Source organism: Nycticebus coucang, chromosome 21, assembly GCF_027406575.1.
Source record: "Nycticebus coucang isolate mNycCou1 chromosome 21, mNycCou1.pri, whole genome shotgun sequence".
In the NCBI taxonomy this organism is placed as follows: Eukaryota; Metazoa; Chordata; class Mammalia; order Primates; family Lorisidae; genus Nycticebus; species Nycticebus coucang.
The window spans coordinates 34,728,171-34,790,689 of NC_069800.1; the positions used below are offsets into that span (position 1 = coordinate 34,728,171).

The 62,519-nt window shown below is 49.6% G+C and overlaps 4 protein-coding genes and 2 non-coding genes across 18 annotated transcripts; 2 read left to right on the forward strand and 4 right to left on the reverse strand.

The window, feature by feature from the left end:
• Window positions 1-530: 530 nt before the first annotated feature.
• AP5S1 (adaptor related protein complex 5 subunit sigma 1) lies at window positions 531-8,655 on the reverse strand. Of its 3 annotated transcripts, none has more exons than XM_053573889.1 (3): window positions 8,543-8,655; window positions 7,455-7,646; window positions 531-4,879 (listed from the first exon to the last, which is right to left on the reverse strand). In XM_053573889.1, the coding sequence occupies exons 2-3, from the start codon at window positions 7,628-7,630 to the stop codon at window positions 4,456-4,458; spliced, it is 600 nt and encodes a 199-aa protein (XP_053429864.1). In that variant the 5' UTR covers window positions 7,631-7,646; window positions 8,543-8,655; the 3' UTR covers window positions 531-4,455. The 3 variants fall into 3 exon arrangements, with proteins under 3 accessions (XP_053429864.1, XP_053429862.1, XP_053429863.1); XM_053573887.1 differs by lacking the exon at window positions 8,543-8,655 and adding an exon at window positions 8,252-8,390; XM_053573888.1 differs by lacking the exon at window positions 8,543-8,655 and adding an exon at window positions 7,799-7,935.
• LOC128574283 (U6 spliceosomal RNA) lies at window positions 3,716-3,822 on the reverse strand. The gene has a single exon (XR_008376660.1). It is a non-coding gene; the product is annotated as a U6 spliceosomal RNA (small nuclear RNA).
• Window positions 8,656-22,510: 13,855 nt separating the features above from the next.
• On the reverse strand, window positions 22,511-36,642 carry CDC25B (cell division cycle 25B). 5 transcript variants are annotated; one of them, XM_053573902.1, is made up of 16 exons: window positions 34,726-36,642; window positions 33,131-33,382; window positions 32,152-32,291; window positions 30,171-30,222; window positions 28,103-28,144; window positions 27,925-27,961; window positions 27,385-27,729; window positions 27,117-27,251; window positions 26,631-26,711; window positions 26,333-26,509; window positions 26,044-26,139; window positions 25,471-25,533; window positions 25,226-25,324; window positions 24,878-25,011; window positions 23,924-24,035; window positions 22,511-23,775 (listed from the first exon to the last, which is right to left on the reverse strand). In XM_053573902.1, exons 2-16 carry the CDS (start codon window positions 33,328-33,330, stop codon window positions 23,635-23,637), a joined length of 1,854 nt encoding a protein of 617 aa, XP_053429877.1. In that variant the 5' UTR covers window positions 33,331-33,382; window positions 34,726-36,642; the 3' UTR covers window positions 22,511-23,634. The 5 variants fall into 5 exon arrangements, with proteins under 5 accessions (XP_053429877.1, XP_053429875.1, XP_053429876.1 ...); XM_053573900.1 differs by lacking the exon at window positions 34,726-36,642 and having other exon boundaries at window positions 27,385-27,507; window positions 27,610-27,729; window positions 33,131-34,396; XM_053573901.1 differs by lacking the exon at window positions 34,726-36,642 and having other exon boundaries at window positions 27,385-27,507; window positions 33,131-34,396.
• A 763-nt stretch (window positions 36,643-37,405) lies between these two features.
• Window positions 37,406-37,590, reverse strand: LOC128574377 (small Cajal body-specific RNA 16). The gene has a single exon (XR_008376747.1). It is a non-coding gene; the product is annotated as a small Cajal body-specific RNA 16 (non-coding RNA).
• An 8,575-nt stretch (window positions 37,591-46,165) lies between these two features.
• On the forward strand, window positions 46,166-48,898 carry CENPB (centromere protein B). The gene has a single exon (XM_053573906.1). It carries the CDS (start codon window positions 46,277-46,279, stop codon window positions 48,086-48,088), a length of 1,812 nt encoding a protein of 603 aa, XP_053429881.1. The 5' UTR covers window positions 46,166-46,276; the 3' UTR covers window positions 48,089-48,898.
• Window positions 48,899-49,398: 500 nt separating this feature from the next.
• On the forward strand, window positions 49,399-55,891 carry SPEF1 (sperm flagellar 1). 7 transcript variants are annotated; one of them, XM_053573909.1, is made up of 8 exons: window positions 49,399-51,722; window positions 52,687-52,798; window positions 53,164-53,320; window positions 53,542-53,581; window positions 53,726-53,786; window positions 54,296-54,419; window positions 54,513-54,616; window positions 54,842-55,891. In XM_053573909.1, the coding sequence occupies exons 1-8, from the start codon at window positions 51,614-51,616 to the stop codon at window positions 55,167-55,169; spliced, it is 1,035 nt and encodes a 344-aa protein (XP_053429884.1). In that variant the 5' UTR covers window positions 49,399-51,613; the 3' UTR covers window positions 55,170-55,891. The 7 variants fall into 7 exon arrangements, with proteins under 7 accessions (XP_053429884.1, XP_053429887.1, XP_053429885.1 ...); XM_053573912.1 differs by having other exon boundaries at window positions 54,513-54,976; XM_053573907.1 differs by having other exon boundaries at window positions 49,400-51,722; window positions 53,542-53,786.
• Window positions 55,892-62,519: the final 6,628 nt, after the last annotated feature.

Here is a 62,519-nt window from a genome sequence, read left to right on the forward strand (position 1 = left end):
GATCCAGGAATCAGACCTCTTGGTATTTCAAAGGAGTTGAAAACTTACGTGCACACAAAAACTTGCTCATGATTGCAGCTCAATTTACAATTGCCGAACTGTGGAAACAACCTAAATGCCCACCAATCTAGGAATGGATTAACAAGCTGTGGTGTATGTATACCATGGAATACTATATAGCCATTAAAAAGGACAGTGACTTTACATCTTTTATATTAATTTGGATGGAGTTGAAATACATTCTTCTTAGCAAAGCATCACAAGAATGGAGAAGCAAGAATCCAATGTACTCAATTCTGATATGAGGACAATTGATGCTAGTCCGTGTGGAGGGCGGGGAAAGGGGGGGGAGAGAGGGAAGGAGAAAGGGGATGTGGGGCTATGGTGTGTGACACCTCTTGGGGGCAGGACACTACTAATAGAGGGACTTCACCCAGTAAATGCAAGCAGTATAACCTGGCTCATTGTACCCTCGATGATTCCCCAACAATAAAAAATAAATAAACTTGCTCATGAATGTTTCTAGCAGCTTTATTCATAATTCCCAAAACTTGGGAGCAACCAAAATGTCCTTCAGTAGGTGAATGAATAAACTTTGGCACATCTGCACAATGAAATATCTTTCAGCATTCTTTAAAAAATTGGCAATCAAGCCACAAAAAGACATGGAGGAACCTTAAAGGCTATCACTAAGTGAAAGAAGCTGATCTGAAAAGACTACTTACCATGTGATTTCAATGATAAGACATTCTGGAAAATGCAAAACTACGGAGACAGTAAAAAAGATCAGTGGCTGCCTGTGGTTCGGGGCTGGGAGGGATGAATAGGTGGAACATGGATTTTAGGGCAATGAAACTATTCTGAATGATGCAGATCCACAGTGGTGGATATATACCATTATGCGTTTGTCCAAACCAACAGAATACACAACACAGAGTGAACGCTAGTGTAAACTACAGACTTGGGTGATAATGAGTTGCCAGTGTATGTTCATCACTTGTACCACTCTGGTGCCTAGTGTTGATAACAGGGAGGCTTGCGCATGTATGAGGGTGGGGAAGAACTATGAACCCTTTGCACATTCTGCTCAATTTTGCTGTGAACCTAAAATTGCTCTAAAAGTTAACAAAGACTCCTTAAGAAAAATACGCAGTCAAAGGTTAGGCTTCCATAACCCAGGATGCTGGATTAGGGCGCTGGCCACATACACTGAGGCTGGTGGGTTTGAGCCCGGCCTGGTCCTGCTAAACAACGACAACTACAACAACAACAAATAAAAAGCTGGGTGTTGTGGCAGGTGCCTGTAGTCCCAGCTACTTGGGAGGCTGAAGCAAGAGAATCACTTAAGACCAAGAGTTTGAGGTTGCTGTGAGCCATGACGCCATGGCACTCTACCAAGGACGACATAGTGAGACTCTGTCTCAAAAACAAACAAACAAACAAAAAAAACAGTCAAGGCCACTTCCATTGCAGGAATAAACATAAAGAACTTTGATAAAGGGGTCACTTAGTGTTGTATCTTGCCAACAAAATTTGTTAACTGCATTTACAATAAAATATGTAAGTGTTTAAAAGGAAAGATTAAGGCCAGTTGCAATGGCTCATGCCTGTAATCCTAGCATGCTGGGAGGCTGAGGCGGGAGTACTGCTTGAGCTCAGGAGTTCAAGACCAGCCTGAGCAACAGCAAGACCCTGCCTCTATTTAAAAAAAAAAAAAAAAAGGAAAAGGAAAGATTGAGCCCTGAGGGATACTAAATAGCAGTGTGCAGTGCTCCAGGGCTAGAATAAAACCACCCTGCTTTAAAGGAGATATGGTGACTCTGTCCCAGGGCCCACCCCCCTTCCAACTAGTGACCCACATGTGCCCAGGCCACTTCTAGCTTGAAACTTATGACCCCCTTCTCCCTCAGTTGAGCTCCCCATGCCCTAGCTCCCCTCCCTTCTGTCATCTTTCTATTGTCCCAGAAGCATTCATGGAGGTGCTCTGGTATCAACACCAGCTGCTCAAAGTCACCAGCATTTTCAGGGAAGGAGGGTTGTGTGGCTTGGGGCAGGGAGTGGAGAGGGAGGAGGCTTGGAAAGGGAAGCAAGTTTGGTCTGTCACAATCATAATTTTAGTCCTAAATTCTGGCTTCTTTGCTGAGTCTTCTTCACTAAGGTGCCCCCTTTTCCTCCTCTGGACAATGAAAGCATCAGTTCAGGTATAACCAAATCTTGCTGGTCTTCAGTCATCCAGCATACCTTTATCTCCTAGAATCCTGGGGACATCTCTGCACCCTGCGTAGCGCCCAGCAGAGTGGCAGGCTCAGTGAGTATGAGGTAAGAAGCTGCAGTGGAGTGGGAGAATGCAGGGAGGGTGTGGGGGAGCTCATGGGGTTAAGGAAACCCTGGTCCAGTGGGGCATTCAGAGCAAGAGAGACCAGGAGACCAAGGGCCCAGGAGCCCAGGGCATAGTCTCAGACTCTGCCGCTCTCTGTGCATGTTTCTCCCCCAAAGGGAACCAAGGCCACAAGTCACACCTAACCTTAACTTCCACAGACTGCAAGAAGCAGGGTCTTAACCTCTTTTTTACGTTCAGTTTGAAATACAGGCAGAAAAGAATTTAGACCAGCAAGTGTGAATCTTTCCACTGAGGCCAGAAGGGCCTGTCTCTGGGAGAACATGGCTGGTCTGCCAGGATTGCCAGCCTGGAGTGAGGACAGGAGCAGCCCCAGGACAGCAGCAGTACAGGGCAGGGGCGTTCCCACTGGGAACCTGTAGAACATTTCCGGTGGTGTGGCTTGGCCACACAGACTCATGTCCCTTTAGGTGTTCAATGTCATGGGATAATTTGTGGAACCTTAAGATAGATAAGGAGGTGTAGACTCAGTGACAGTGACAGTGGTGGTGGAAGGCCTGGCATGGCTGGTGGCCTTGGCTACAGACTTATCATCGATGTACCTCCTAAGTGGATATGGTGGGTCTATCCTGGGTGCCAAAAGGCAAATGACTCATGGCAAGAACCAAATAGGCTGACACCTGCACCCTGACCCCCTGGGAGGTTCATTCTGCTGATACCAAGAAATCTCCACCCTCCTTGTTAACAGGCAGCTCACGAAAATGGGCATAAAACTGAGTTTTTTCCCAACTGAATAATTTTAAAACATCACTAGTAGCCGCTGATTAAAGACCTCCTAATAATCAGTGTTCAGTACCTAACTCGTACCCCACTGGGCCTCATTAAGGTGCAGACAGGCCCAACCCCACACTGCCTAAGGGCAGAAAAAAACAGGGAATGTAAGTACCCTGGGATCAGCCCACAACCACTGACTACACAGTCACATCCACACCCACACCCCCCTCCCCCAGAACACCAGCTGCCACCCACGGCCTGATGAGCTTGATGAGGCACCTGCATGGGATGCCCTCCTGCTTCCTGGCATCACCTCCCACATAAAGCACCTGCACCAAGCCTTGTCATAGCACCACCATCCAAGAGAGGCACATACAGAGACAGAGGGAGATGGAGGACAAGGGATGGAATAGCCTCTTAGGGGGACATTTGACCACAAGGGCTCAGATGCCCAGCTTGGGGCCCATCTAGAGGTGCTCTCTAGTAAGAGCAGATTGCATTCATCAAATTCACAGAAAGAGAAGGTGAAATCATACATCCAGCGCTTTTAATTCAAAATGAGAAAGACAATGTCATCGGACCAGATCTCTCTCTTTTTTTTTTTTAAATATGGAACGCTTCACGAATTTGCGTGTCATCCTTGCGCAGGGGCCATGCTAATCTTTTCTGTATCGTTCCAATTTTAGTATATGTGCTGCCGAAGCGAGCACCGGACCAGATCTCTTGCATTCATCTGATGGTACCTTCTCTCCCTGCAGATGAGGGAAGGCTGTGATGATCTTATCTGAGACCTGCTGCGTGGGCATGGGCTTGGCACAGAAGGAGCTACAGAATCCTGCTGAATGACTCATGCATTTCTGAACTGTGGTGGGGCTGGACACCAAGCAGGCCCTTGCTGACAAAATCCTTGATGATACTGCCTAAGTAGACACAAAGGCAGGGGCCGGGGCCTGCCAAGGTGCATGCACAGTTCTCTGAGACCCCTTCCGTGTTGCAAAGGCTGAGTTTGGAAGGAGACAGTGGACTAAGTTCCTGGCAGCTCCTCCTGACAGCTCCCACAGAAGCAGCTGTTGAGGCCAGATTAAGGACAGGCATGGCCGACACAACACAGCCGTCTGAAAGTCACATGGTGGCTCTAGGCTCAGGACGTTCTGTGCTTCCACCAACCTGAGGACAGACACATCATCTCCTCTACCCTCTGTGCAGCCTACTTGTCCCAGGTGTGGCAGCACATCAGAGCTGGGAACACACTGGGCAGGAGGCAATTGTCACCCTTCACCTGGCTGTGTCCAGCCTCTGTCCTTCCACTTTGCCCTCTCAGGAAGTCCCATTCTGACAAGGAATCAGCGGGGCCAAGCAACGCTAAATTCCTTCTCCAGGGCCTGGACGAACTGCTCATTGAGGAAAATCAGCTGACCATGGGGCAGGAAACGGGTGAGGATGCCCTCGATGCGATCAGCCCGCAGCAAGAGGTTGGCACCAGGGGCCAGCAGTCGGAGGTGGTCAAGGAGGAGGCGAGCCAACAGCCGGAGCGTGCGCTCAGCCAGCAACAGGTTCTCGTGGGCATCCAGCACCAGGGCGAAGCCTAATGAGAGCGCGCCCAGCCACACCACTGTCCGAGGCTCCTGGAAGGGGTCTCCTGCAGCCAGGCGGAAGGCCCCACATGGAGCCTCATGCAGAGGCACTGGCTCATCTGAGGATTGGGGCTGGTCCATGGGGGGTCTGCCAGATGCCTGCTGCTGCAGCTGGCACATTGACTCCACCTGCCTGGAGACAATGGGCAAATCAGGCTGATGAGTGACAGGCTGGCGTGGCCATCCTGGCAGCACACACTCAGATACTTGTCATACTCATGAACACCCCAGTGCTGGGAGCTACCATTTTCTCCACGTCTCAGGTGAGAAAAATGAAGCTGAGAGAAACTAAGGTGACCTACCCAGGGGCATACAGCCAGGAATTAAGAGTCTAGATAGAAAACCAAGTAATTGCCTCCAAACCCTGAACCAGTTTACTCCACGTGGCCAAGAGAAGGCAGGTTTTGAACCCAGCTCTGTGGACTAGAAAGGGATACTGAGGAAGAGATCTCACCCCCATCTGTTCCACAGAGGCTTCCTCAACACCAAGGAGAATAAATGGCATTGCCCAACCTGGGCTATTCTACCATCTCCATCTTCTGCCCATCCCGCAACCTTCTCCAAGGAAAACAGATATTCCACTTGATTATCAAGGCTTCTGAAAGCTCCCTTTGATGCTTCCTGAATCACCTTCCAGTTTGGGCTATGCACAGGCTTTTCTTTTTTCTTTTGAGATAGAATCTCACTCTGTCACCCTGGATAGAGTACCATGGTGTCATAGCTCACAATAACTTCAAACTCTAGCCAGGCGTTGTGGTGGGCGCCTATAGTCCCAGCTACATGTAAGGCTGAGGCAAGAGAATCACTTAAGACCAAGAATTTGAGGTTGCTGTGAGCTGTGATGCCACAGCCCTCTACCAAGGGTGACACAGTTAGTCTATCTCCAGAAAAAAAAAAAAAAACCAAAAAACCCAAACAAGCAATAACCTCAAACTCTTGGGCTCAAGTGATCATCTTGCCTCAGCCTACCTGAGCAGCTGGGACTATAGGCACCCGCCATAGCACCCAGCTAGGTTTTCTACTTTTTTTTTTTTGTAGAGACAGAGTCTCACTGTACCACCCTCGGGTAGAGTGCCGTGGCGTCACATGGCTCACAGCAACCTCTAACTCTTGGGCTTACGTGATTCTCTTGCCTCAGCCTCCCGAGCAGCTGGGACTACAGGCGCCCACCACAACGCCCGGCTTTTTTTTGTTGTTGTTGTTGCAGTTTGGCTGGGGCTGGGCTTGAACCCCCCACCCTCGGCACATGGGGCCGGCGCCCTACTCACTGAGCCACAGGCGCCGCCCCTAGGTTTTCTATTTTTAATAGATTCAGGGTCTCACTCATGCTCAAGCTAGTCTTGAACTCCGGAGCTCAAGCAATCCACCCACTTTGGCCTCCTATTACATGCATGAGCCACCATGCTGGCTCACAGGCTAGTATTAAAGGCATTTGTTTGGTTTTCTGTGCTACAGGAAGAGGAAGGACAAGAAAAACAAAGGGGCAGGGGGAGCTAGGCTGGTGCCACAGCACTCTAGCCTGGGCAGAGGAAGGAGGAGGGGGTAAGAAGGGGGAAAGGAGGGTGGGGAAGAGAAGCGTGAGGGGGAAGGGGAAGAGGGGGAAGAGGAGGAAGAGGAAAGGGAAGAGGAAGGGGCAGAACAGGAAGGGGAGGAGGAAGAACAAAGGGGGGAGGAGGAGGAAGGGGAGGCAGGGACAAGGAAGAGGAGCAAGGGGAGGAAGACAAAGTATAGGAAGAGGAGGAGGAGAAGAGGAGGGGAAGACAAGACTACCCAGCACAGTAATCCTTCACACAGAATGCAAAGGGGCTGAGAGACTGTAGCACCTGCCAGTTCTGTCTGGGTCTGGGAATGGGTGGTCCTAGGCTAGCTATTCTAGTCTGAAACAGTATTGTCCAAACTGTGCTCTGGAACCTAGGCTCTCTGGAGGCCCTGAGTATAGAGTTCCCATGTACCACATTTTCTCTCTTCCTTAAAGATTAATAAAGTTGGCTTGGCACCTGTGGCTCAAGCAGCTAAGGTGCCAGCCACATACACCTAAGCTGGCGGGTTCAAATCCAGCCGGGTTGCCAAACAACAATGGCTGCAACCAAAAAATAGCCGGGCGTTGTGGCAGGTGCCTATAGTCCCAGCTACTTGGGAGGCAGAGGCAGGAGAATTGCTTGAGCCCAGGAGTTGGAGGTTGCTGTGAGCTGTGATGCCACAGCACTCTACCCAGGGCGACAGCTTGAGGCTCTGTCTCAAAAAAAAAAAAAAAAGATTAATAAAGTCTACAGGGATAATAAAGGCCCTGAGGGGTCCTGCAATGCAAAGTATGTTTAGTCTGTACTGGGTTTGCCTGCCTACACTCACTTCTCAGGCCTGCCACTTTCTAGCTGTATAACCTTGGGCAAGTTATGTTCCTTAAACATTCTATACTTCAGTTTACTCATCTGTAAGGTGAAGATGATAACTGTACCTACCTCAAAAAATTGTTATGAGAATTAAATGAGTCAATATACATAAAATGCTCAGAACATAAATACTTAACACATAGTTACAGACCCAATAAATGCTAGCCATAATAACAACAGCATTATTATTCTTTTAATCCTTTTTCATATAACACTTATTAACAACTACAGAAGCCTCTTTAAAACTTTCTTTAAAGAAGAGGACTGCTTCTAAGTCCTCTTGTACCCAAAATGCCTAGGGCTGGGCTGTGTAATTACCTGGCCACCGCCAAAATCTGCTCCTTGCGGAGAAGCCTGTCCCTCTCAGCACCATGTGGCCGTGGGTCATCAGGTGACTTCTCAGTGCCAAAGACGCAGGAATACAGCACTCGGCAAAAGGCTGAGTTCTCAGCACAAGGGGCCCTCAAGGTGTGGATGAGGAAGGCATGGACCATGGCTCCAGGGCAGGTGCTATGAGAAGTCAGAGTCCTTGGTGAGGTAAAGAATGAAAACCCAGCAGAGGAAGCACCCACAGGAAGAGCCTGGCCTAATAAGACCAGAGAGTATGTTCAGAGGCCAGTGTGGGTAGACACTGAGAACCTCCTCACCCATCCAAGACATACCGCAGCCTCTGAATAACAGCATCAGATCAGCATCACGTTAACAGTCTAGTGGTGAAGGAACCTCAGACAACCCTAAACCTCGTTCCACAAAACAACCGGGCAGGAACCTTCAAAAGCATCAAGGTCATGAGAGTCATGGAAAATCTGAGGAGCTGCTCTGGACTTAAGGAGCCTAAAGAGACCTGACAGCTGAATGGGAACCAAGAAAAGGCAGTTTCCATAAAGAGCATTATTAGGGCAACAGGGAACATTTATATATGGACTATGGGCTAGACAAGAATCTTGTTTTTTGCCTTGGCGCCGACCTCCAGCGAACCTCCAGCGGTACAACAGCGCGTCATCAGTACTCGCCATCGCGACCCCCACCACGGAGACTTGGTGGTGGCCAAGACCGCTTACGTCACTGCCCGCAACCCCCCGGCCCAATGCACTTCGGGGATTGTAGTTCCTTACTCCAGTCAGTCAGGCCTAAACGGGACACCCTGCCCTGTGTGTGCTGCCCCTGCAGCTCCGAGGCGCTGTCGTCGAGGCGTAGCACTCAACCTTTCTTCCCGGTTACCGGACTGCCAACAACCACCTCCGAACGGTGGCTGGAAAGCAATGGCGGCTGCGTGGCCCGTGAGCGCCTGCGCACGCCGGTCCCGGGCGCGCGCAGGAGCCGATGTAGCCGAGGTGGGCGGAGCGCTCACTCCGGGTGCGGTTCCTCGGTTGTTGGGCGCGGGAGGTGTGTTAGGACACCGGTACCTCGGGCACAGGCGAGCTTCATCGGGCCGAGGACCTTCCGGCTCCGAACTGCGGGCGGAGGCCACGCCGGTCACTCCCGGTCCGAGCACGCAGAGTCCCGGCTCAAAGCCCTGGACAAGCCGACTCCCGAGCTCCAGACCCCGGTAGCCGCCAGGGGGCGCAGCGGCCCGACGGTGACCCGGCACGTGGTTATTCCGGAAGAGGTCGGCTGCGGAATTGTAGCCCAAGTGCGGGATTCGGCCGCCCTGCGTCGCATGCCAGCCTTGTGAGGCTCGTGGGTGGTTGGTGGGCCCAGGTTTGGGCCGAGCAGCTGCGCTAGGGCCGGCAGTTGAAGGGCTGAATTTTCAGACTGGCCAATATGCGTGAGATTACAAGGGCACCTGTAGATTCCTGGGCTTTACCCATGGATATCCTGTCTTTGGAGGGAAATAGGCGTATTTAGGCAGTTTAGCGCTGATTCTGAGTTGTGGGCTACCGCAGCGAGTAAAGGCTGGGGCTCGGTTCGGCGTAGAATGATTCAAACTATGGTCCCAACCCCATCGCTGGCTATGTGTCCCCGACAGGTAAGTCAACTTTGTTGGGCTCCAGTGAACCCCTTTATAATATCACCAGAGGGAACGCTTGGTAGGCTAACTAGTTTTTCTTTTCACACTCCCACTTTCGACAAGCTCCTTCCTTGACTTCCCTTTGGGGGAGGTCGTTAGAGGTGCAGTGAAGAGGTTTATACTTTAAAGTGTTGAATGGGACATTGCCAGGCACCAACTCCAGAGCCTTGCAGTGGGGTAAGATCACCAACTTGGAATTGTTTGGGATCTCTCCAGGCCTGCCAGAGCCCTGCCTGCTCCTTCCCCTCCTCTCCAAACAAAGGTACACATCCTTTATCTTGGCAAGTAAATGGCTGTTCCCTCAGCCTAGAACCCCTTTTCCTCTCCCCTTTTTGCCCTTCCACTGTGCTAGATCAAAACAGGAGGAAGCCTTCCTGCTCAGGCTGCCCCTTGGCATTTAGCTGTTCCCTTTGCACCCTTGTGAGGGTCTGACAGCAGTGGTCATGGTGCCCATCTTCCCACCCAGGAGATAATGGAGGCAAGGCCCTCTGAGCAAGTATACTCCAGGCTCCTTAGGACATAGGAGCTGGGTAGGATAAGGGGTGGTTGAAAGGAGGCTGAAGGAGGTGGCAGGGGCCAGCCAAAGCATGTAGACATTTTGACCACGGATCCCACACTATATATATTTGTAGGTGGTGGGGTGGGCTCAGAGACACTGTGGGGCCTCACCTCCAAGGCTTGGGAGTGATACTGGCTCTATTCCTGGTCCCCAGTCACTATCAATCAGATAGGACTTGTGTCTGCCAGTTGATTACAACAGAGAGCTGGCAGAGAGTTCTGGTTGCTGGGGGCCACCCAGCATCTGGAACATGGTATTCTGGTTCTTGTCCACTTAGTCAGTGAGTCCACATCAGGTTCCTGACCACTAGAGGGCTGGCCTCCTGTGGGGTGCATGGAGGAGAAAGCAGTGAGAGGCCACTAATATAGAGGATGGTAGTGGACGCAGATAGAGTTAGTACCATGGAGGGCTTCCTCAGCCTTGTGTGGAATGGGGATTTGGGGCAGGCAGCAGAGTGGAGGCCTCTTCTGAGGCTACTTGTAGGTGTGTCTTGTGAGATCCCTTCTGGGCCCAACCTTCACTTCTTGGGAGTCCTTATGTGTTGTGTGCTGTGGGAACATCCATCCATGCCAGGTCTAACATCATCTAAAACAGGCAACCCAGCAGTGTCCGATGATCATGCTGCTCTGTGACCCAGCAGTGCCACTCCTGAGTGAAATGGGGGGTTACTTACCAAGAGGCATGTATAGAACATTCTTCACAGTGTTTTTTTTTTTTTTTTTTGGTGACAGAGTCTCTCTTTGTTGCCCTTGGTAGAGTGGATCTTGCCTCAGCCACAACGCCTGACTATTTTTAGAAACAGGGCCTTGCTCTTGCTCAGCTTGGTCTCAAAGCCATGAGCTCAGGCAATTCACCCATCTCAGCCTCCCAGAGTGCTAGGTTGCAGGCATGAGCCACAATCTGTGTCCATCCTTCACAGTATATTCTTAATTGTCCAAAACTGGAAACTACCCAAACACCTATTGTCTATGGAGTGGATAAATAGTGTATTCATAGGTGGGGATACTATATGACAATGAAGAGAACAACCACCGATACCACACTACATGAATCAGTCTTATGGACATGATGTTAAGGGAAAGAAGCCCGTCACAAAAGTGTTCATGCCAGGTGACTGCATTAACAGAAAAGGTCCAAATCTAGGCAAGCCCTGCTGCACAGTTATAAGTCAGAATGGTGGTCATGACTGGAGGGGCATGAGGGTACTTTGGGGACATTGACATTCTAGTGGTGATTACATGGATGTGTTCTCATGGCAAAAATATTGACCAAGTTGGACACTTAAGATACGTATATACTCGGGCGGCACCTGTGGCTCAAAGGAGTGGGGTGCTGGTCCCGTATGCCAGAGGTGGCGGGTTCAAACCCAGCCCCAGGGAGGTGCCTATGGCTCAGTGAGTAGGGAACCGGCCCCATATGCCGAGGGTGGCGGGCGCCTGTAGTCCCAGCTGCTTGGGAGGCTGACGCAAGAGAATCGCGTAAGCCCAAGAGTTGGAGGTTGCTGTGAGCTGTGTGAAGTCATGGCACTCTACCCGAGGGCGGTACAGTGAGACTCTGTCTCTACAAAAAAAATATATATATATATACTTTTCTGTGTGTTTAATTAAACAAAAGCTTTAATAAAAATGGAAACCCCAGCTAGTTCAGAGCGACAGGTCCACTTTCCCTCTCCTACATTGGTCATTTTAATATAACATTCGAGTCCATCCATGGCTGCTACAATTCCATTAAATTACTTCTTTGAAGTCTGCTTTTTTTTTTTTCTTAAGAGTCTCACTCTGTCACCCTGCCAGAGTGCCTTGGCATCATACTTCACAGCAACCTCAAACTCCTGGGCTTAAACAATCCTCTTGCCTCAGCCTCCTCAGTTGGTAGGACTACACGACACCCAGCTAATTTTTCTACTTTTAGTAGAAACTGGGTCTCGCTCTTGTTCAGGCTGAACTCCCTACTCCTGAGCTCAAGCAATCAAGTCACCTTGGCCTCTCAGAATGCTAGAATTGCAGGTGTGAGCCAACATGCCCAGCCTGAAGTCTGTTTTTAAACTGTGAGGTATAAAAGTGATAGAATCCTTCCCCTGCGCTAGAAAGATACAAGCCTTGAATTAGGACATGCTTAAGATTTTTAGCGCAGCCTCTCATTTGACAGATGATTAGGTGGGCTCAGGTGCTCCCTGATGTGGCCAATGTTAGCACAGTGCCAAGTGGAAGGTAGCTGGGGCTTGAGCTCTGCTCCTGACACCAGCCAGCTAGAGGTAAGAGAAATTGGGGGAGTACCTGAACTCAAGATTGCAAAGAATGCACATGGCCTGAAAGGAAGGGAGAATGCACAATTTATTCATGTGCTCAGTATTTTCTGTTTCTGCTGGGCAAGTTTTCTGGGTGCTTAGTCTCCAGCACCCTCTTTGCAGACAGGTGCAATGCCAAGGCAGGAGGGAGTCAAGAGAGAATACTAACAGATTCAGGAGTGGAAGGACCCTAGAGAAGCAATCTGGGAAGACCTTATGGAGTAGGTAGCATCTGAACTGGGCTTTCTGAAGAGGTAGGGAGTTCAGCTGGCAGGAAGGGCATTATGGATGTGAGGACTAGATTATAGCAAATGCAGATGGTGGGAAGAAACCAGCCTTCCTGGACTCAGGGTCCTATGATCTTCCTCCTTTATTTACAGCAGTGACCCCCAACCTTTTTGGCAATAAATATTGGCAATGGCTGGGTGTGGTGGATCATGCTTTGTAATCCTAACACTCTGGGAGGCTGAGGCGGGTGGATTGCCTGAGCTCACAGGTTCAAGACCAGCCTGAGCAAGAGCGAGACCCTGCCCCTAAAAATAGCTGGATGTTGTGGGCACCCGTAATCCCAGCTACTCAGGAGGCTGAGACAAGAGAATCGCTTGAGCCCAAGAGTTTGAGGTTGCTGTGAGCTATGACGCCATGGCGCTTTACCGAAGCCAACAAAGTGAGACTCTGTCTCAAAAAAAATATATATATATACATATATATACAAATATATATATATCTATGCAACCGTTAATCCAGAGGCAGACAGGGGAATGTACCAGGAAGGGATACTTGATCTGAACCAGAAAGACAGGTGGGGCTTTCTGGGTCTAGTGGTAGCTCAGGGGCTGTAGGGACAGGTTGTACATCCTGAAGTTACCAGAACTGCCCTGAAAATAGAACAAAGGAATCGGAGTGTGTTGGGTTGATGTGTGAGCATGTGCACTTGAGCAAAGCTTTTATAAGCATTAGCCCAGAGCTTGTGGCAGGGCTGGGCACACAATAGGTGCAGATGTTAGAGGGAGAGAGAGAAAGTGAGAAGGAGTTAAATAAAATTAAATAAAGCGCTACAAAAAAAAAAAAAAAACCCTAGAGAAGCTTGAAGGAGACAGGTTGCTGGATTTGTGACAGCCCACCTGCCTGGATGGGGCTGCACCTCCCTGGAGCTTTACCTTTCTGACTATGACAGAGAGACCACCACCACATGCCCCAGCCCTGCTCTTCTCAGCAGTCCTCCAAGTTGGGGGTTGACTGCAGCTTCTCTCTGGCCCCTCCACTTCTCTGCAGCTTGCCTTTCAGACCCCTTTGGTGTCCACCACTGGGTGTGTGCATGCAGTGACTGATACTGATTCAATTTGGAAAGTGAGTTCTATTCCCCACCAACCCAAGCCAGGTCCTGGACCTCTGATGGACATTCAAGCCTGATAAGTTCTGCTGCTTCTCCTGGATACCAGTACCAACTCTCGAGTCCCCTCCAGATAGGGAGCTTCCTCTCCCCCAGACAGTCCCACTGATTTTTGACAACTTAAAACCCTCATTGATAATTCTTTTAAAAAAAAAAAGTGGCACCCATAGCTCAGTGGGTAGGGCGTTGGCCACGTACACCGAGGCCGGTGGGTTTGAATCCAGCCTGGGCCAGCTAAAATCAACAATGACAATTGCAACAAAAAAATAGCTGGGTGTTCTGGCAGGTGCCTATAGTCCCAGCTACTCAGGAGACTGAGGCAAGAGAATCGCTTAAGCCCAAGAGTTTGAGGTTGCTGGGAGCTGTGACACCACACACTAACAAGGGTGACATAGACTGTCACACACACACAAAAAGACCAGCCTGAGCAAAGGTGAGCACCTCCATGAGCCACCTCAGAGAGATGGCCTCACTCTGGGAGCCTTTCATGGGCCACTCAAACAGCTTTTCCATTCTCTGTCTCCACCAAACCGCCATCTAGATTTCTATTTTTCTACTAAAAATAGAAAAACTGAGGCAAGAGGATCACTTGAGCCCAAGAGTTGGAGGTTGCTGTGAGCTATGACGCCACAGCACTCCACCCAGGTGACAGCTTGAGACTTTGTCTCAAAACAAAACAAAAAGAGATTGGATATTATGTTTTCCAAGGTGGAATGTAGTGGCTACTCACAATCACAGTTATAGGTATGCTACAGCCTGGAACTCCTGGACTCAGACAATTCTTTTGCCTTAGCCTCCCTAGCAGCTGGGACTACAGGTTCACTGCCACACCTGGCCTCATTGATGATCTTTATAGAACCCAAGCTCTCAGGCCAGACCAATCACCATCACCTGCTTCTGGATGTGGGGAGGACACTTAGGTGGAATCCAACAGTGCCTCCTGCGTATAATCCTAGCACTTTGGGAGGCTGAGGCAGATGGATTGCTTGAGCTCATGAGTTCAAGACCAGCCTCAGCAAGAGCCAAGACCCTGTCTCTAAAACAAACAAAAAAATCCTCCCTGATAAGGGGGTCTAGCCATTTCCCAAAAATCAAAGTAGAAGAAGAGAACAGTAGGAAAACAAAGTAGAAGAAAAGGAGAAAGAAAAGCATTGGTGGGGGAGGGTTGTTTGTTTTGAAACAGTCTTGCTCTGTGTTTGGGTTAGAGTGCTATGGCCTCAGCCTAACTTACAGCAACCTCAAATTTCTGGGCTCAAACAGTCCTCTGGCCTCAGCCTCCTGAGTAGCTGGGACTACAGGCACCCAACACCACACCCAGGATATTTTTCTATTTTTAGTAGAGATGGGATCTCGCTTTGCTCAGCCTGGTCTTGAACTCCTGAGCTCAAGCCATTCTCTTAATCCTCCCACTTCAGCCTTCTAGAATACAAGGATTTCAGGTGTGAGCCACTTACCTGGCTGGATGTGCTTTTTTTGAGAATCAAGGCAGACTGAAATTGGGTGGATTAAAGGAGACCAGAATCAAGCAATCCGTACCCACTTCCTCTTCTCCACCTCCCTGACCCATCTCAGAGATGGCCTCACTCTGTCCTGGCAGCCTTCCACAGGCCATTCAAACAGCTTTCACATCCTCTGTCTCCACCAAACCACCATCCACTGCTTGCTAACTGCCACCTAGACGGGTTCTTGGGCTGCCCACCTCCCACACACTGTAGCTCAACTATTCTCCTGTGGCCTGTCAGGTGTTTGTCCGTGCACAGAAACAGACTGGGCCCTTTAATTAAATGTTTTTAGCCTCATCCTTTTTATTTTATTTTATTTTTGAGATAGAGACTCAGTTGGCCTGGGTAGAGTAGCTCATCATTATAGCTCACAGCAACCTCAAACTCTTGTGCTTGAGCAATCCTCTTGCCTCAGCCTCTTGAGTAGCTGGGACTACAGGTGCCTGCTACAACACCCGGCTAATTTTTCTATTTTATTTATTTATGTATTTATTTATTTATTTCTTGAGACAGAGCCTCAAGCTGTTACCCTAGGTAGAGTGCTGTGGCATCACAGCTCACAGCAACCTCCAACTCCTGGGCTCAAGTGATTCTCCTGCCTGTGCCTCCCAACTAGCTGGGACAACAGGCACCTGCCACAACGGCCAGCAATTTTTTGGTTGCAGCCATCATTGTTTGGCCAGCCCAGGCTGGATTCGAACCTGCCAGCTCAGGTGTATGTGGCTGGCACCTTAGCTGCTTGAGCCACAGGCGCCGAGCCAGTTTTTCTATTTTTAGTAGAGATAGGGTCCTGCTATTGCTCAGGCTGGTCTTGAACTCCTGAGCTCAAGTAATCCACCTGTGTCAGTCTCCCAGAGTGCTAGGATTGAAGGCGTGAACCACCATGCCCCACTAGGGTCATCTTTTTTACCTCTGTGATCTCCTGTTAATCCCCACACTGGCCCTAAGCAGTTTCAGCCATTCAAGTTTCTCATATGGCCCTTAGTTGGGCAGGCCCTGCTCTGAGTGCTTTACATACATGGACTCACTTGGGTTTTTTTTTTTTGTTGTTGTTGTTTTTAGAGACAGAGTCTCACTTTGTCCCCCTCAGTAGAGTGCCATGGCGTCACACAGCCCACAGCAACCTCCAACTCCTGGGCTTAGGTGATTCTTTTGCCTCAGCCTCCCGAGTAGCTGGGACTACAGGCGCCCACCACAATGCCCAGCTATTTTTTGTTGCAGTTTGGCCAGGGCCAGGTTTGAACCTGCAACCCTCGGTATATGGGGCTCGCGCCCTACTCACTGAGCCACAGGCACCGCCCCTATTTGGGGTTTTACTATGCCCATTTTATAGACGAGGCAAGAGAGGCCCAGTGAGATTAGGTATAGTAACTGCCCTGATGTTACATAAGTGTCCTTGGAGGTGTGTATGTCAATAACTTTCAGCCTGGCTCAGCGCCCATAGCTCAGTGAGTAGGGCACCAGCCACATACACTGAGGCTGGTGGGTTGGAGCCTGGCCTGGGCCTGCTAAACAACAATAACTGCAATAAAAAAAATAGCCAGGCTTTGTGGCAGGCACCTGTAGTCCCAGCTACTTGGGAGGCTGAGGCAAGAGACTCCCTTAAGCCCAAGAGTTTGAGGTTGCTGTGAGCTGTGACACCACGGCACTCTATCAAGGGCAACATAATGAAACTCTGTATCAAAATAATAATAATAATAACTTTCAGCATGGTCCCTTCTGCTTCTCTTGTGTTTTGCCTTCTCCCCAGTCCCTCTTGGTCACTCCAAGAGCTAGTTCAGTCTCTCTTCTTCCAGTGCTCTGGAAGGCCATAGCTGCCCCCTATGCTTACCACCAGTTGCTTACCACGTACATCCCAACCCTTCCTACCCCAAGCTCCTTTCCCAGAAGGCCCCCTCCCCCAACACCCTCTTTGGGGGAAGTAGTCTTGGCTGGGCCCCGGAGGACCAGGCCATATGTGATTTGTCCTTTCAAACAGCCGAGCTTCCTGTAGGGCTGAGAGCCAAGAGGCCCCATGAGGCTATGCATGCCCAGCCACGTGAGGCCCCTTCCCCTCCTGCCCCGCTGACTCAGAGGCTGGCACCCTTCCCAGGGGTGTGCGTGCCAGTGTGGGCTGGGTGAGGCCACCACCATTCTCCCTGAGCTCCCTGGCACCCACACAGACTCGTCCTGCGGGGGAGGGTGGGAATGCTTCTTACCTTCTGTCCCATAACCAACTGTCTGCTTTGAACAATAGATTCTGTGAATCATTTCACATCGTGAACATTCTCTCAAGGCATGATTTTCATGGCTGCGAAATAGCAGCTTCTCCATCATTACTCACCATTTCCAGGTTCCTCACAGCCATGGACCTCGTTGTCTAAACTTTCTCTACCGCCACTGTCTCATTGCCTGTGGAGAGTAGGGTGTCTGTGTGCTCAATTCCAGGGATGAAGATTTTTTAGAAAGCATATGTTTTCTACATGGTTGTGGGCTATTGGCAGCAGAAGGACTTAAGTAAATTAACACAGAGCCGATTAGCTCCAAAGAGTCACTTTGTTTTTTTAATAATCTAATTTGAGAGGGAAAAATTAAGACTAAGACTAAATACAGGCTCATTTTTCAATGTAGGAGAGTCAGTAAACAGGCTGGGTTAGTGACACTCAAATGCCTGCCATCACTACACACAGTATGTGAGTTCACCACTTGACAGGCAGCAGAGCTCTTTGCTAGATACAGCAATCACATTTTCTGGTTAAAGGAGAAAAATTAAAATTTACCAATTTTGATGAGAATGTGGAACAACAGAATTCTCAGACACTGCTAAGGGGAAGGTAAGTTGGTGCAAGGACCTTGGACAAATGTGTGGAAAATACTAAAACGGAACATAACACATCATAACCCAGCATTCCACTCTTGGGTATGATCCCAGAACAATTTATAATAGTCCCAAATAATCCATGCAGGGTAGGATGAATACGTTCTATATCTCAATTGTGTTAGTGGTTACACAACTATAGGCATTTGTCAAAACTCACTGAACTGTTTACTCAAAGTGGTGAACTTTAGTGCTTACTTTGGCAAAACATATACTTTGAGAAAATGAATTGTACCAAATGTAAATTATACCTTAATTTTTTAAAATGTATTTGTTTTAGAGATGGGGCATTGCTGTATTGTCCAGGCTGGTCTCCAATTCCTGGCTTTAAGCGATCCTTCTCACCTCAGCCTCTCAAAGCACTGGGATTATAGGCATGAGCCATGGTGCCCAGCTTCAAAAAAATAATTTTTTTTTTTTTTTGAGACAGAGTCTTGCCTGTTGCCCTCGGTAGAGTGCTGTGTCATCTTAGCTCACAGCAACCTCAAACTCTCGGGCACAAGCAAATCTCTTGTCTCATCCTCCCGAGTAGCTGGGACTGCAGGCGCCTGCCACAACACCCAGCGATTTTTTTTTTTTTTGCAGTTTTTGGTCGGTGCTGGGTTTGAACCCGCCACCTCCGGCATATGGGGCCAGTGCCCTACCCCTTTGAGCCACAGGCACCACCACACCCAGCTATTTTTAGAGATGGGGTCTTGCCCTTGCTCAGGCTGGTCTCGAACCCATGAGCTCAGGCAATCCATCTGCCTTAGCCTCCCAGAATGATAGGACAGGTAAGCTCACCCCGCCATTTTTGTTGTTGTTCTTTAAAAAAAAAAAAAAATTTTTTTTTTTTTTAAACAGAGTCTTACTCTGTGATCCTTCATAGAGGGGCTTGATGTCATAGCTCATGGCCATCTAAAATTCCTGGGCTCAACAGACCCTCTTGTCTCAGCCTCCCAAGTAGCTGGAACTATAGATGTGCACCACCATGTCTGACTAGGTTTTCTTTTCTTTCTGTCTTTTTTTTTTTTTTTTTTGAGACAGAGTCTCATTTTTTTGCCCTCAGTGGAGTGCTGTGGCATCAGCAGGCATCTGCCAAAATGCCCGGCTATTTTTGGAGATAGGGTCTCTCTCTTGCTCAGGCTGGTCTCGAACTCCTGAGCCCAGGGAATCTACCTGCTTTGGCCTCCTGGAGTGCTAGGACTGGCTAGGTTTTCTATTTTTAGTACAGCCAGGGTCTCAATCTCCTCGTGACATCACCAAGTGTGAGATCAGGCTAGTCTCAAACTTCTGATCTCAAGAGATCCACCCACCTCAGTTTCCAGAATGGTAGGATTCTGGCCCGGTAGCTACCACACCGGGCCAAAAAATTTAAAAACAGGAAAAAAAGAGTAAAATGAATAATTCAATTTAGGAATCTATTCCTATAATAGAATACTGTACAACAATGAAAAAGAACAAACTCCTGGCTCAGTGTCCGGGTGTCGTGGCAGGCACCCATAGTCCCAGTCTTAGGAGGCTGAGGCAAGAGAATCACTTAAGCCCAAGAGTTTGAGATTGCTGTGAGCTATGACGCCACTGCACTCTTACGAGACATAGTGAGACTTTGTCTCAAAAAAAAGAAAAAGAAAAGAAAGAAAGAAAAAAAGAACAAACTCCTGACAAAAAGGACAACATAATGAATCTCAAAATCGTTATACCATGGCTCGGTGCCTATAGCTCAGCGGCTAGGGCACCAGCTACGTACCCCCGAGCTAGTGGGTTCGAATCAAGCCTGGGTCTGCCAAACAACAATGACAGCTACAACCAAAAAATAGCCAGTCAGACGCCTGTAGTCCCAGCTACTTGGGAGGCTGAGGCAAGAGAATTGCTTAAGCCCAAAAAGAGTTTGAGGTTGCTGCGAGCTGTGACACCACGGCACTTAGTGAAACTATCTTAAAAAAAAAAAAAAATCGTTATACTTAGTGAAAGAAGCGAAACACAAGAGAGTGCTAATTCTCCAGTCTCACTTATAGGAAGTTCATGAGCAAACAAAGCTAAACTACTGCAATGGAGGCAGAAGAGGGGTTACCTCTGGAGTAGGGTAACCGGGAGGGTGCCTCCTGTGATTCCTGAAATGGCTGCGTGGTGGCTTCTCAGGACTGAACTCTGTGTTGAAGGTGTGTGTCCTTGACAAAATTTTGGTTATTCTTCAATTTCAAAAAAAAAGAAAACATTTTTAAAAAATCGTCAATGTGAAAGTTAGCGGGTAAACAGTTGAAGCAACAAAGTGGGTGAAGAGACCCCAGCTGGTCTCACTGACTTGCCCGGGCCTGGTGCTGGCTAACCCCCAGGCTCATACACATCCCCGGGCAAATTTTCACCACGTGAGCTGGCAGCATGTGGCTGCTCTAGGCTCCTGCAGGCTGGAATTCCTGCCCCGCCCTGGCCAGAGCCAAACAACCTTTAAAACTGGCTGTTTGCCCAGGATTTTAAACCACCTCCTGGCCTGATCCACTTCCCTTTTGGCACATCCAGGAAGAAAGTTATAGATTCTCTTGCTAGTGAGAAGGGAGATGGGGTGCCTCTGGGCAGATCCCCTGAACTCTCCAGGGGCACAAGGGCTCCTGGCCTGAGTTGGAAGCTGAGAGACAAGAACCCCTTTTCCAGACCGAGGCTCCTGCCCCTATCTGGGTAGATGTCAGCACCAGGGGGTTCTCTCCTCCAAAAGAAGGTGAATACCTATCTAGTGGGCTCAGGAGACAATTTACCTAAAAATGTCTGGAGCATACTAAGTGTCCATGACTGCAGCTGTGACTCTGATGGTGGGTTATGATGGGAACATATGTAGCCACAGACATCAGTGCTGGCACAAAGCCTGGGTATTTTGAACACTCAGCCTGTACTGCTTCCTCCCCACATGGCCTGATCCAGGAGTGGATAGAGGACACTTATGGATAAGTGAGGCAGCTTAGCAACACCCCTTTGGTTGCAGACTAGAATGCCAGCTCTGCTTCTATCTGCTGTGTGACCATGAGCAAGTGAGCACCCTCTCTGAGCTTCCAGCTGCTTTCCTTTGTGAAACCAGGAAGAGGGTGGCTTCAAGAGAGCACCTAAGGGCTTGGCGCCCATAGCTCAGTGGTTAGGGTGCTGGCCACATACACTGGGGCTGGTGGGTTCAAACCTGGCCCAAGCCTGCTAAACAACGACAACTGCGACAAAAAAAATAGCTGGGCGTTGTAGCAGGCACCTGTAGTCCCAGCTACTCAGAAGGCTGAGGCAGGCTGAGGCAAACTCTTGGGCTCAAAACTCAACCTTAAAGGTTGAGCTTTAAGGTTGCTGTAAGCTATGGCACTCTACTGAAGGTGAAAAAGTGGGACTCTGTCTCAAAAAAAAAAAAAGGCGGCACCTGTGGCACCAGCCCCATATATTGGAGGTGGTGGGTTCAAACCCAGCCCCAGCCAAAAACTGCAAAAAAAAAAAAAAAAAAAAAAGAGAGCGAGCACCTAAGCGCTCCTAAGAGAGCAGGCAGGTTTCAGCACAATGGTGCCCAGGACTTACTCAACTCTTCTTTCCTGCCTCTCCCTTTCTCAGGGATCTGACAGTTATTTTCCTTTTTCTGGACCAAGTCTCCTCACCCAAAGAAATGTTCACCTTGATGCCAGCTGCCTCCTCAGTGGAGGGGGCTTTGGAGCCTTCAGGGGCACTCCCTTCCTGGGCAGATCCCAATCCCCAAGCCAAAGCCACACCCCATCACCCTCACCTATGGTGCTCTTGAAGGGGGCTCTGGATCAGGAGTGAAAACCAAGCTTTAGGGCAAAGAAACATGGGGGCACAGGATGGAGACAGGGCAAGTGTTCTTTAGACTTAGCCTGAGAATATGAAGTCTCTTTCTGCTGCTCTGATGGGAAATAGCCTCCATTTTCTCATCTGCAAAATGAGTAATTATTACATGACCTACTCCAGAAGGTAGATCAATTTTCACAGAAAGTGGTAATCAGGCTGGGCACACAGTGGCTCACACCTGTAATCCTAGCACTTTGGGGGGCCAAGGCGGGTGGATTGCTTGAGCTTAGGAGTTTGAGATCAGTCTGAGCAAGAGTGAGACCCTGTCTCTAAAAATAGCTGGACGTTGTGGCAGGCTAGACCTAGCTACTTGGGAGACTGAGGCAAGAGGATTGCTTGAACAAGAGTTTGAGGTTGCTGTGAGCTATGATGCCATGGCACTCAAACCCAGGACAACTAAGTGAAACTGTCTCAAAAGAAAAAATAATAAAAAAAGAAAGTGGTAATCACATCTGAATACACTGTGCATTATATGAGGCAAAGGAGTCCCTACTATCAAATAGTTCACATTTGTGTGTATGCCTATGGGTGAGGGGTCATCTGCAGTAGTAGTCAGGAGGGATTTCCTCAGAGATACCTGGGTTTGGGCCCAGGACCTGTCCTCCCAGATCAGCTCTTTCTCTCTTGCAGGGATGAATCTGAGGAGGACCCAAACCCTAAAAGGCCAGGAGTCCTTCGGGTTTATTCTGAGGACAATGGGAAGCCACTGACAATCTTTGAATGATGGGTTCACCCTTGCCTTATGGTGCAGAGTTTAGGAAGGATGTGCCCAGAGTGGTTGGGTAGCCAGATGAGGGGAAAGAAGGGCAGGAATGTCATCTAGGAGATGGAAGACTTCAGGGCAAGAGGGTTAGCACAAGAACGCCTCTCCAGGAGGTCTCCCAGCCTCTGCTGACCTTCTCCCCATCCCATCAGAGATAGCTGTGGTCTTGACAAGGGCCCCACAGTACATGACACAGGTTACTCAGCTTGCTTAGTGCTTTATTGAACCAAGGTTTGAACAGATGATTCATCAGGGCCTTCAAGCACAGCCCTTCCCCCATCTTGAGATTCAGAATACAGAGGCTGCTCAGTCCTTAATTAAGCTGCTTCTGTATTTCCTCTTGAATATTTCCAAACCCTAAGTGTAAAGATTTTTGTCCACACAGACAGATACATGTACGTTCCTCCCACAATTTGTCATGCTCACCAAAATGCTTGTATCAAATTTGTGTTTGCAAGGCACTGTGCATCCGTGGCCACTCATCCACCCATCCATCCTTCCATCCATCTGCGACAAGACAGCAGCAAGTTCTGACCAGTCAGGCCCCAGGGTTCACAGCAGTAAGGGCTGGGCTTCCAGCAGGCTCTCTGAGAGTCCCCAAGGATAATAATACCTTGTTCTGGGGCAACAAAACTGGGACCAGGTGAGTAATCAATGTTTGACAGGTAGAGCCTAAACAGCCTACTCAAGTATCCTGAGATGGGCAAAAAAGTCAAACAAACAAATCAAGCATGAAGGTAACACTGAAACAGGAAAGAGTAAGAGCTTACGTTTATGCCAGTGGTGCTTGTATGGAGGGACAGGAAAGAGGAAGACAGAAAGGGACAGCATGGCAGACACACCCATGACTCCTGCAGAGGGTAGGGGACAGCGCTGACTAGGTAAGAACCCAGGGCAGGTGCTGACTCCCAGGCCAGTGAGGAGTTCAGCTCTGAACCATCCTCAGGGGTGGTGGCTCTTCCCCAGCCTCAGCTGACATATACACAAAGGGGCTTTTCTTGGCATAGGGAGACAAAGGGTTAACCCAAACAAGGAAGTAAAAGGACTTCTACTGGACAAAAAATACTGCCTTTAAGCTGGTATTAACCCAACTTAACAGGCTGGACTCTTCCAGGGTTGGGGTGGGTGGCACAAGTATACAGAACATGACTGGAGTGAGACAGGGGAATTGGGGCTGGGGTAGAGCAACGGGACACCCACACTGTCTCTCCCCTGAATAGCACCTGGGGCTTCCAGCAGACCATCGGCCCTGCAAGTCCACAGGGCAGCTGGTGCCAGGCCTCACAAGGCAAGGGAAGTGGCAGGATGGACAAGGCCCTTCATCGGTCCTGCAGCCGGCTACAGAGCTCCCGCCGGCTCCGCTCCCCAGCCCAGCTGCGTGTCTTGAGGCGGAATGTCTTTAGCTCCTCCTTGAAGGCCTCATGGTTCATGGGCCGGTAGTCCTGGGGTTCACAGAAGTTCTAGGGCAGGATGGGAGTGACCCATCAATACAGGGGAATGGGTACCTATGGGAGACACAGCCCTCCCTTCTCCTAGGGCACAGACTGATCAAGCCCTTTCTCTCTGCTCTTGCCCATCTGCAGACTGTGGCCTCCCCCACCACAGTACCGGGTGCTGTGGGAAGAACTCCTTGTAGCCGCCTTTGAGGATATACATCTCGGGATAGTAGAGGCTAGGGTAGTCATTGGCAGCACGGTCTCGTTCCCTGATGAAGCGGCACCTGGACCAGCGTGGAGGGGGTGTTAAGAGCTGGGCACATGATAGGGGGTGGAGTACATCAGGGACCTACTCCTGTCAGGGCCTTGGGGAGCCACAGAAGGCTTTTGAGCACAGGAATGTCAGCCAAAGAACCTTTTTTGGAAGATCAGTTTAGCTAATGGGCATAGGAGAGGTTGGCAGGGGTAGAAGGAGGTAAATCAAGGTGTGCCCTGTTTCTAGAAGGCAGTTGTGCAATCCTCATTAGAGAGATCTGTGATCTGGACCAGGAAGAAGGAAGCAGAAGAGGAGACAAGTGGACACAATTCAGGAGGTCTCCCAGACAAGACCTGGTGAGGACGAGAGGTGGGGAGAAGAAAGGAGGGAGAAGGCCCCAAGACTGTAGCCCAGTGACAGGTGGAGGTGGGTACCACATGCTGGAATCCCTGGAAAAGAGGGGAGGGCCGGAGGGATGAGGACTCTGTAAAGAGCATCTGGGTACAGATTCGTGGCACATGGATGAGGCCAGGCTAGAGAGCCACTAACAGGCAAATGGACCAGTGGCAACCCAGGAGAGGAGACCAGGGGGGATAGATAGCCAGGCAGAGCATGAATAGAGACAGAAAAGGTTTAGGAGAAGGAGCTCAGCTGAGGTCTGCAGTATTCTAGACACCAAGGGAATGGGGTTCCAATGGGGACGTAACACCATCAAACATCAAGTGTCAGCGTCATTGAGGAGAAGTATAGGGCCCCTTAGATACAGCAAGAGGCCCAGGCCAGGGAGGGGCTGCCCTTGCACCTTTGGCCATCCCAGTGACCAGAAACACCAGTGCAGACATGAGCTGGCTGGGCAGAGCTGGGACTCACATGCGGGGCCCGCGCTCAGATGAGAATTCACAGTGGAAAACGACGATGACTCTCTTGTCCAGGCTGCAGGGCACGATGGGGCTCTGCAGCAGGAAGGCCTCAGCATCACGCTCCAGGGGCAAGTTCACAGCATTCTGTCAGAGGAGCTGGGGCTCAGGCCACAGCCCTGGGTCTGGGAGGCAGACCCTCCCTTTGCATTCCCATCTTTCATGTAGGTGACCTCATCTCTTGCTGGGCAGGATCCTACCCCAGAAGAAGGTGTACCTGCCCTCCACCTATTCACCCCCTCAGCAGAAGAAGGTCCTGCAGGGCAGGGCCTTCAGGGCCTCGCCCATCACCCCACCTCACCTTGATGTGTCCGCCTTCATATTCATAGGGGTATCTGCAGTCCACAATCACAAACTTCTCTACGATGTTGCTGAACTTGCCTGTCAATAGGGCCACCATCTGTAGGTGAGGGAGGAGGGGTTGGTTGGCAGCTGGGGTCTGGCCTTAGCCCTTTCTCTAGCCTAGTCCACACAGCCTCCCCAGGGAAGGTGAAGAGATGAACAGTGGCCCCAAATGTGTCTAGAAAGCGGCTCAAGCATGCTTACTGTTTCTGGTGAGATGTACTTGAGGTCTTGGTGTTTTCCATCCACAGTCTGTAGGAGGAAGGCCTGAGGGAAGGGATGAGAGAGAAGAGAAACTGAAATTAGTAAGATTAGGAGTCTGAAAAGAATGAATTTTTATTCCCAAACTCAGAGGCCATACCTGCTTTGACCTTCAAATTCAGCTCTGGTTCCCAAAGCAACCCAGAGAGCCTCTAGGGGTCTAACCCAGGGAACAGCCTTCCACAGGGAAGTGAGGAGGGGCATGGAAGAAATGGACTCTCTAATTCTGCCTCCTACACTCTGCCAACTCTCAGCACGAGGCACGAGGAGTTTCTACGCCAGATCTTAGCTTGGAAATGTTTTCCAAGGTTGAGATACCAGAGGCCTGGACAGACTTGAGGTAGAGTCTTGGAGGCCAAGGAGAGCCAGAGGGAAGAGTCTCTGTGAGAACAAAGGATGAAAAGATACAAACGGACAAAGAAAAGAGGCCTCTGGAGAGAGAGAGAGAGGAGTTGACATAGCTCTGAGCCAGGGCCACAGTGACTTAGAGGCCTTCTGGGAGTCCCCCGCCAGCACCTTGGAGTAATCTCCAATCAGCTCTCGGTGGTCACTGTCTAGGATGCTCTCGATCTCATCATGACACAAAGACTTTGAGCGGAGGACACGGGCTTTCTGGAAAGTGAGGCAGATGGAGGTTGGGGTCAGTGGTAAGGCTGCCCCTCAGTGCCCTGTCTGGCTGGTAGCCCTTCCTCCCAGCCATGCCCAGGCCACACCCTATCCACTGCCCAAACCCAACCAAGGGTGTGGCAGCCCAGGTGCATGCCCAAGGTGGGCAGCAGCCCCGCACAGGGAGGAAGGCACCCACAGGTTCCTCCGGCTCCTGCTGCTCCTCCAGAGGGTTCACACTCTTCCTCCGCTTGTTCTGAACAGGCACATCCCGGTCTTGGGGCCGCTCCAGCCTCTTGAGGATGGGCCGGATCACGCTGCAGGGCATGGACGGAGAGCGGAATAGCCGCTGGCACTTGCTGTATATGATGAGGTCCTGGCAGGGACAGCAGGTTGGGGTCAGAATGACCAGCACCCACCCATCCCTCAAGTCCCACTTAGACAGTAGGATCCCATCCCTCCAGATTCCTTGGGGGGGAGTCACCCCAGAGGCCTACCTGCTCCTCTTCCTTTTCCAAGGTCTTGACCAAGGGGGCGCTAATGAGGCTCTCCATGCCTGGAGGGACTGCATCATTGTCCTTAGGCCCAATCAGCAAGGACATGGTCATACCCACAGGCACAGGCCAAACACTTCCATCCCCCAATCCTCCAGTGCAGCCTTCCCTGTTCTCCCAAAAAAACCCAGGCTGGCAGCCTGCCCTGGCCCTGCCAGCTCCTCCACACAGGGCAGTCCTTCAGATCCAAGGAGCTGCAGGGACCTACTTGCTGCAGGGGCTTGCAGTGAATCCTAAGAAGCTTCCCACCCTGCCCATCCTCTTCTGCACTGTGGCATCAGCCATCTACTCTTTCTCAATTGATCAGAGGTCAGGCCATGCCTCAGTTACCTTGAATTCCTCTTCTGATCCCAGAATGAGGTCATAGTCTCACTGCAGGGGGATCACAGGAGGGGGACGTGGGGACTTGGTGGGGCAAAGGCTGTTTACCTTTAGGTCACTCTCCAGGATGTCTACAAATCCATCATCTTCCTCAGCAGCCCTCTCAGCAGGGGTCAGGGAGAGGTGGCATCTGGCCAGGGGTCTCAGCTCTTCTACTTCCATCTTCTGCTCAGGGGTGAGACACTGTCCGGGTGATGAAGAGGTGCAGACTCAGGGATGGGGACGTTCCCATCCTTCTGGGGGCTCTGGAGCACCCTTCTCTTCCTTCGCTGCCTCCTCCCAAATCCCCTATCAGGGGCCAGCCCTCCTGCTGTACCATCAAGTCGGGGGCCGAGTTTGGCCTCTGGGCAAAAGCTTCCCTGCGGCTGGCCCACTCTGCCAGAGAATGGGCAGAGCTGGGGTGGGTGGGCTTCCACGGCATCTTGAAGACAAACCCATCCTGTAGGTAAGATGGAACAGAAGGGTCATTAAGTGCCAGAGAACCACCCCAGCATGCTTCTCCTCTCCCTGAGTGCTCCTGTGCCGGCCTCTGGATGCGCACATTCTCCTTGTCTCCCCCAGAGGCACTGGTAGCGCTGCCTCCTGGGCTCGTCCTTTGGCCTTCCTTCAGTTGGGAGTTGGTGATGTTCCGCAGCACAGGGCTGTGGCCCAGCAGCCTCACCTAGAGAGCCAGGCAGGGCAGCAGGCACTGAAGGCTATATTCCTCTGGCACCAGCCCAGGCCCCACCTTCTCTACCCCTCCTCCAACTACCCCATCTCCCGACAGACCCGGGGATACCCAGCTACATCAAATCCACCCTCTGGGAGGTGCTCTCAGGATGCCTAAGCCTCCTGTTGGGCCTCAGAGGACACTCACTGGCATGGACTGGAAGCGTCGGATGGCAAACTGCTCACTGCAGAAGAAAACAGGAACAGTGAGGGTTGGGAGACAGTTAGGGCAAGGACAGAGAGTGTGCAGGATGCCCTTCCACCAGAACCCTATATCCTCTGGGGGGAAAGCCTATGGTGAGTGGAAGAGGCCTGGGAACACTTACTTTCTAATGACTCGGCTGGCTGCCTCAATGGCCTGTTCAAACCTAGAACAGAGAAGAGTCCATGCAATCCATTCCTCCCCTGCACCATCACCACCTAGCACCTAGTTTCCAATCCACCAGGTTCAGGGGCCAGAGATGAGGGCCAAGATAAGGGCCAGGGCTCATGCCAGCGGAAGGAGAGGGTGGGAGGAAGAACGCCCACTCTCAGTGGGGCCCAGGTATTAGGGAGGGGGCAGATGACAGGCAGTCTGGGATTTTAAAGGTTGCCATGAATGGAAGATGGCCCAGAGAATGGCAGTGATGGAGACAGCTGGGCTAGGTCACAGAGGTCGTTGAGGCATCACCAAGGCAACGGTCTCACCAGCCTGCACAGCAGGCCTTTCACCTGTATGCAAATCACCTCAACAGGGCCATGTGGCCACCAGGAAAGGCATCTATCCATCCCATGATGACAGGCTGTGGCACCCAGCAATGTGTCTCCAGGGCCTAGACACCAAGGTGAGGCTTCCCTCCCCTGTGAGGAGCTGGCCTGGCTTTAGGGCTCCCCTGGATAAGCCCTAGTCTGTCACAGCAGACCTCCTAGTGACAAATGTGCAGAGTCACATCCTCTCCTCCCTCCTATAGAATTTTCCAGGACTCAGCCTCTGTCCCACCCACTCCTCCTGCCTTATAAGAGGCCAGCAGGCAAGGAATTCTGACAGATGTTCCTTTTGAGGCTATTTTTGAGCTATATAAGTTACTGTATATAGGCCCCCACTTACCCCCAGCTATGTCACCAGAGACCACCTGCCATGCAGAGCTTTTGTACATCTCTGCACACACACATAAAGATGGCTTTTTTCTGAGAAACTCTGAATAACCCTCAATGAAGCAGGTGCAAAGGTGGGGAGGGGCCCTCAGGGCTAAAGTGTCAAGGGGATGAAAGGGACGCCTCCCTCTAAGGGAGGTGGGGTTGTGTGTGTTGTGACCAGCCAGCCTGGCATCAGGGATGACCAGTTTCATTGGCTTGGTTTCCAGTCTGCACCTGGCCTTGGGGGTGAGGCAAGGAACAGATCAGTGTTGCCACCAAAAACCAGTCTGCAGTCCCTCCCACCCCCACCCAATTCTCTCCCTATTTCCTGTTTGTGAATAAACTCTGCAGCCCAGCCCAGGCTGATCAAAGGCAGTGGGAAGCAAGATAGTCACTGACCTGAACCCAAAGCCATAGTCCCCTAGCAAGGGCTGGGCACACCTGGCTGTCCCTACTAATAGCCAGCAGCTGCTCCCCCTGCTTGGGCCATAACAGCTGGACGGGAACAGCTGTGCTCTGGAAGGCACTACCCAAACCCATAACCAAGAAGGAGGCATCTGCTCAGAGCAGAGTCCACTAGCTCTCTTTCCACTCCCTCTCACAATAGGCCTAATCCAGGGGCTGACCAGAGGGCCAAGTGTTATTGACACCAGAGGTTGCTGATGGGCCAAAGGACCAAATCAGTCGGCAGGCAACTGGGTTTTGTTTGGCCTAAAATGAGTTAAAGTTTTGAATTTCTTGGACCCTATTTTTTTTTTTTTTGTAGAGACAGAGTCTCACTGTACCGCCCTCGCGTAGAGTGCCGTGGCGTCACACGGCTCACAGCAACCTCTAACTCTTGGGCTTACGCGATTCTCCTGCCTCAGCCTCCCGAGCAGCTGGGACTACAGGCGCCCGCCACAACGCCCGGCTATGGACCCTATTTTTGAATTATGATACTTCACAGAAAAAATGGGTAAAGGAAAAAAAGAAAAACAGCACATACACTGGGCTTGTGTTTCTGCAAGACAAGGGCTAGCTGGAGTCAAGTCTCTGCTGCTCTCAGTGGCTACTGTCCCCACCATCCCTTGGCCTTAGTAGCTCCCATGAGAACAAACCCTTCTCTGGGGTAGGGAGCAGAATCTCAAGGCCAGGGAAAGTCAATAAGTCCTCTGACATGAGACTCCTGAGGGGTCTGTCTATTTTCTCAGGTCTCAGCAGAGAGTTTATGCTAGAATTAGAATTTGCAAGGGCAAGTGCTGACTCCTTGGTAGTAGGGACTCCCCCTTCTCTACTCACGTCTGCTCTGCCATCTGTGGGTCCATGGGGCTGGGGGAATCCATGCACAGACCTAGGGGAATAGAGCACCTTAGTTTGAAAGTAGTGGCATGTTCTGTATACTTTCCCCCCACTATATCCCAAGAAGGGGGGGAGGTATTTCTATTTTGGATTTTGACACATTAAAAATGAAACAAAAGGGTCAGCACTCCTATCTCAGTGGTTAGAGCACTGGCCACATACACCAAGACAGGCAGGTTCAAACCTGGCCTGGGCCAGCTAAACAACAATGACAACTGTAACAACAACAATAAAAAAAAATAGCCGGGCATTGTGGCAGGTTCCTGTAGTCTGAGCTACTTGGGAGGCTAAGGCAAGAGAATCACTTAAGCCCAAGAGTTTTCGGTTGCTCTGTGAGCGATGACGCACAGCACTCTACTGAGGGCGACATAGTAAAGCTCTGTCTCAAAAAAAAAAAATAAGGGCGGCACCTGTGGCTCAAGGAGTAGGGTGCCGGTCCCATATGCTGGAGGTGGCGGGTTCAAACCCAGCCCCGGCCAAAAAAAAAAAAAATAAAAAATAAATAAATAAACAAAAATCTAACTATGGCTTGGCACCTGCAGCTCAGTGGCTAGGGCGCCAGCCACATACACCGGAGCTGGCGTGTTCGAATCCAGCCCAGACCTGCCAAATAACGACAACTACAACCAAAAAATAGCCAGGCGTTATGGCAGGTGCCTGTAGTCCCAGTTACTTGGGAGGCTGAGGCAAGAGAATCACTTAAGCCCAAGAGTTTAAGGTTGCTGTGACACCACAGCACTCTACCCAGGGTGACAGCTTGAGACTCTGTCTTAAAAAAAAAAAATCTAACTGTGGAACCTGAGGGCTGCAAATCCAGTAGTCTTCCATTCCCTGTTTACGATGGAAATCCCATCACACATGTTTTTATTTTTATTTTTTTGTAGAGACAGAGTCTCACTTTACTGCCTTCAGTAGAGTGCCATGATGTCACAGGACTCACAGCAACCTCTAGCTCTTGGGCTTCCGCGATTCTCCTGCCTCAGCCTCCCGAGCAGCTGGGATTACAGGCACCTGCCACAACGCCTGGCTATTTTTCGGTTGCAGTTTAGCCGGGGCTGGGTTTGAACCTGCCACCCTCGGTATATGGGGCCGGCACCCTACTCACTAAGCTACAGGCGCCACACCCATCACACATGTTTTTAAACCACAAGGCTGGCTAAGTGTTTCTCTTGAACTGGTTTAAAATAATTTAGAACAGTGGTTCTCAACCTGTGGGTCATGACCCACAGGAACTGTATTAAAGGGCCGCGACATTAGGAAGGTTGAGGGACACTGATTTAAAACCATCTGTTCCAGAAAAGACAATGATTTAAGGAAAAAGGTATAGACTAAGATAATGCTTTAAAGACCAACTTTCAGCCCTAACTGCTTCCCAAGTGGGGCTGTGGTTTAGGAACTTTGGTGTGGTTTTATTTTATTATTATTTTTTTATTTTTATTTTTTTGAGACAGAGTCTCACTTTGTCACCCTCAGTAGAGTGCTGTGATGTCACAGCTCACAGCAACCTTAAACTCTTAGGCTTAAGTAATTCTCTTGCCTCAGCCTCCCAAGTAGCTGGGACTACAGGCCCCTGCCACAATGCCCAGCTATGTTTTGGTTGTAGTTGTCATTGTTGTTTGAAGGTCTGGGCTGTATTCAAACCCCCCAGCTCTGGTGTATGTGGCTGGCACCCTAGCCGCTGAGCTATAGGCACCCAGCCTTTGGTGTAATTTTAAGTAGATAAGATGTCATCTCCTGCAGAGGGCCCCACCCTCACACCCACTCAGCCAGTCTGAATTGTGGGTAGTAAGGCCCAGAAGAGGTGAGAACCACCAGGTTGTGGGAAGGATGTCAATTTGATCATATCATGTGGGAGGGCCCAGACAGCTGCCCAAATCCTCCTGGTACTAAGTGGACTTCCCCAGGCACCCTTGGGCCTCACCTGCATCAGAAGATTCAGAGGACTCAGATGACATGGAGGATTCAGATGCCCGTCGTGACAAAGATAAGCATGTCAGCCGGCTGTGGAAAAGCAAGCTCCCTCTCTGATTCTTTGGAGTCTCACTGGCAAGGGAGAAGGAACTGGGAAAGGAGAAAGTAAGTGTGGTGCTCTCAGGCTGGTTGGTCCATGTCACCCATCTTTGAAGGACCAGTCTAGCCTCTGCACTGCCCCAGGAAATCCCCTCACTGAGAGAAGACCTGAGAAACACCACACCCGGGACACACCCGCTTCTCAGGTTGGTTTAGGAAAAGTCCTTCCAGGTGTAGTGGAAGGTGAGCCCAGGGCAAGGACAAGGAGGCTGGGCTGGGGTTTGGCGGGTTAGCACAGCAGCCATAGAGAGCTTTCCCTAAACCTTCAGACCCGCACCTCCCCACATGTCTTCCTGAAGGAAGAAAGGAAGGGCCAAGACCTGGGTCTCTATTACTGCTGGGACAACCTAGCTCAGACCCCTTGGGCTGAGGACTCAGAGGACACAGGGTCAGCTTTAATCTCTTAACCCTGAGGACAGACTCGGTGGAGGGAGCAGGGGCATGGGGCTGTGAGAAGGCAGCCTCTCTGCCACTCCAAAGTTCTCCCTCCAGGGTTGGGGTCCCCATCCTGGGGCAAAATGATGGTTCTCTGGACAGAAATTAGAGAGGAAGCTTGGGAAGGCACAATGGGGTAGGGGGAGTGGGAAAGAGGGCTCCCAGCGGCCCATGCAGACTAACTAAGAGCAGGTCACCTGGACGATGTGAGCAGCACAACTCTGGTCCCAAAGCCCAAGTACCCTGATGGAGGGCCAAGGACACCTCTCTGCTCTGCACCGAACGCCTCACCACTCCACCTCTTTGGATTCTGGTCCCGTGCACAGTTCCCTAGGAGGCCCAGGACCCTAGTCCCGGGCTTTCATCCCACGCCTACCCTCCTTAGGGTGTTTTACCTGCCGAGCCCGGCGAGATCATGCATGGTCTGCGTGAGGGTGGTGACCGGCGAGGAAGCGGCCGCGCGCTTCGGGGACCCCAAGGGGCCATGAGATCCCAGCAAGAGGCCCGGGAGGTGGCCCGGACGTTGGGCTCCACCACGCACGCCGGCCGGACTGAGAGCCGAACCCGGGGAGGGTTCCGGCGGGGGCACCTCCATCACTGCTGGAGGGCCAGGCGCAGGGCGGCCAACAGACACCGGGCACAGCTGGCTGGGACAAGGAAGGGAGGGGGCCGGGGATGAGGGGGAGGGAGGGAGGGAGGAAGAGCTGCGGGGCCGAGAGCGAGGGAGAGGGACGCGGGGAGGGAGGGAAGGGGTGGAGGGACGCCGGGAGCAAGCACCGGTCTGGAAAGACTCCGGTTGCAGCTGCCACCTCCACCTCCTTATATATTCGAAAAATAACAGCGGCCGCGCCGCCGGACGCCACCAATGGGGGCGCGGGTTAGAGGAGGGCGGGATCAAGGGCGGGGCTCGCGGGGCGAGAGGCTCCGAGGCTGGATTTCCAGGCATTGGGTGGGGCGGAGGAATTGGGGTTTATCCCGCTCCCCTAGAGATCCTTCCCCCCACACCACTTCCCGCAAGGATTCTGGCTTCTTGAATTCTGCCTCGCGACAAGGTTTGGAGCTACACATTCCCAAAGGATGACAGCCCCTCAGGGTGACCTCAGAAGGACCCCCTGCGGTTTATCATCTCGCACCATTACCAGCAGGGACCGAGAGAGGCTCCACCCGGCGTCCGGAAGTTTGCTGCACACAGCTGCGCTGTGCGGTCTGCGTTAGATATTCCATTTTACAGACCGGGACGTTGAGGGTTGGAGAAGTTCATGAACTCTTTCAAGGTCACGTGTTTCGGCTAGTGGTGAGGCCAGGATTCGTTAGTTCCCAGGCGCTTGCGACCCGGCAGCCTCTCTACCCACAAGACTGGCAGCGCCGAGGAGCCGCCAGCGCATGAGGTTGGCTGGCTTTGGGGGCCTGAAGCGGAACTGACTGGCTTTTCCGGGGGCCTATAGGCTAGATGTTACCCCAAAGTGCCCAGTTTTCTCCAGCAGCCCTAGAAGAGGTTCTAACAGTGGGACTAGGCATGGGTTTCTGCGTGGGGGGTTAAGAAAGTTGTCAGCGACCAAAGAACCGAGTCGTGGAATTAGCGGGCCCATTGATGGTTAGGCTAATTGGGTGCCAATGGCTCCCTATTGTTTAATTCTATTTCTTTGATGTCCAGGGCGGCTGAATAATCACCTCCAATCCAAGCCATTTTCCTGGAGCAAGGCCAGAAAACTGTCCCCGAAAGCGAAAGCGAATGAGCTGTAAGCGGCCTTTGCATCCCCTCTCCCCTGGGAAGAGGTGGCCTCGGGCCAGGCGAAGGGCCATGTAGAAGGCGGGAGCTACTTAGAGCCTTGCACCCTTCTCCATGCGGTCTCAATCATCCGGGCCCAAGATGCACTGGATGGGGGTGGCAAAAAGGAGGGCCTTGTGATGGGGGGCTTGGGTAAGCCAGGAGACATGAAGGGAAGACCCCAGCCCCACCTAAGCGGTGTGGTCAAGGTAGGAACTTTACCTTTCCTTCCGTCAACATTTTGCCTGCTCCTGTGCTGTGCCAGACGCTGTCTTACCAGTCTGGGCAGGCTGAGTTTCTGGTTCATCATCTTTGGGTTAGAGGTCATGCTGTCTTCTGACCTCCAGCCACTAAGTCACAGTGAAGGATGTGTTTGTCCTTACTGCCGAGTGGGAGAGGAGAATTACCTCTGAGAGGCCTCCCAACCCAAGGACCAGAAATTAAACTGCCCTTTAGGCTGCCTTTTAAAATAAACTCAGCATGTACCCCCCACCCAGGTGAACACACATCTCCACAGGGTTTGTTGGGGGGTGGGGCAAGAGGGTTATACTGTGGAATCCCTTGAAATCCCACAGTCAGAAGGTCATCTCCGGGCCAGTGGGGAGGAGGAGGGAGAGGATCTCAGAGAGATCCTTCCATCTATTTCACATATCAACTCTGTGTCTTCCTCAATCCCCTTTTGCTAATTAGACCATAGATTATGTGCTCAATTAAAACAAAGAAACTAGTCAATAAAAATAAGTTAAAAAACAGGTTCAGCGCCTGTAGCTCAAGCAGCTAAGGTGCCAGCCACATACACCAGAGGTGGCAGGTTCAAATCTAGCCTGGACATACCAAACAACAATGACAATTACAGCCAAAAAATAGTTGGGCATTGTGGCAGGCACCTGCTACATAGTCCCAGCTACTTGGGAGGCTGAGGCAAGAGAATCACTTCAGCCCAGGAGTTGGAGGTTGCTGTGATCTGTGATGCCACAGCACTCTGCCCAGGGCAACAGCTTGAGGCTCTGTCTCAAATAATAATAATAATAATAAGTTAAAATAAATATGGGATGGCCATAAAGTTCATGTACAATTTAAAATAGTGTGCAATTTTAAATTGCACACAATCTTTATGGCCACCCTGTATCTGCAACCATCCTAGCAAGAGGATCAGCTCCCATCCAGCCAGCACTTGTGGGCTATGCACATCAAGTATCTAAGCTCCTTAAAGGGGTCTGGCGTGACCCTGGGGCCCTGGCAGCAGAGAAGGCAGTGTTACCTCTTTTTTCTTAAATCCCTTCTGTTTCTCCAAGCCTGTTTCCCCATATATGTCCTTGGTGGGACTTTTTTTCTGGTCCCTTTCTTGTCATTGCTTGTGACATGTTAATTTTTTTTTTTTTTTTTTGAGACAGTCTCAAGCTGTCGCCCTGGGTAGAGTGCCGCGTCACAGCTTACAGCAATCTCAAACTCTTGGGTTTAAGTGATTCTCTTGCCTCAGCCTCCCAAATAGCTGGGACTAAGGTGCCCGCCACAACGCCCGGCTATTTTTTGTTTGCAGGTGTCATTGTTGTTTGGCAGGCCTGGGCTGGGTTGGAACCCGCCAGCTCCGGTGTATGTGGCTGGCATTCTAGCCGCTGAGCTACAGGTGCCAAGCCTGTTCAATGGTTTTTAAAAAATGGTTATATATGGCTCGGTGCCCATATCACAGTTGTTAAGCCTAGGCTAAAGTAGAAAAATATCAGTTAACTCCTGACAAATTCCTGGGCTGCAAGCCCTCACCAAAACGGAGTTAAGTCTGGTTCACTCCCAAAATAGATGGGAAAGTTCTCACTAACTTCTTGCTTGACTAACTCCTGGGCCTGCAAAATGAACTGACTATCCCCACACTGACTTTTAAACTGTGTGGAGGGAAAGTACTGGAAGTAAGATGTATGGGAAAATATTAAAACAAAGATGTATGACGTATAGCTAACTAACCGCAAAATTCTGCTTCTGTACAATACTTGCTTGCTACCCTACCCGAATGCACCTGGATGGCCTGCCTGCCAACAAGGATGCAGACCAAGCCTTAAAAACCTGACTCCTTAAGCACTCGGGGATGCTCTCAGAAACCCCATGTTGGTACACTGAGGCAGTCGCCAGCCGGCTCTTCAATAAAAGGACTCTGGTGTAAATTTGGCTTGTTTGGCAGTGTGGAACTCCTGGGCACAACACAGTGGTTACAGTGCCAGCCACATACACTGAGGCTGGTGGGTTTGAACCCAGCCCAGGGCCAGCTAAACAACAATGACAACTGCAACAACAAAACAAAATAGCTGGGCATTGTGGTGGGCGCCTGTAGTCTCAGCTACTTGGAAGACTGAGGCAAGAGAATAGCTTAAGCCCAAGAGTTTGAGGTTGCTGTGAGCTGTGACGCCCTAGCACTCTACTGAGGGCACCATAGTGAGACTGTCTCAAAAAAAGTTGTATGGTACAAAAAAATTCAGACAATGGGGGCCAGGTGTGGTGGCTCATGCCTATAATTCCAGCACTTGGGGGGCCGAGGTGGGTGGATTGCCTGAGCTCACAGGTTCGAGACCAGCCTGAGCCAGAGTGAGTCCCCATCTCTAAAAAATACCCCGGCATTGTGGCAGGCACCTGTAGTCCCAGCTTCTTGGGAGGCTGAGGCAAGAGGATGGCTTAATCCCAAGAGTCTGAGGTTTCTGTGACTTAAGACACCATGGCACTCTACCAAGGGTGACCAAGTGAGACTCTGTCTCAAAAATAAATAAATAAATAAAAATTCAGAAAAAGAAGAAAATTCAAATGGTACAAAAAGGCAGTAAAAAGTCAGTCCTTCACCCCACTCTATACCTTTAGCACACCACCTTAGAGGCAGCAACTATTAGAAATCTGTGGCGTATTCTTTTTTTTTTTTTTGTCCCGTTTGTAGTATCATACATGATCAATCAAACTGCTGCTAGAATGCTCACACCTGTTACTGTAAATGCAGAACCCAGGTGAGACTTCTCCGGGGAATTTACTTTAGGTCAGGATCAGGCTGCCTGGTACCAGGCTGCACCCACAACTGGCAGGTTCAATGTGGCATATTCTTTTGAAGATAGTCTATGATTAGCTAATAGAAACATAAAGGCAGATACAAGCATATACAAGCTACACACACAATTTAAAATTTTCTGGTAGCCACATTAAAGAAACAAAAAGGGCCGAGCGTGGTGGCTCATACCTGTAGTCCCAGCGCTGTTGGAGGCTGAGACAGGTGGATTTCCTGAGCTTGGAGGTTCGAGACCAGCATGAGCAGGAGAAAGCCAGAGTGAAATGCCATCTGTACCAAAAAAAAAAAAAAAGCCGGACATTGTGGCAGGCGCCTGTAATCCCAGCTACTTGGGAGGCAAAGGGCAAGAGAATCGCTAAAAAGGAAGAACAGAAAAAAAAGAAATTAAAAAAAAAAACTTCAAACTAAGAAGAGTGAAAGCCAGCTGAAATTGAAAGAAAAAAAATTGAAAAAAACAAAAAGGAACAGATGAAATTACTTTTCATCTGTTGATGAATATTTTATTAAAAATAATATTCAAGGGCAGTGCCTGTGGCTCAGTCGGTAAGGCGCCCGCCCCATATACCGAGGGTGGCAGGTTCAAACCTGACCCCGGCTGAACTGCAACCAAAAAAAAAATAGCTGGGCATTGTGGCGGGCGCCTGTGGTCCCAGCTATTCGGGAGGCTGAGGCAGGAGAATCACTTAAGCCCAGAAGTTGGAGGTTGCTGTGAGCTGTGTGATGCCATGACACTCTACCAAGGGCCATAAAGTGAGACTCTGTCTCTACAAAAAAAAATTAAAAAAAATATTCAAAATATTCAACAAGTGATCAGTATAAAATTATTTTTTGACAGTATAAAATTATTAATGAGATATTTTTTGATACCAACTCGTCAAAATCCAATGTGCATTACTTCTTTGGTGGGTATCTAAAAAAAAAAAAAGAAAAACAATATATTGAGAAATACAATATCTAAATTAAAAAAAAAAAATCCAGTGTGCACTTTGAACTCCCAGCACATCTTAGTTTGCATTTGCCATATTTAAAGGGCTCAGTAACCACTTGGGGGCTACTGGCTACCACATTGTACAGTGCAGATCTATGTTTACAAGTATATGTATGCCTCCATGTAGAGGGTACACAAACATCACATGAAGGCTGGGGGCGGTGGCTCCTGCCTATAATACTAGCACTCAGGGAGGCCGAGGTGGGTGGATTACTTGAGCTCACAGGTTTGAGACCAGCCTGAGCCAGAGTGAGACCTCGTCTCTAAAAGTAGCTGGGCAGTGTGGTGGATACCTTTAGTCAGTCCCAGCTACTTGGGAGGCTGAGGCAAGAGAATTGCTTGAGACCAAAAATGTGAGGTTGCTGTGAGCTATGAGGCCATGGCACTCTACCAAGGGTGACAAAGTGAGGCTCTGTCTCCAGAAAAACAGAAAGAAAGAAAACAACCATCACATGAAGATAGATTTGTGTTACCACCCTAGTGGTTTTTTTGTTTTTTTTTTTGAGACAGAGCCTCGAGTTGTTACGCTGGGTAGAGTGCCATGGCATCACAGCTTACAGCAACCTCCAACTCCTGGGCTCAAGCGATTCTCTTGCCTCCGCCTCCCAAGTAGCTGGGACTACAGGCACCGGCCACAATGCCAACCTATTTTTTAGTTGCAGCCATCATTGTTGTTTGGTGGGCCCCGGCTGGATTCGAACCTTCCAACTCAGGTGTATGTGGCTGACACCCCAGCCGCTTGAGCCACAGGTGCTGAGCCCACCCTAGTGATATTTAAGTTAATTATTTAAGTCCCTAATTGCAGCAAATCTCCTCAAGCTGACAGAGCTATTGAAGGAAAGGGACCAAGTCATTCACCTATCTTTTCTCTTCCCAGTGCCTTGCTTGAGCCCAACATTGGCCTCTGATCCCAATATTCCACTTCTCCGAATTTCTCTTAAGGAGATGATAAATGTACATACAGATGTGTGCTCATTGATTTGTTCACAATCGGGGAGGGGGTTCTTCTGTGCTCTGCAATCCCTGCAACCTTTAAGGAGAACAGTCAGTGAAGGAATGCCTGCCACCTGGCAGGGGCTCAATAAGTAACTGTTGCTTACTGAATGATTACATATTGGGATCCCAGAAAATGCTCTTTTGAACAGAGGGTTCCTAGAGTTAAAAGAGTGTGAGACTGAAACACTTACACTGTTAGGTGGGACTGCAAACTAATACAGCCTCTTTGGAAAGAAGTATAGAGAATCCTCAAAGAACTCAAAATAGACTTTCCATTTGATCCCACAATCCCATTACTATCCATCTACCTAGAAGAAAAGAAATCATTTTATTATAAGAACATTTGCACTAGACTGTTTATTGCAGCTCAATTTACAATCGCCAAGATGTGGAAGCAACCTAAATGCCCATCAACCCAGGAATGGATTAACAACCTATGGTATATGTATACCATGGGATAGTACTCAGCCATAAAAAGATAGAGACTTTATATCTTTTGTGTTAACCTGGATTGAGTTAAAACACATTCTCCTTAGTAAAGAATCATAAGAACGGAAAAGCAAGTATCCAATGTATTCAATACTAATGTGAAGCCAGTAGACAATCTAATATACACACACAAGAGAAAAACTCAATTTAATTCAAATCGAGGGCAGGAGAGAGGAGGGAAAAATGGAGGACAGAGGATGATTGGTGTGCTCCTACTTAATGGGCACAGAAAAGGGTATATGGCACACCTCCTGGATGAAGGACACAACTCCAACAGGGATTCTACCTAACAAATGCAAACATTGTAAACTAATAATTTGTACCCTCATATTAATCTGAAATTAAAAAAAGAAGTGTGAAACTCACTGAGGTTTATCAACATGCAAAGATGTTTACAATATGGACTACAAAATATTGTACCAAGTATAGTCCCATTAAAAACAACATGCACAGGAAGATATTTTACAAGGATATTCAGTGGTGGGATTAAAGGTGATTAAATGTTTTTATTCTCAATATTTTCAGTACTTTAAAATATTTTTCAAAGAACGAGTATAATTTGTCTTCTTTTTTCCAAGTCACTTGATAATTTTTTTTTTTTTGAGACAGAGCCACATTATGTAACCCTGGGTAGAGTGCCGTGGCGTCACACCTCATAGCAACCTTAATCTCTTGGGTTTAAGCGATTCTCTTGCCTCAGCCTCCCAAGTAGCTGGACTACAGGCACCTGCCACAATGAATTGAATATTACAATTTTAATACAGTGTTTGCCCCACAGTCCACCTTCTCTCCTCTTGGCCCAGGATGCTTAAAACTGTCCTTCATGCCTCTATAGCAAGTTTTTCATCTTAAAGGGATTGTAGTACTTACTAATTAAAGAAATTCTTTTCATTTTAAAGGGACTGTAGTACTTATTAAAGAAAACTCAGAAATTCAGAAAAGTAGGGGAAAAAGGCCACTCATAGTCCATTCCAATCACCCATTGAATATAAGCCAAGAAAGGCAGGGGGGGCATATGTGCACATATAGATGAAACTTGCAAAATGGAGACAAGTTTCCTGAAGATATGTGGCAAGGAGTCCTCAGCCAGGTCATCTTACATTCACCTTTGCAAAGTGACCACACACCCCTCTTGGGCCAAGCACTGCTGTGGCCCCTATGGGGAAAAGTCTCCCACGTCTTCTTCTGGACCTTGAGATTAGAAAAATATCTTATGGCCAGGCTCAGTGGCTCAACCTATAAATGTAGCACTCTGGGAGGCTGAGGCAGGTGGATTGCTTGAGCTTCCCGAGTTCAAGACCAGCCTGAGCAAGAGTGAGAGCCCATCTCCAAAAATAGCCAGGCATGTAGCAGGCACCTGTAATCTCAGCTACCTGGGAGGCTGAGGCAAGAGGATCACTTGAACCCAAGAGTTTGAGGTTCCTGTGAGCTATGGCACTATGGCACAGAGGGCAACAAAGTAAGACTTGGTCTCAAAGAGAAAGAAATAAAAATAAAATAAATAAATAAATAAACACTTTCTGTAGCTCAGGATTCAGTGGGAAAGGCCTCTCTAAGTAAGACACAAAACCCAGAAGCAACAAGAGAAAAAAATCAGCAAATTTAAGATTAAAAACTTCTCATATTCAGAAGATTCCCTAAGCTCAGTTACAGGACAAGTGGCAGATTGGGATAAAACAGTCAATATATTTGACAAAGATTTTATCTTCAGAGTGTGTAAAGAACTCCTAAATGTCAAGAAAAATATAAACACATATGCAAAGGATGTAACTAGAAGATTCATAGTATTCAAACAGCCGATAAACATGAAACAAGAAATTTGCACTGAAACAGCAGTGCTTTCTTTTGGTTTCCAGAATGTCACACTTGCTGCACTCACTGGCCTGATTTTCCTCCTACCAATTTGGGGGCTCCTCATGAGTCTTTCTGGTCCTTTCTTTCTTTCTTTCTTTTTTTTTTTTGAGGCAGAGTCTGATTTTGTTGCCCTCAGTAGAGTACTGTGACATCACAGCTCACAGCAACCTCAAACTCTTAGGCTTAAGTGATTCTTTAGCCTCAGCCTCCTGAGTAGGGAGTATAGGTGCCCGCCACAATGCGCAGCTATTTTTTTTTTTTTTTAGAGGTCTTGCTTATGAGCTCAGGCAATTCACCCACCTCGCCCCCCAAATGCTAGGATTACAGGCATGAGCCACCACACCCAGTCCCTTTCTGGTCCTTTTGAGCCCTAAACCACCTTGGAGTACCCAGGGCATTGTCCTTTTCCTTTTTTTTTTCTTTTTTAGACAGAGTTTCATTCTGTTGCCCAGTCTACAATACTGAGGCATCAGGCCTGCTCACAGGAACCTCAAACTTTTAGGTTCAAGTGATCCTCCAGCTTCAGCCTCCTGATTAGCTAGGATTACAGGTACCTGCCAGGACATTCAGCTCACTTTTTCTATTTTTAGTACAGATGGGGTCTTGCTCTTGCTCAGGCTGGTCTTGAACTCCTAAGCTCAAGGGATCCACCTGCCTTGGCTTCCAAGAGTGCTAGGATTACAGGTATGAGCCACCACACCTGTCTACGTTGGACCTCTTTGTCTACACTCACTCACTTGATGCTTCATCCAGCCCCAGGTCCTCAGGCTGTTCTGGATCAGAGCCTTCTCCTTTGTCTACTGCATGAGTTCCCCATCATACAGCTCTAAGAGATTTTTTTTTTTTTTTTTGTAGAGACAGAGTCTCACTTTACCGCCATCAGTAGAGTGTCATGACGTCACAAGGCTCACAGCAACCTCCAGCTCTTGGGCTTAAGCGATTGAACCCGCTACCCTCGGTATATGGGACCGGTGCCCTACTCACTGAGCCACAGGCGCCGCCCAAACTCCACTATGGGCTGGGCGCAGGGGCTCACACCTGCAATTCCAGCACTCTGGGAGGCCAAGGCAGGTAGATTGCCTGAGCTCAGAAGTTCAAGACCAGCCTGAGTCAGAGCCAGACCTCATCTCTAAAATTAGCTGGGCATAGTGGCAGGCACCTGTAGTCCCAGCTACTTGGGAGGCTGAGGCAAGAGAATCGCTTAAGCCCAAGAGTCTGAGGTTGCTGTGAGCTGTGACGCCACTGCACTCTACTGAGGGCAACAAAATGAGACTGTCTCAAAATATAAAAAAGGGTGGTGAGTCTGAGTAGCCTCGTTTGTCACCATGTCCTCTCATAAGACTTTCAGAATCAAGCGGGTTTTGGCCAAGAAACAAAAAACAAAATCGTCCCATTCCCCAGTAGATTCTAATGAAAACTGGTAATAAAATCAGGTACAACTTGAAGAGGAGACACTGGAGAAGAACCAAGCTGGGTCTATAAGAAATTACACATGAGACGGCATGTACTTATTATGCTGTATTACGGTCACTGTCATCATCTTACCATATCAAGCTGAAAATGTCATCAGTTGGATATTTGCCACACTTCACTGGGAAAATGAGTTTTCTCTTCGTTTATGTGCTATTCCCTAATAAGCTGGTGCAGTAATAAATATGTGAGACCTTGTGTTTGAAGTACTGAGTTGCCCCTCCCCCAGAAGACCTAACACAACACTGTCCTGCAGAACTTTCTGCAATGATAGAAATGCCCCTAGCTACCAAGTTCTTGACATGCTTAATATAAAGTTTCACTTTTTCAGTTTATTATAATTAAATTTAAAGTTTTTTGTTTTGTTTTGTTTTTGGAGACAGTCTCTGTTGCCCATTGACCCAGGCTAGAGTGATGTGGTATCAGCCTAGCTCACAACAGCCTCAAATTCCTGGGCTCACCCCAGTAGCTGGGACTATAGTCTCCTGCCATGACACCTGGCCAGTTTTTTTCTATTTTTAGTAGAGATGAGGTCACTTGCTCAGGCTGGTCTTAAAAGCTCAGGCAATCCTCCCACCTCTGGCCTCCCAGAGTGCTAGGATTACAGGTGTGAGCCACATTCTTCCTTAAACATCTGCATAAAGCTAGTCTATACCAGTTCTTTTTATTTATGTTTTTGAGACAGTCTCAAGCTGTTGAGTTAGGTAGAGTGCTTCTGGCATCATAGCTCACAGCCACCTCAAACTCTTGAGCTTAAGCAATTCTCTTGCCTCAGCCTCCCAAGTAGCTGGGACTACAGGTGCCCGCCACAAGGCCCGGCTATTTTTTGGTTGTAGTTGTCATTGGCAGCCCTGGGCTGGATTCGAACCCACCAGCTCTGGCATATATGGCTGGCGCCATAGCCACTGAGCTGTAGGCACCAAGGGTATACCAATTTTTTAAAATAAATCATAGCTGTGTACATTGATACAATTATGGGATACAATGTAATGCTTTTGTATACAATTTGAAATATTTTCATCAAACTGGTTAATGTAGCCTTGGCATTTTCTTGGTTATTGTGTTAAGACATTTATATTCTACACCTAGTAAATTTCACATGTACCCTTATAAGATGCACCCTAGGTGTGGTCCCACCAATTACCCTCCCACCATTCATCCTCCCCTCCCTCTACCAATTTTTTTTATTAAATCATAGCTGTGTACACTAATGTAATCATGGGGTACAGTGTGCTGGTTTTATATACAATTGAAATGTTTTTATCAAACTTGATAACATAGTCTTCATGGCATTTTCTTAGTTATTATGTTAAGACATTTATATTCTACACCTAGTAAATTTCACATGTTGTACCCTTGTAAGATGCACCATAGGTATGGTCTCACCAAGTACCCTCCCTCTATACCAATTTTTTTTTATTAAATCATAGCTGTGTACATTAATGTAATCATGGGGTACAATGTGCTGGTTTTATATACAATTGAAATGTTTTTATCAAACTTGATAACATAGTCTTCAAGGCATTTTCTTAGTTATTGTGTTAAGACCTTTATATTCTATACTTAGTAAATTTCACATGTACCCTTGTAGGATGCACCATAGGTGTGGTCCCACCAATTACTTTCCACCCATTCTCCTCCCACCCCTCTCCTCCTCTCCTCCATCTCCTCTTTCCCCTTCTTCTTGGACTGTCATTGGGTTATAGCTTTCATAATAAAGCTGTAAATTGGTTTCATAGTAAAAAAATAAAAATAAAATAAAAAAGAATTAAAAGCTAAAAGCACCACTTTGCATTGTTTTAAGAACTTAGCATTTTTATGTTTTGGTGCAGAAGGAAGAGGTTTTTGGGATTCATACTTATATATATACATGACGTTATTTCTGTAAATGCAAGCACATACATTTATGGCTATATGCATGGAAAAGCCTAGGAAGTGACACACCAGGATGTTATAGCATCTGTGGGTCGTAGGATTACTAGAACTTTTAAAATGTTGTTAGTACCATCAAAACAGATTTATAACTGTAGTGCTGCTGATGAAAATAACCTCAATATTGTAGCCTATGTAACAATAAGTTACAGAGATTAATGCTCCTTTATAGTTAGGACAATATGCAACCATTAAAAAGCATTCTGGCAAAGATATTTACCGCTATGGCAAAATTCTCATAAGTTGATGTCAGGTAAAACAGCAGATGCCAGTCTATACAGTCTGATGCCGGTTTTATACAATTAATTTTAAAAAAGAAAACTGTTTGCACCCAGAGACAAAACTTGAAGGAAATGTACCAAAAATGTTACCTGTGCATCGCTCCAGGTGCGTGTGTGAAAGGCGAATTTTAGCTTTCTGTATTTTTCAGTTTCCGCAAGAATGTAGGTCATTTATACCTTAACAAAACAAAACCTGGTTGTTATGTTTCCGAACAAATCTCTGTCCACCTCGCGCCGCGGCGACGCAGCGAGTACCCACTCGCCCTGCAGCCACTCGTAGCCGGACACCGAAGCACGGGCTAGTCCCAAGGCCACAGCGCCCCCCCGCGGCAGGTCCGGGGCGGCGGGAAGGGGGTGGGCGCCGAGGGCCGGGAGGCGGTGCCGGGCGTCCCCGCGCTTCCCGCGAGATCCGGCTCCACCCGCTCCGCCCCGCTCCCCGCGCTCCCTGCTCCCAGCACCGCGGCACTTCCTGCCTTCCGCGTCCGCGCCGCCCGCTCTCGTTCGCGCCTACCGCCTGCTGCCTGCCGCTCGGCGACGCGCCCGCAGGCGCTCCCAGAGGTGCCCCCGGCCCGGCCGGGTCGTCGCCTCGCTGCCGCGCCTGCAAGCCGCTTTGTCTCGGGCGGGGCGGGCAGGAGAGGCCGCCAGGTGCCCCCCGCCGCGGGCCCGGGCTCCCCGCCCCGGGGCGGCGGCGGCGGCGCCGGGCCCCGGGGCGGGGGGCGCGCCGGGATGGGCCCCAAGCGGCGACAGCTGACGTTCCGGGAGAAGTCGCGGATCATCCAGGAGGTGGAGGAGAACCCGGACCTGCGCAAGGGCGAGATCGCGCGGCGCTTCAACATCCCGCCGTCCACGCTGAGTACCATTCTGAAGAACAAGCGCGCCATCCTGGCGTCGGAGCGCAAGTACGGTGTGGCCTCCACCTGCCGCAAGACCAACAAGCTGTCCCCCTATGACAAGCTTGAGGGATTGCTCATCGCCTGGTTCCAGCAGATCCGCGCCGCTGGCCTGCCGGTCAAGGGCATCATCCTCAAGGAGAAGGCGCTGCGTATAGCTGAGGAGCTGGGCATGGACGACTTCACCGCTTCCAATGGCTGGCTGGACCGCTTTCGCCGACGCCACGGTGTAGTGTCCTGCAGCGGCGTGGCCCGCGCTCGGGCGCGAAACTCTGCACCCCGGGCCCCAGCAGCGTCTGCCAGCCCGGCCGCGGTGCCCTCGGAGGACAGCGGTGGGGGTACGACGGGCTGGCGCGCTCAAGAGGAACAGCCACCGTCGGTGGCCGAGGGCTATGCCTCCCAGGACGTGTTCAGCGCTACCGAGACCAGTCTGTGGTACGACTTCCTGCCCGACCAGGCCACTGGGCTGTGCGGAGGAGATGGACGGACGCGCCAAGCCACCCAGCGCCTGAGCGTCTTGCTGTGTGCAAACGCTGATGGCAGCGAGAAGCTGCCCCCGCTAGTGGCTGGCAAGTCGGCGAAGCCCCGTGCAGGCCAAGCCGGCCTGCCCTGCGACTACACCGCCAACTCTAAGGGTGGTGTAACCACGCAGGCCCTGGCCAAGTACTTGAAGGCCCTCGACACCCGAATGGCTGCAGAGTCTCGCCGGGTCCTCCTTCTGGCCGGCCGCTTGGCTGCCCAGTCCCTGGACACCTCAGGCCTGCGACACGTGCAACTAGCCTTCTTCCCGCCGGGCACCGTGCATCCGCTAGAGCGGGGAGTGGTCCAACAGGTGAAGGGCCACTACCGCCAGGCTATGCTGCTCAAGGCCATGGCTGCACTAGAGGGCCAGGATCGCTCGGGCTTGCAGCTGGGCCTCATGGAGGCCCTGCACTTTGTGGCTGCAGCCTGGCAGGCAGTGGAGCCTTCGGACATAGCCGCCTGCTTTCGGGAAGCTGGCTTTGGAGGTGGCCCTAATGCCACCATCACCACTTCTCTCAAGAGTGAGGGGGAGGAAGAGGAGGAGGATGAGGAAGAAGAGGAAGAGGAAGAAGAGGGTGAAGGGGAGGAAGAGGGGGAAGAGGGTGAGGAAGAGGAGGAGGAGGAAGGAGGGGAAGGGGAGGAATTAGGGGAGGAGGAGGAGGTAGAAGAGGAGGGTGATGTTGATGACAGTGATGAAGAGGAGGAGGAGGAGGAGGAGGAGAGCTCCTCTGAGGGCTTGGAGGCTGAGGACTGGGCCCAGGGAGTGGTGGAAGCCGGTGGCAGCTTCAGAGGTTATGGTGCTCAGGAGGAGGCCCAGTGCCCTACTCTCCATTTCCTGGAAGGTGGAGAGGACTCTGAGTCGGACAGTGAGGAAGATGATGATGAGGAAGATGACGATGATGAAGATGATGATGACGATGATGATGAGGATGGTGATGAGGTGCCTGTACCCAGCTTTGGGGAGGCCATGGCTTACTTTGCCATGGTAAAGAGGTACTTGACCTCCTTCCCTATTGATGACCGTGTACAGAGCCACATCCTCCACTTGGAACATGATCTGGTCCATGTAACCAGGAAGAACCATGCCAGGCAGGCAGGAGTTCGGGGTCTTGGGCATCAAAGCTGAGTCAACAGGCCTAGCCATGCCCCCAATCCAGATTGGAGGCAGCAGCCCAGGGCAAAGGACTCTGTGCACTTGCTATGGATGGATTCAGAAGTGTGGAGCCCCAGATCCTTTAGCAATGTTTCTTTCCCTGGCCCTGGGGCAGACCTGGTCTCCTTGGTCTCACTGCCTGCTTATTGCCTCTTTCTCAGAATCCTCTTATCTCCCCATTTTCCCCTGGGCTCCAGGGGACCCTGTGGGGTGGGTGGGGAGCTGTCCGGTGCTACCACACCGTGCCCTCAGTGGACTAACCACAGCAGAAGCCAGGGGTGGGCCCTGGAAGCTCCTGGCTTGAGTGTGCCTCTCCCCTCTGCCGTCCACACCAGGTCTTTGGTGGGAGGGGACCCCAAAGCCATTCTGGGAAGGACTCCAGAGGAAGGTCCAGCCTAGACCCCCAAAAGGCTGGCAGCCACCACCAACCCCCTCCTGGGCCATAAGAAGCACAGTCTAACTCACCATGGGCTCCTGAGCCTGCTTCTGCCTGCTCTCCACCTCCCCAGTTCCTTTCTCTGGCTCAGTCCATGTGGCTTGGGCCCTTGGTTCTCTTTCCAGATTGGAGGTTTCCAAGAGTTCCTCTAGGGGAGTGACAGTGGGTGCTTCCCTGGTGGGCAGCTACAGGCCCCACGCCTCTCCTCCCTTTCTGGCAGGGCGCCATCCTGGGCAGAGGGGCCTGGGGCTGAGCCCAGAGTCCAGCCATCCAGCTGCTCCTTTCCCAGTTCGAATTCAATAAACCTGTCCACTCCCCTTTTGTGGGGTGAACATTTTAACAGCCAAGGGTGCATCCTTCATGGTCTGGGCTTGCGTCTATCTTGGGGCACACATTCTTTCCTGGTTTACTTTGAGCCTTGCTGTGATGGGACATGGAAGCAAGTGTTAAGAGGGTGGCCCTGACAGATGCGGGGGAGGGGCTTGGCGCCTGTAGCACAGTGTAAGTTATGGTGCTAGCCACATACACTGAGGGTGGCAGGTTTGAACTCAGCCCAGGCCAGCTAAACAACAATGACAACTGCAACAGAAAAAATAGTCGGGCGTTGTGGTGGGCGCTTGTAGTCCCAGTTTCTTGGGAGGCTGAAGCAAGAGAATCGCTTAAGCCCAAGAGTTTGAGATTGCTGTGAGCTGTGATGCCATAGTACTCTATTGAGGGTGACATAGTGAGACTCTCAAAAAAAAAAAGCTTAGGGAGGAAGGTAACTTAGGTGCTTAGGTGTATCTGCCTAGGGGTGGCTTAGAGGAAGCTTAGCCTTGCATTGCTTTGGGGTTAGAAAAAAGCTTGGGGTCACTTGGCTGGGGCAGGAGGAGGGTGCCAGCAGTCTCTTTTGGGCCAAATCAAACAATATGCACCTGGGGACTAGGCCTACCAAGGCTGGTTTTAAAAGGTCCTTGCAGGCCTGGGGCCAGAACAGAAGGGTATTTGGGCAGTTCCTGGGGTTTAGGTTCAAGTTTAGAGGGGCATACTGGGCACCCTTTGGTTTACTTTCAGTCCTTTAAGAGGGAGCCCTATAGGCTGTTCAGTGATCAGCATCTCCAAGCCTGGTGGCTACCCACTGGGGACAGTAGGAGGAAGGTGAAATTGCTGGGAAGAGGTTATACCCACAAGAAGTGCACCCAAGTCCAAAGTTTCTCTCCTTTCAGGGCACAGCCCCTCCTTCCCTAAACCTCCCTCACTGAGGCCCTCAGGCCCCGGGGTTCCAGCCAAGGGAAGGCCTGGGCCTGAGCAGGGCTGGCAGCTCTGGGCCCCAAACCGGTTTTCCCACCTACCCAGGGGCTGGCACATCACTTCGAGGTTCTCTCCCAGCTCCGCCCCAACTTTGCCACCAAGTTCTTACTCTTTCCCCACTCTGGAAAGAGAACACCCAGGTCATCTTTTGTCTCTTGCCTGTCCTGGGTGTGGTTACTTTTAGTAAGGTAAGGCCACTATGCATGACTTTAAAACAAGGCAGGGTGACTTCCAGTCTTAGCCTTGTGCACTTCTGGCATTCTGGGATCCCCTCCAGGCCTTAAACGCTCTGCAACTAAGACAACAAAAAGTAGTTGGAACTCCACTTGCCATCAAACTCCCTTCTCTATCTGGTCCTCTCTGAGCCCTGGAGGAGGAGACCAGAAAGCTGTAAGGAAGTAACCTACCCCTGGCCTGCTCTGAAGTGAGAAGGACAGCAGTGGCCTCTCCCCAGGTCTGGGCCACCCAGATGGCTCACCTCAAGTTCCAACAAGGCAGTTTACTTGCATTTGTCTTCTGCCAAAAGAACACCTCTTTGGCTGGAACTGAGATCATCTCATTAATAACAGTCAGCTGACATTAACAGGCCCCTTACTGTGTGCCTGGCTCTGTGCTAAACTTTAGATGCTCACAAAACCCCTGTGAGGAAGATAAAACCATGAGAAACAGGCAAAGGGGTCCGATAATGTGTCTAAAGCCACAGTGTTAGTCTGGTGGAGGCAAGCTTTCTCCCCAGGCTGACCCTAGAAGTACCCCTTTACTGCTACTCAGGACCTCTTTTACAAAAGTGAGACCCATAATCTTAACTCTCCTAAGGTAATACTGTTTTGAAATGAGACTGAATACTGAAATTAATTTCTAATCTATGGAAAAGTTCTTTGGAGAGAGATGCAGGATGTGGAGGTGTCTGCTGTAATTCTTGCTGCTTCTGTCCTGTGACCAACATCCATTCCCCCAGGCCCCATACAAATACAGGTCTTCTCTGAATATTAGCATTTTCCCGTTTGTAAAGCTTTCCCATTACCCCATTGGGACAAGTAGGTTAGAACCATTCCTATTTCACAAAAGAAGAAATAGAGCTAAGTAGTTAAGTGACTCGCCCCAAGGTACTGGCCTTGAACTGGGGTGTTCTCCCTGGGACTTTGGGTTACATATTAAATGCTCCACCAAGACACTTCTGGAAAGGGGGAGTGGCAAAAGCCCCATGAGCACAAGCTTTGCTGAGGGTACCAGGAAGGAAGCATCATCACACAGACTGTCACAGTCTACATGGGTAGCAGATCATTTACAGTGGACCTTCAATAAAGCTGGCAAACCTTGGGGTGTTACCTTAATCCGTGACTGACAGCTAAAGGACCCAGACAGGGATCCCAGCCATGGGGATGTTGCTTCAGTTCTGAGACCTGATTTGCTTTGGCATGTCGTGTAGTGGGTCAGTGGCTGGTCAGCAGGTAGCATGAACACAGAAGTGATGCTTTCGTAGTGAGTGGGGGGAGGACATCTAACCACCTTTTTTCCAAAGCTGGGGCTTGAGAGCGTTTAGCGAGAAAAACTACAACTCCCAGAATTCCCTGCTCCCAGGCGAGCCGGTGAGTGGTTGCTATGGTTTCAGAAAACAATATGGCCGCTCCCAGCTGGGATGCAAGTCGGAGTTGGGGAGACAGAGGCGGGTCTGGGCTCCTGCAGTAGCTAGAAAAGAAGCGCTTGAGGGATCTTGAGGCTGACTCTGGACACTGTACGGTTGGAAAGGCTTAACCTTGCTTAGGGCGCCAATGGAGAACAGTGTGGACGAGGAGGCGCTGCACCAGCTGTACCTGTGGGTGGACAACATCCCTCTGTCTCGGCCCAAGCGAAACCTCTCACGGGACTTCAGTGATGGAGGTGTGCACCTTTTTGTGTGGACATGTTTGGTCATGTATGTACGTGTATAATGAGTCTGTGTGCATACTGTCTCTTTGTGCTTGTGTGCACGGGATGGAGGGGAGAGGAGGTAGGGAAGGATCTGTCTCCTGGGACTTCAGTTGTGTGTGATTATGTATGTTTTCTATTTGCATCCATGTGTGAACAATGTGTGTCCATAGCATGTCTACATGTTCTATCCTGTGTGCATGTGTGTGTGTGGAGGGATTCAGGGACTTTCATGACTAAGATATATGTGTACATATGTATTTGTGCATTTCTGTATGTGCTTACCCATTGCTTTTACTCTGTGTGTCTAATGAGAGTCTGAGTATATGTGTGCTCATATGTGTGTCAACATGTTCTGTCTTGTATGTATTTGGGGAGGTCTTGTATGCATGTGTGTTTCTTTGTGATTATGTTTATGTAATATGTGTTTCTAGAAATGTCTTCTGGGCTTTTAATGACAGAAGTATGCATCTCTGTGTATATTTGGGGAGGCTATGTGCATATGTGACTCTGTGCTTATGTGTGTGCATTCTACATGTATGCTTTTGTGTCTACACATCCTACCCTATGCATCTCTGCTTGCGTGAGTCTGTGACTCTCTTCTGGGACTTTGGTGTTGGAGTGTGTGCCTGTGTGCATCCATGTGAATTTGTAGGGCGGGGCCCTGGGCTCTTGAAAGTTTCTTCTTGGAGACTCATTTTCTGCTAGAGGACCAGAGACCTCAGTTTTCCCATACCCTAAGTTACTGGGGAAGTGATGTGGCTCCTCTGAGTTATGCTGGAGACTTAGTCTCCTCTATCTGATCACTGATCTCAATTTCTTCTGGGTTCCGCCACTCTGCCATGCCTAATTCTCCCACCCCAGCCCTCTTCTCTACTCTCACCCTCTCCTTCCTTACTCATTCTTCCACTTTCCATGTCTACTCCCACTCCCTCAGTCCTGGTTGCAGAGGTCATCAAGTTTTACTTCCCCAAGATGGTGGAGATGCACAATTATGTCCCTGCCAACTCTCTCCAGCAGAAGCTCAGCAACTGGAGTCATCTCAACAGGTAGCAGGATGCCTGGGTGCAGGAGCGGGAATCTCGAGCCCCTCACCCTGAGTACCTAGGAAGAGTTGCCCGATACTTTTACCTTCCGTGTACTTCATTGACCAGGCTGAGACCGTTGGTGGCGGGTGGGGGAGGGCCAATGCAGACAGAATCCCTCTGGTAACAAAATCAAGGAACTCTTATTGGGAAGGAGACAAGGAACTCAAGCCTGAGGCTGTTGGGAGTGGGCTATCAGATGCGCGACCTTTCACTCCCCCAGGGCTGCACACCCGGGACTGCGACCACCGTTTTCCCTTCTTTCTCCCCCATCTCCTTTATTTCGTTTCTCTGGGACCCAGTCCACCATTCCTTTGTCCACCCCCCAGGAAGGTACTGAACAAGCTGAACTTCTCGGTACCAGAGGATGTGATGCGCAAAATCGCTCAGTGCGCCCCGGGCGTAGTGGAGCTGGTGCTCATTCCGCTGAGGCAGCGGCTGGAGGAGCGGCAGAAGCGCAGGAAGCAGGCTTCCGGCTCCTTACAGGTGCCACCCTGCCTAAGTTTCTTCTACTGCTGGGGGTTGGCGTGTGTGTTGGGGGCGGAGGAGTTAGATTCCAAACAGCTGAAAGCCCCGCCTTGACGATAAGTGTTGGGGAGGGGTGCCTGGCTAAAGAGAGCTGGGCTTGGCGGACCGCGGAAGGAACATGAGGGCTCCCTCGGGATACTGAGCTTGGGCTCACAATGGACCACCGGGGGTTCTTTCAGGAGTTGGCTCCCCAGGATGGCAGTGGCTATATGGATGTGGGTAAGGTGGCGTTTCTTTTTCTCCCTCCCGAGAGGAGCTTTCTGTCTGTCCTTCCTATCGCTTGTGAGGATGGGAGTTGGGGGTGGAGGGAGCACAGGAGAATGGAACTCCAGCAGGGTCACCCCTCCATTTGCCTTATCTCAGGTTTATCTCAGAAGGCCCGAGGCGAAGGTGCCCTGGACCCCCAGGGAGGGGGACAGCTCAGGTAAAGAAGCGGAGAGTTCCTGACTTCCCCAGGCTCGGCAGTGCCCCTGCATAGGCTGGGGGTGGGGGAGGAGAGCAGGCTGCACCTGGAAAGGTGGAGAGGCTGGAAAGGAGAAGGGGCGGAAGGTGGCTGGGCGCAGTTCACACCTGCAATCCTAGCCCTCTGGGTGGCTGAGGCGGGTGAACCGCTTGAGCTCATGAGTTCCAGACTCGCCTAAGTAAGAGCAGAGACTCCGTCTCTACTAAAAATAGAAAGACTAGCCCGGCGTGGTGGCGGGCGCCTGTCTTCCCAGCTACTCGGGAGGCTAAGGCAAAAGGATCGTTTGAGCCCAAGAGACTGAGGCACTCTCCCCAGAGCTACAGAGTGAGACTCTGTCAAAAAAAAAAAAAAAAAGGGAGGAAGGAAGGGAAAGAAAGAAAAGGCGGAAGGTGGAGGGCCCAGTCGAGGGCACTGGAAGGTGAGGGAGGGGCCCGAGATCCAGGCCTCCGCTAAACTGTTTCCCACCCCAGGGGGGGCCGGCCACCCGCACCCCGACCTCCTGCATATAGCCAGGCGCTGCAGGGCGACCCAAACTTCGTCCTCCAGATCGCTGAAAAGGAGCAGGAGCTATTGGCCTCGCAGGAGACGGTGCAGGTGAAGGCGCACTGGGAAGGCAGGCTATGTGGGGGTGGGAGCTTGCAGAAGGGAACAGATGGTGAGACTTGACCTTTGCGCGAGGCGGCCCAGGTCTTGCAGATGAAGGTAAGGCGCCTGGAACACCTGCTCCAGCTCAAGAACGTGCGCATCGACGACCTCTCTCGCCGGCTCCAGCAGGCCGAGCGTAAGCAGCGGTGAGCGGCAGCCGGACCGCGTGCTCGAGGGTAGCCCCACTACACACCAGAGCCCAGACGCCGCGACCTACCCACCCACCGACCAGCAGAGAATTGGGAGGGCGGAGCCTGCTGCTAGCCCAAGCCTCCTGGGATGCGAGGGACGGGAATGCCCCCTCCCTTGGGATGGGAGAGTGGGAGGCAGGCCTAGGACTGAGCTGCCTCCTTCCACTCCATCCGGGTCAGGAGAATGGACCGCTTTCCAGAACCCAGAAGCCACATGCAGAGAGCTGGCGTGCCCCTCAAAGCAGTACCCAACACCCAGGGCCCGGCCTTGCACCTCCCAGCGCTGGGCCTTGGGGGGCGGTTCCCTGGCTTGGTCTGCGCCCCCAGAACCAGGTCCCCAGCCAGCTCCTCCGATGACAGGGATATCTCTTCCCAGGCTAGTTCTCCAGGTCCTCAGTCATGGGGGAAACTGCCCCCGGCAGCCGAGGGGCTCCCTTGCCCCTCTTGGGAGCTCACCTGCACCCCCAATCCAGGCTGGAGACAGCAGCAGCTGGAGAGGAGGGGATGAGGAGTGGGCTCAGCTAGGAGCAGGGAGGATATGGGCTGGGCCGGGACCAATTGCCCTTCCTGCCCATAAGGGTACTGTTGAGAGTGTTTGGAGTATATGAGACAGGGCTGTTCTCATTAAAGGTACTATTGTGTTCCCTTTCCTGTGCCTGACTTCTCTTTCTGCCTGGATCCCTTAGAGCAATGTGCTCCTGCTCCCTTGTCCTCCACTCCATGCTCTTGGGTGAAAGAACTTGGTGGACCCAGAGTGAGTCTTACCTTGTGGGTGGCTAGGGTCTTGTAGCTACTGCATGGTAGGGTGACAGTATCACCAGGGTCATGTTTTGTGCACTATGACAGCCTAATTTACACCTTTGGATCAAACCCACTTTCATGGTGTCCTCAACCTTATCCAAACCCAATCCAAACCTAGGCTTCAGCTTCTTTCCAACTGTGGCCACACACTCACCCTCAATGCTGCCCATGGACTGACTCCTAAGTTGGTTTTCTATATAACTTCCAACACTGTCCACAGATTGATCCTAAGTTCTGTGGACTGAGACCAAGCTTTCCTCCCATCCCTGACCAAGACCATGATGGCCTTGGTGTGATCCTAACACTCTGATGGTTTCCTGACTACTGATAATTTTGAACATTTGTAAATCCTGAGATCCAGCAATTCCATTTCTAAGGGTGTATTCAACATATACCCAGGGGAAGCTTAAGTTCCTGTGTTTTGTTTTCTGGGAGATACATTACAATAGTGTTCATAGCAACACCCTTTGTAATAATAAAAGAACTGGAAAGAACCTGTATTATCTTTTACTGTGTAAGAAGTTACCACCAACTCAGTGGCTTAAAATAACATATGCTCATTTATCTTGTATTTTCTGTGGGTCAAGAATCCAGGTATGGCTTAGCTGCATCCTCTGCTTCAAGGTTTCTTACAAGGCTGCAGTCCCCTCTGAAGGTTCAATTGCAGAAGAATATAAGCTCACTTGTATTCTGTTGTTGACAGAATCCAGTTCCTAGTGGGGTGTTGGACTGAGGGCTTCTGTGTTGTACTGGTTGTTGTCTGGTGACTGCCCTCAGTCATGGGGCTATCTTCAGGATAGTAGCTTATCTCATCAAAGACAGCAGGTGAGAGAGTTGAGTCAGCTAGTGAGAGAGGAGTTATAATCATATGTAATGGAATCACAGACATGGCATCCCATCACATTTGCTGTAACCACTGTGCTGCTTACTGGCATTGAGCCTATATTCTATTTATTAGAAGCAAGTCACTGGGTCCAGCCTACATTCAAGGAAATGAGTACAGGTGAAGGCATGGATCTTTGGGGGCCATTGTAGCAGCTCCCCACAAGGAAAAAAGTAATGAAAGGGTAAAATCTAGGTTAGTGCTTACCTCTGAGTGGAAGTGAGGGAGGGGGAGAGATGTAAGAAGCACATGAGTAGGTGTAAGTTATTTAAAATCATGTAGTTCTTGGTGAAGGTGATGGCTTTATAGGTGTTCATGAGTGAGTCACCTACAGACACGTGGGAGAGGGTGTCATTAATTAAGGATTATGTTTAATGCAATTTGATAATATTAAAATATTCAATATATTCAATAATAAATTAAAGAGTGATGACTGCTACTGACCTTGGTCTGAACCCCATCCCTGCACTTAGTCTGGTCTTAGGTTAAAACCAGCTCCAGCCTGACCCTCCACCTGCCCCAGACTAACCACTAGCCCTTCACACACACTGACCCTATCTCTAGCATCATGATCTCTGCATAGTTTGCAATAGGACTCCAGAGTTCTGTTCTCTGAAATGTCCATATAACCACACCTGTAGACTGTTATATGCAAAGCTGGACTGGCTCATGGAGGAGTCTGGGGACCAAGAGGTGGGGGAAGAGTATAGTTCTGCCTTGCAGTAGCACAGGGGATCCAGAGCACAGGTTTGGTGGCTGGAGTCACTACCTAACCTGTTGGCCTCCTCCATGGCCAAGGCTGGGCCACATCTTGGAGGCTCTTCTTCCTTGAGGTCCTTCCTTCTGGTATCCAGGTATGCCTGAGTCTGTCTCAACACACAATCCTATTCCTGACCCTACTAATCACACATGAAAAGCAAATTGAAACATTTACTGGTGTTTTCTTCAGAATATATCTTTTTTTTTTTAGAGACAGAGTCTCACTATCTCACCCTCGGTAGAGGGCTATGGCATCACAGCTTACAGCAACCTCCAACTCCTGGGTTTAGGCTATTCCCTTGCCTCAGCCTCCCGAGTAGCTGGGACTACAGGCACCTGCCACAACACCTGGCTATTTTTTTGTTGCAGTTTGGCCAGGGCTGGGTTTGAACCCACCACCCTTAGTATATGAGGCCGGTGCCCTACTCATTGAGCCACAGGCACTGCCTGTTTCTTCAGAATATGAAGGTGGATTATATCATACATAATAGCTCTACAACTCTTCTTTAAACATCTCTCTTGTTTCCAAAACCAACCTTCTGACAGTCATTGCCCCCACCCCCACTCCTTACTCCCCTTTCCCCTTTCTGATCCATACCAAATCTGATTTTCTCTGGTTCATTCATTCACTAATTCCTCAAATATTCATTGAGTACCTAGTATGCTCCAAATGCCAAGAACACAAAAATGAATATAAAACATGATTTGTGCCCCATGATGTTCACAATCCTACAAGAAAGAAAGGCATGTAAAGGGTATTTAACAGTTTCTTATTTTTATTTTTATTTATTTTTTTGAGACAGAGTCTCACTATGTCCCCCTCAGTAGAGTGCCGTGGCTTCACAGCTCATAGCAATCTCAAAACTCTTGGGGTTAAGCGATTCTCTTGCCTCAGCCCCCCAAGTAACTGAGACTACAGGCACCTGCCACAATGCCAGGCTATTTTGTTGTTGTTGTTGTTGTTGTTGTTGTCGTTGCTGTTGTCATTGTTGATTTTAGCTGGCCCTGGCTGGGTTTGATTTTCTTTGCTAATTTCTTTCAAAGCTAATTCTTTGTTGTTTTTTTTAATTTATTTATTATTAAATCATAGCTGTGTACATTAATGCAATCATGGGGCACCATACACTGGTTTTATATACCATTTGACATATTTTCATCACATTGGTTAACATAGCCTTCCTGGCATTTTCTTAGTTATTGTGTTAAGACATTTTTATTCTACATTTAGTAAGTTTCACATGTACCCTTGTAAGATGCACCCTAAGTGTGGTCCCACCAATTACTTTCCGTCCTCCCATCCTCCCTCGTTCTCTCCCCTCCCTTTCCCCTTTCCCCATATTCTTAGGTTATAATTGGGTTATAGCTTTCATATGAAAGCTATAAATTAGTTTCATAGTAGGGCTGAGTACATTGGATACTTTTTCTTCCATTCTTGAGATACTTTACAAAGAAGAAATTTTTTTTTTTTTTTTGAGACAGAGCCTCAAGCTGTCACCCTGGGTAGAGTGCTGTGACATCACAACTCACAGCAACCTCCAACTCCTGGGCTCAAGCGAGTCTCCTGCCTCCACCTCCCAAGTAGCTGGGACTACAGGCGCCCGCCACAATGCCTGGCTATTTTTTGGTTGCAGCCATCATTGTTGTTTGGCGGGCTGGGGCTGGATTCAAACCTGCCAGCTCAGGTGTATGTGGCTGGCGCCTTAGCCGCTTGAGCCACAGGCGCCGAGCCTACTGAGAAGAATTTAACAGTTTCTATCTAATTCTTTAATTAGGTAAAATATATACAATTATAAAAACAAGCACATAAGAAGTGAAAAGTGTCCTTGTTCCCTAAACCCTTTAATAAATAATAACCTCTATCTTTAGCTTTTGTGAATCCTTCCAGAATGTCATTATTGAATATAAACTGAGGCCAGGCTTGTGGCTTATGCCAATAATCCTAGCGCTCTGAGAGGCCGAGGTGGGTGAATTGCTTGAGCTCACAAGTTTGAGACTAGCCTGAGCAAGTGTGAGACCGCGTCTCTAAAAAATAGCTGGTTGTAGCTTGGCGCCTGTAGCTGGAGCAGCTAAGGCACCAGCCTTATACACCAGAGCTGGCCGGTTCAAATTCAGCCTGGGCCTGCCCAAACAACAATGACAACTACAACCAAAAAATAGCCGGGCATTGTGGCAGGTACCTGTGGTCCTAGCTACTTGGGAGGCTGAGGCAAGAGAATCGCTTAAGCCCAGGAGTTGGACGTTGCTGTGAGCCGTGATGCCACCGCACTCTACCCAGGGCGACAGCTTGAGGCTCTGTCTCAAAAAAAAAAAAAAAAATAGCCAGACGTTGTAAGGGGTGCCTATAGTCCCAGCTACTTGGGAGGCTGAGAAAAGAGAATTGCCTGAGACCAAGAGTTTGATTGAGCTGTGACGCCATGGCACTGGATGGTGACAAAGCGAGACTTCTGTCTCAAACAAAAAAAAAAAAGAAAGAAAGAATATAAGCAACTATGTGCATTTGTTGTTATCTTCTCCCTCCCCCCCCCACTTGTTTTTGAGACAGAGTCTCACCCTGTCACCCTCAGTAGAGTGCTGTGCCATCACAGCTCACAGCAACCTCAAACTCTTTTTTTTAATTTATTTTTTTATTGTTAAATCATAGCTGTGTACATTAGTGCAATCAAGGGGTACAATGCTCAAACTCTTGAGCTTAAGCAATTCTTTTGCTTCAGCCTCCCGAGTAGCTGGGACTACAGGCGCCCACCACAATGCCCAGACATTTTTTTGTTGCAGTTTGGTCGGGGCGGGTTTGAACCTACCTCCCTCAGTATATGGGGCTGGCGCCCTACCCACTGAACCACAGGCACCGCCCCCTCCCTTTTTTCTTTTTTAACATAAGGAGGATTATACACACTTTGTTCTGCATCTTGAGTTTTCACTTAACAAGGTCTCTTACAGATCTGTGGTGTTTAATTTTATGTGTCAACTTGACTAGTCATAGGATGCCCAGATATTTAGTCAATCATTATTCTGGGTGTTTCTGTGAGAAAACTTTGGGATGAGATTAACATTTAATTGAGCAGGTAAGTAAAGCAGGTGGCCCTCCCTAACATGGTTGGGCCACCTAATCAGCTGAAGGCCTGAATAAAATAAAAAGGCTGACCCTCCCCTGATTAAGACAAAATTCTTCTTGCACTTGAACTTTCAGCTTTTTTCCTGCCTTTGGTCTCAAACTGAAACATTGGCTCTTCCTGAGTCTCAAGCCTGCTGGCCTTTGGACTGGAACTATTCCATAGACTCTCCAGGTTCCCAGACTTTGGACTCAGACTAAAACTAACCAACCCATTGCCCCTCCAGGGTCTTGCCAAGTCACTTGCTAGACTCCCTAATTATGTGCCAATTTCTTATAATAAATTGACCTCCCCTCCTCCTCCTTTCACAGTTCTGTTTCCCTGGAGAATCCAAACACATGATCTTACCTCATTAGGATACTGAAACTATCATCTTTTCTTTCTTTCTTCCTTTCTTTCTTTTCCTTCCTTCCTTATTTATTTATTTTTTATTTTATTTTTATTTTTTTTTGGTTTTTGGCCGGGGCTAGGTTTGAACCCGCCACCTCCGGCATATGGGATGGGCGCCCTACTCCTTGAGCCACAGGCACCACCCTCCTTATTTATTTTTATTTTTATTTGTATTTTTTTGAGACAGTCTCACTATGTTGCCCTTGGTAGAGTGCTGTAGCATCACAGCTCACAGCAACCTCAAACTCTTGGGCTTAAGCGATTCTCTTGCCTCAGCCTCCCAAGTAGCTGGGACTACAGGCACCTGCCATAATGCCCGGCTATTTTTGTTGTTGTTGTTGTTGCAGTTGTCACTGTTGTTTAGCTGACCCAGGCTGGGTTTGAACCAGCCAGTTTGGGTGTATGTGGTTGGCACCCTACCCACTGAGCTATGGATGCCACCCTATTTATTTATTTATTTTGAGACAGAGTCTCACTATCTCACCCTCAGTAGAGTGCCTTGGCATCACAGCTCACAGCAACCTCAAACTCCAGGGCTTAAGCGATTCTCTTGCCTCAGCCTCCCAAGTAGTTGAGAGTACAGGTAACCACCACAATGCCTGGCTGTTTTTTGGTTGCAGTCATCATTGTTGTTTTAGCTGGCCCAGGCTGGGTTTGAACCAGCCAGCCTGGGTGTATGTGGCCGGCGCCATAACCACTGTGCACAGGCACCAAGCCAGACTTTCTTTTTATTTTTGAGGCATAGTCTCACTCTGTTCCCCAGGCTACAGTGCTGCGGCCTCAGCCTAGCTCACAGCAATCTCAAAATCCTGCCTCAGACTCCCAAGTAGCTGGGACTACAGGTGCCTGCCACAGTGCCTAGCTAATTTTCCTACTTTAGTAACAATGGGATCTTGCTCTTGCTCAGGCTAGTCTTCAACTCCTGAGCTCAAATTATCTTCCTGCTTCAGCCTCCCAGAGTGCCACAATTACAGGCATAAGCCACTGTGCCTGCCCTTTCTTTTTTTTACTCAGAGTCCTGTCATCTGGGCTAGAGTGCAGTGGCAACCTCAAACTCAAATCCTCCTGCCTCAGCCTCCTGAATAATTGGACTACAGGCATGAACCACCAAACCTGGCTAATTGTTTATTTTTATTTTTAGTGGAGACAGGGTCTCATTCTTGTTCAAGCTTGTCTCAAACTCCTGGCCTCAAGTGATCCTCCTGCCTCACCCTCCCAATGGGCCTGAGCCACTGTGCCCAGTCTGTTTTCTTTTTTATTAAAGCCATATAAAATTCTATTGTCTGTGCCAAATTTATTTAATAAGTCCTCTATTAATGAACATGTGAGTTATTTCCAATCTTTTGTTATTACTACTAATAATGCAATAATAAGTAACCTCATATATTCATAATTTACTATTGTATACAAGTATATCTGTATGATAAACTTCAGTACTGGGGTTTTTAGGTCAAAGAATACATGTATTTATAATCTTGATAGGTATTGTGAAATTATCCTTCACAAGGGCATAAGTCAAAGCAGAGGCTGAAGACTGCTTGTCCTTTTCCCCTGCTTTGTTTGGCCTGTACAGTGTAGTGTGCTTTACAAAGTTAATTGGTAATTTTTATGTTGACAAAGATGTGAAGCAAATAGAACATTTATAGTCTGCTGATAGGAGTGTAAATAACTATGACCATTTTGGCAATTTCTTTTTGTCTTTTTTTTTTTTTAAGGGACAAGATCTGATTTTGTCAGCCAAGTTGGAGTGTAGTGGTTGATCCTCAAACTCTTGGACTCAGGTAATCCTCCTGCTTCAGCCTCCTAAGTAGGCAGGATTACAAACATGTGCCACCATTACTGGCTTTGGTAGTTTCTTATCAAATTTAACGTATGCCCATTCTGTTGTATCAGTTAGGGTTCAATCAGAGAAGCA

Bases quoted from the DNA above. Each gene is read 5' to 3' on its own strand.
- CENPB (XM_053573906.1), top strand. From the start codon at position 46,277: ATGGGCCCCAAGCGGCGACAGCTGACGTTCCGGGAGAAGTCGCGGATC.
- CDC25B (XM_053573899.1), bottom strand. From the start codon at position 33,681: ATGCCTGGAAATCCAGCCTCGGAGCCTCTCGCCCCGCGAGCCCCGCCC. The intron at 28,145-30,170 runs GTGAGTAGAGAA...TCTCTGTTCTAG, and splicing joins CCACAGATGGCAGAGCAGAC to GTTTGAACAGGCCATTGAGG. The intron at 27,962-28,102 runs GTAAGTGTTCCC...TTTCTTCTGCAG, and splicing joins GCCAGCCGAGTCATTAGAAA to TGAGCAGTTTGCCATCCGAC.
- SPEF1 (XM_053573907.1), top strand. From the start codon at position 51,614: ATGGAGAACAGTGTGGACGAGGAGGCGCTGCACCAGCTGTACCTGTGG. The intron at 53,321-53,541 runs GTGCCACCCTGC...GGGTTCTTTCAG, and splicing joins AGGCTTCCGGCTCCTTACAG to GAGTTGGCTCCCCAGGATGG. The intron at 54,617-54,841 runs GTGAGCGGCAGC...CATCCGGGTCAG, and splicing joins CAGGCCGAGCGTAAGCAGCG to GAGAATGGACCGCTTTCCAG.
- AP5S1 (XM_053573889.1), bottom strand. From the start codon at position 7,630: ATGGTCCATGCCTTCCTCATCCACACCTTGAGGGCCCCTTGTGCTGAG. The intron at 4,880-7,454 runs GTAATTACACAG...CATTGTCTCCAG, and splicing joins CAGATTTTGGCGGTGGCCAG to GCAGGTGGAGTCAATGTGCC.